The sequence below is a fragment of the Aplidium turbinatum genome, chromosome 16 (genome assembly GCF_918807975.1).
Source record: "Aplidium turbinatum chromosome 16, kaAplTurb1.1, whole genome shotgun sequence".
NCBI lineage: Eukaryota > Metazoa > Chordata > Ascidiacea > Aplousobranchia > Polyclinidae > Aplidium > Aplidium turbinatum.
The window spans coordinates 12,199,139-12,270,521 of NC_137487.1; the positions used below are offsets into that span (position 1 = coordinate 12,199,139).

The 71,383-nt window shown below is 37.4% G+C and overlaps 3 protein-coding genes across 5 annotated transcripts in view; 2 read left to right on the plus strand and 1 right to left on the minus strand.

Annotated features, from left to right (window-relative positions):
• The first annotated feature begins 1,059 nt into the window (after nt 1-1,059).
• On the plus strand, nt 1,060-14,481 carry LOC145785479 (uncharacterized). 3 transcript variants are annotated; one of them, XM_082597126.1, is made up of 8 exons: nt 1,060-1,237; nt 9,664-9,812; nt 10,611-10,729; nt 11,213-11,299; nt 12,198-12,392; nt 13,409-13,565; nt 13,958-14,067; nt 14,346-14,481. In XM_082597126.1, exons 1-8 carry the CDS (start codon nt 1,120-1,122, stop codon nt 14,479-14,481), a joined length of 1,071 nt encoding a protein of 356 aa, XP_082453252.1. In that variant the 5' UTR covers nt 1,060-1,119. The 3 variants fall into 3 exon arrangements, with proteins under 3 accessions (XP_082453252.1, XP_082453254.1, XP_082453253.1); XM_082597128.1 differs by lacking the exon at nt 1,060-1,237 and adding an exon at nt 5,415-5,577; XM_082597127.1 differs by lacking the exon at nt 1,060-1,237 and adding an exon at nt 7,224-7,426.
• A 31-nt stretch (nt 14,482-14,512) lies between these two features.
• On the minus strand, nt 14,513-36,376 carry LOC145785477 (putative ATP-dependent RNA helicase DHX37). The gene is made up of 26 exons (XM_082597125.1): nt 36,057-36,376; nt 35,090-35,311; nt 34,716-34,815; nt 34,284-34,406; nt 33,958-34,025; nt 33,246-33,394; nt 32,858-32,971; nt 31,078-31,267; nt 25,854-25,955; nt 25,427-25,528; nt 24,877-25,012; nt 20,731-20,888; nt 20,374-20,495; nt 19,825-19,927; nt 19,319-19,507; nt 18,988-19,138; nt 18,574-18,725; nt 18,185-18,232; nt 17,887-18,059; nt 16,705-16,825; nt 16,188-16,303; nt 15,979-16,100; nt 15,599-15,794; nt 15,396-15,506; nt 14,800-14,897; nt 14,513-14,654 (listed from the first exon to the last, which is right to left on the minus strand). The coding sequence occupies exons 1-26, from the start codon at nt 36,300-36,302 to the stop codon at nt 14,578-14,580; spliced, it is 3,489 nt and encodes a 1,162-aa protein (XP_082453251.1). The 5' UTR covers nt 36,303-36,376; the 3' UTR covers nt 14,513-14,577.
• Nucleotides 36,377-46,716: 10,340 nt separating this feature from the next.
• The window catches only part of LOC145785217 (dual oxidase 2-like), a 26,234-nt gene continuing 1,567 nt past the window's right edge, over nt 46,717-71,383 (plus strand). The window contains exons 1-29 of the mRNA XM_082596904.1: nt 46,717-46,800; nt 47,206-47,283; nt 50,452-50,613; nt 51,640-51,959; nt 52,195-52,336; nt 53,159-53,325; nt 54,742-54,832; nt 55,038-55,149; nt 55,363-55,486; nt 55,610-55,765; nt 56,002-56,127; nt 56,441-56,622; nt 57,393-57,520; nt 57,694-57,840; nt 58,722-58,870; nt 59,245-59,394; nt 59,656-59,835; nt 60,806-61,025; nt 61,353-61,358; nt 65,431-65,521; nt 65,813-65,988; nt 66,109-66,184; nt 66,452-66,627; nt 66,842-67,072; nt 67,689-67,872; nt 68,452-68,575; nt 68,893-69,072; nt 69,361-69,531; nt 69,762-69,917. Coding sequence (XP_082453030.1) covers nt 46,743-46,800; nt 47,206-47,283; nt 50,452-50,613; nt 51,640-51,959; nt 52,195-52,336; nt 53,159-53,325; nt 54,742-54,832; nt 55,038-55,149; nt 55,363-55,486; nt 55,610-55,765; nt 56,002-56,127; nt 56,441-56,622; nt 57,393-57,520; nt 57,694-57,840; nt 58,722-58,870; nt 59,245-59,394; nt 59,656-59,835; nt 60,806-61,025; nt 61,353-61,358; nt 65,431-65,521; nt 65,813-65,988; nt 66,109-66,184; nt 66,452-66,627; nt 66,842-67,072; nt 67,689-67,872; nt 68,452-68,575; nt 68,893-69,072; nt 69,361-69,531; nt 69,762-69,917 — 4,263 coding nt within the window. The 5' untranslated portion in view covers nt 46,717-46,742. The remainder of the gene's footprint in view (nt 46,801-47,205; nt 47,284-50,451; nt 50,614-51,639; nt 51,960-52,194; nt 52,337-53,158; nt 53,326-54,741; nt 54,833-55,037; nt 55,150-55,362; nt 55,487-55,609; nt 55,766-56,001; nt 56,128-56,440; nt 56,623-57,392; nt 57,521-57,693; nt 57,841-58,721; nt 58,871-59,244; nt 59,395-59,655; nt 59,836-60,805; nt 61,026-61,352; nt 61,359-65,430; nt 65,522-65,812; nt 65,989-66,108; nt 66,185-66,451; nt 66,628-66,841; nt 67,073-67,688; nt 67,873-68,451; nt 68,576-68,892; nt 69,073-69,360; nt 69,532-69,761; nt 69,918-71,383) is intronic.

A 71,383-nucleotide genomic window follows, 5' to 3' on the forward strand; every position in this document is an offset into this window, starting at 1 on the left:
ACCGTTCCATGAGCTGATTGCAAACGTCACAAACACGAGTTAATTTAATTTTGAAACCATGTTTCGCTGTTTGCCAACAGCAAACCACTCAGATTAGACAAGTCCAGCAACCGTTGGATTTACCTTTAGGCTTGTACCAACTTTCAAAGCTGACAAAATACAAAATTTTGTAAGGACGCACTGTTTGCTGCTGATGAAATGTAAAGAGAATTGGAAGGACACCGCGCAAGCAATTCATAAACAGGGTTCATAAACAGTGCTGTCTGAAATTCGCTTTTGCTCAACATGAAGTCTAAATTTAGGAAATTTTTCGATGAATCATGGTTTCTATTATTTATAACGAAACACTATGTCAAGATTTTTGAACGGAGATTAGAAAATGCACAGTGCAGCTCGATTTCTACAGAGGCTTGTTTCGTTGTTGTGTTTTTAGAGTTGTGTTTCGCCCCCAAGTAATCTAATTATTCTGATCGATAAAGTTAAATTAAGCCATGCCACCATGTAAACGTCGAATTAATGTAAAAAGGCACTGGCTTGATGCTTTGGAGTTTCAGTGAGAGCTTTGAACAGCTTCTGATGGGAAATGCAGCGTTTGGTTTTTATTTAACAGTACTTAACAAGACAAGACAGACAAGTAATTCTTAGAGGTCAGTGATGGATCCAGTAGGGGCGATCACCCTCTAAGACACAAAAAAGTTACTTTATTCTGGATATATTTGCAAGATTGGATTAATGTAGGCCTACACAGCATTGTGTTTTGAAATCGTCACCCTCTCTAAGACCATTTGGTGGATCCTCCTCGAGTAGAAATAATTTTTTAAACTTAACATGTTGGCGATAATCATGCTTTTGAAGTTCAATGATCAGATTGTACATACATTTTTTGTGTTTCGGTTGTTATTTGTGTGGGTGGTCTGAAGAATAACGTTTCGATTATAATAAATAGCGTAGTGGTCAATGGGTTCCATTGTAATCCACCATTCAAAACCAGTCTTGCAGATATGCGGCATACGTACACGAGATTAGCGAAAATTATATCTTTTCATCGACAGAATTGTTTGTTGTGGTGTACTAAGAAGGTGACAAATAGTTTTTAGGATACAAGTTGTCACTACTGTGATGTCGTTTTTTAAAGCGCTCAATCCGAAGAAATGGTGTCAATGGAGGTTAAAAGACCAATGGAATAACAATAGAAAAGAAAAAGATATACCCCTTCATGTTTACCATTTAACAACAGGTAAGTGACTGTATTATATAGATAGGCTATATAACTGCATACAGTGGCACACCGTTTCGGCCTTCTGGCGTCGTCAGTGCAGTACGTGCGTATGGCCACGAAGATCTATACTCCGTGCGGCGATTTTCCAATATATAGCGTTGACAAACTTCCAAGTGGAGACCAACGAATGGCTTGGTAAAAAAATGCTACAGCAACTGCTCTTCCATTGGCATAGAACACACTAGTGTTACAATAAAATGCTTGCGCCACATTTTTATCCTTCAATTTTGAAGCCCAATAAAAACGTAAGCTATTTAAAGTATCTGGTAACAGATACTTCATGGAGATAACACTCTTGTCTATCGGTTCCTTGTAAAATCTATTTCAAGCTGTTCAAAATCGGTGATCGAACATGTTATTTATTTGCAGCAATGCGTCTTTACAGTATAGTGAGGATTTCAAAACTAGTTTGTGACATTACAAGAATGACTTAAAACCAAACTAAACAGATAAATAAATATAATTGTTGTTTCCGAGATTGAGAAATACAGTGCTTTGGCAGTGGCATGTTAATAGCCTACAAGTTTTAGGTATGTGTAACTGTAAAAGACAATATGTTTCTCGGCAGCCGATTTGTAGCAAGAATTGACAGCGATAGACACGTGATTCGCCCATGAGGCTGGGCTCATCAGTATCGCACCGTTCTAACCACAAATTTATTCAACCACCGCTTTGGCAGTCAGTTTAACTCTTATCTTTGTGGAAAGAAAAGAGACAACAAAACCAGCAGGCGCCAGGGCAGAGGACATTGTGAAGAAAGGGGCGTTCTTCCCGGCTATCAGCACAAGGCTGAGCACTCACTAGTACAGCGAGCAGCTGCGATTCGCTAACCATAACGGTATAGCTTCCACGCAAGCCATTCAGATCATCCAATCAACGATATGTTTCTCGGCAGCCGATTTGTAGCAAGAATTGACAGCGATAGACACGTGTTTCGCCCATGAGGCTGGGCTCATCAGTATCGCACCGTATTCTAGCCACAAATTTATTCGACCACCGCTTTGCCAGTCAGTTTAACTCTTATCTTTGTGGAAAGAAAAGAGCCAACAAAACCAGCAGGCGCCAGGGCAGAGGACATTGTGAAGAAAGGGGCGTTCTTCCCGGCTATCAGCACAAGGCTGAGCACTCACTAGTACAGCGAGCAGTTGCGATTCGCTAACCATAACGGTATAGCTTCCACGCAAGCCATTCAGACTTTCCAATCAACAATATGTTTCTCGGCAGCCGACTCGAAGCGTTATATACGCAAAAATGTACATAAATAAGCCACTGTATCGTAGCCTATGCTTGCAGAGCTCCTTTCCTGAGCATTTTTAAACTGTAGTAACTTTTGCTTAATATATTCACATTTTTGTTTTTATGTTTTTCACGAAGCAATTTCTTCTTGAAATGTGTAACATTTGCACTTTCCACTGTTTGATGTCGAATTGCACTTGTTAGTTTTAGAAATATAGTCTTTCAATCTTTCACAATCATTTGTTTTCCATTGTCACATTTTATGATGACGGCTTTATGACAGCCGAAAACGTTTCATGTGATTGTGGAATCTTTGTGTAACTGAAAGCTTATGCTGAACTGGCCTGGTGTTGTGCTGTTTGCTTGTATAGATTGCGCATCAAAACATTTCTCACACTCTTTGCTTTAGGCATAAAACAATATATTTATTGTTAATTAAGTGAAGCAGCAAATCACTGCTCGACTGAAGATACAGCAAACATGCGTGGCTGAAGCTAAGTGGATTCAGGAAAGCATAATAAAATCATTTACAAAGTGATGTGATTTTGGTACTGATTAAACGTTAAGCGATCAAAATATTAAAATGTGAAATACTTGCAGACACCCAACTAAAGTAAAAAGATTGATATTTCAGCTTTTGTATCTCAAGATGATGAATTACCAACAGGTGTGTAATGTAAGAAGTCGTGGTAAACTGGTAAAGGTTAGTAGTATGTTTAGTGAATAACTTTGCAGTGTTCATTAATCGAAACCGACCTTAGTGTTTATTTAACACATGTTTTCTTCTCACAGTCACTTCCATAGCTAGTGAAAGCCATAGTTGTTTAAATTGATTTTTGTCGCATTGAGCTTTAAGAAAGTGCTTGCAGATAATAAAAAGGTAAAGGTGAGTCCCATACTTGATTCTAAGTGTCGGGTATGAGAAGATAAGGTTCTCATTGCACTAAGCCTTCGGCACAAAGGAGAGTAGGGTGGCCAATTTCTTTCTCTCGGCCGCCTTTCCTGCAGCAATAATGCAGATAAATATGCAGATAAACGCAAGTAGATAAAAAAAGGAAATGTTTTTCAAACAAGATCAAGATCAGCCAGTGGTGCAAACACAGGTCTCTAATTCTGTGGTAATTGTGAAGCAGTGAGCGTCATCAGGATAAAGATACTGAATTTTTTCAAGCGATTTGAACAAGCTCAGTATGTTGCTTGTTGAGTTTATTCAGTCAGTGACAGCAATCCATTCCGATCCCACAACTGGATTGCTTAAATTTTTTAATTTTTAACCGGCTTTACGTAGACCTGCACAAACAGGCCTGCTACTATGCCTAAGATGCTTCTATCCAGACATCAAAATTAATAATTTTTACCTTGACTCAACATCTGCCCACGTTGAATCAATGTAAAAATTATTGATTTTTCTGTCTGGTTTAGCCCACGTCTCAAAATAAATCACCCAAGCTTTTAATCAAAGAGTTGTAATGAAGAAAAGTGGAACGTTTAAGGGAAAAAAGTAAACCCTTTTTCCCTTTGACTTTAAATTATTGGTCATTTAAAGAAATATATGATTTAAGATCTAAAATACCGTATGTTAGTTATCGTAATTATTGCAGCGGGGAAAGACATGTTAAGATGTAAAAAAATGCTACTGGATTACTGACTTGTTTATCGTCAGAACAAAATGATCGTTGTATGTCAAATTCGAATAGAAAGACCAATATAAAACAACATATTTTGTTTCAGTTCGTAGCCCAAGTATCATATTTCAACGAACGTCATAAGAAAACAGAAGTGTTGCTACATTAACAAAACGAGGCAGCAAGGATTCAATTAGAAAATTTTGTTTTAAAAAGACATTCGTCTCTATAAGAATCTTGTTTTAATTGAGTCTTTTTTTGACGTATTAATAAAATTAATCTTAAATTTAAACATTTATTACCGAATATTGTTTTGCCGCTAAGATTTTGTAATAAAAAAGTTACAAAAGTAACGAAAAAAGATACCGCATTCAACTTGATAAGCTAGCTAGGTTAGTTGGAAAGGTTGATTTTCCAGGGAAGGCTTAACATTTCTTGTAATTAAAAGTTATATTCGGCAATCTTATACTGTACTGTATGTTGCTGAACAGATCGTTTTAGGTAATAATATAAATAATAAATGAATTGACATTCATTAAATCAATATCCGACAAAAAGTTCTTTTCGAAAATCATTTCTTGACTGAAAGTTCTTTTTCAGTATCCCTCTTCTGTTTTAGATCGTTCCAGCTAGTAAAGTTCAACGTCTGTGGACGTTGAATCAACGTAAAAAACGACTTTTCTAGCTGAGGCCAGTAGCTCTGAATAGAAAGGCTTGTTTGTTGTTAGTAGTCTCGCATCAGCTTTTTTAAATGCAATTTAGTTTGACGTCACAACGTACCAGCATCATCAGAGCATGTGTCTGGGGATTTTGTTTTCCTCGAGCAAATTATGCGGCATAATGGCACATTTCACATTTTTTTATGCAGTGGAACAGCTGTTGGATCTCTGAAGATTTAAACACAAGCAATGTGTGGTGGTAATAAAATCACGTTTAGCCGATGCTTTCTCGTCAACTGCCCTTGATCATTTTACGGTGTGATTGCTAACGTCTTTGGGTTTTTAATGGAAAATAAATGATGTGTAAGCAAAGAAGAAAGATCTAAAAGTGATGTTGAAAGTTTTTATTTCTGAGTAAATCTTTTCAGAGCTAAAACTTGACAGGAAGGATTTTTAACTTTATACACGAATGGTTTTCTGTATAACCCTCAAACATGTTAAAACTAGTTCAATGGAACTTGAGGCTGGTACGCAATCCCCTTTTAACCAATTGGTGTTTCTCAGAATTATATTTTCTTGATTATTGCAGACGAAGAAATTTCCATGGCATGATCAAAACATAACTAATTACAAGTATAGCAAATACCATTGACTGTTGTCTAAGTGAAAACAGCATCCTAGCTTGTTGGTTTTGTGAATCATCTTTAGAAGAGTAAAGCGTACCGTCAAAACACTTACTGCTCAGAAGAAGGATTTCTCCAATACTAAGAACAACAAGGTAAATCAACAAGTCAAAATAAAATCCCAATCACTTTTTTTGTATCGAAGATCGAATGATAGGTCAAGTGCAAATACAGAGTACAAACATTCACGTGGGTTTGAGAATGACCTCAGAGGTCAATTGCTATTCTATCAACATTTTGATTGATTGAATGATGTTTTGGATTGAAGTACGTTGGTGTTATTGGAAGTAGTGTAGAAAGGAAGTTGCAAGTGGGCTTTGACAGAAATTATCGGTCTATTGATTTTTTTCTAAAAAAATTTTGGGTTTGGTTTGGCAGAAAGTTTGTCTGATTTCTTTTTGGCGCTAAAAATTGATTATTTGTTGCTTCAATTGTGCCACCCAGACAGCAAATCAGTTGTTTTTTTACATTGATTCAACGTCTGTAGACGTTGAAAACCACTGATTTTATGTCTGGAAAGATCTTTGAAGGAGGTTTTTCAAGCAACTCCATCTTATCCCAAGATGTTATAATTAATGTATGAAATTATCGCTTCAAGCAATATAACAGGTTGGCACAACAATTCAAGCTATTTATTTGTTCCAAAAGCAAGGTCCCTTTCACTTGGCATGTAGGTATTTGGTTTAATAAAAAAATTGGATATGAATCGTTTTGACTTGCTTTAAAATTTGACACGGTTCTTATGGATTTTTGGAGATTTTCTTTTTCAAATTATTTCCTTATCCATGTCACTTTTTCGTGATTTTGTTTATCTTTTTTAGTCGTTTCATTATAAATATTTTTGATAATGGTAATGTAATGAAGTGATCTGTGTGCGAAGTTCAGCCATGTAACTTTCTTGGGCAACTGGGAGTTATAATTTATAAATTATGCATCATCGACAATTATGATTGAAAAGTGGAAGTTTTAACAAAAATATGTAAATTTTATTTTGTAGGTTTGACGTTGAAAATGTCCAAAAAAGACGTTAGCATGAGACTACCTTAAGTAAAAAGTTTTTTCTTTCTAAATCTGTGATGTTTCATTAGGCTTGTTCAAGGTGTTGGGAGTTAAAATCCTGCATTAACCTAACGCTCAGCTCCAATCGATAGCTCCTGGTATAGGCCTAATACAAGAGTGTGTTTGTTATGAAAAGAAGTTCTTCAACCAATGAGATAGTTCTTGAGTGCAGATTGACCGGTGCTGGAATTATCAGAATAGAAAACTTCAGATTGCTGAAGAAATTTAGTTGAAATACCATGTTTGTTTTCATCAATCAACTCACAGTAGTAATTTGTGTAAACTTACCAGATCAGTATAAGATGGCATAGAATAAGAATCGAACTGAACATTAGTTTTATCGCAAATTTACACATACACGTTAAAACACCAAGATTCCTAGCAATCTGGTGCCTTACTAAATCTGAATAAAAAAAAACTTGCAATCCAACGAAACAACCTGCAAGACTTACTGTACTACTAAACAATGCCTTTTTGCATTCTTACAATATTTTGAAATTTTAAAGCAATGGCGTTTGACCTCATGAATATGGGATAAAGATAAACTCTTTCAGATGGGAAGAATTACCGAAATGCATGACACAGACACAAAATGACAAAGTTTGTAGTGTTTAGCTTATTGCAATAGGGTAGAAATGCAAAATGTTGTTTTAGGGCAAACCCTACAATACTAAAGAAGCTATAAACTTAATTCACAAAAAACATTTGCATACAATTTGTTGGAGGCGAAACAGTGACGACATGAACGTAGTCATAAAATATGCAAGATGGTGTTAACTATGCATAGGCCATAATAGGCTGACTCTACGTGTACGATATAACATTCGAGAGTGTAAGTTTGCAAACCGAGCCAAAAGAAAATGGAAAGCGTGCTTTACCCATCAGGTGAGTTGCTTTGGTAAAGTCTTCAAGTCGTGCCAAACCATATTTGTTCTTGTTTGTAAGAATTTGGTTTTCATGTTCGACCCAAACTGCGAAAGAAGAGTTTGCAGCTATTTTAAATATTAATTAAATAGACAACTTTGATTTTGAGTCCAAAAAAAAAATGCTAAAGAATATTTAAGATTTCTTTATAATAAGTCGTATTGAATTGGTGAATCAGTATAAAGCAATTTTTTCAACATTCAAAATGACACATGATAGTGCTCAGAGGCAAGGCAAGCACAGCGAAAGTCTTCGAATCTTTTTATATTAATTTATGGCGATTGGCAAAGACATTTGATCAATTTGCAATCGGTAACCAGCCATCCGAGTAAACTTAACTTCTTCATTTAAAAGCTAACCAAAGACAAGATGAAATAAACTGTGTGAGACATTGTCAAATTATCGTTTTTTGTTGTTTTTTTTTTGACGTTTTTGACGTGTTTACTTCATTGCTTTTATGAAACCTTCATTTTTAGCAATTTTTTAATAACAACTTTTCGGAGGTTGAACGATTTGCTTTCGTGTTACGAAAAACGTGCCATAATATTTGTAGGCCTACGTCTTGTTACAAAAGAAACCTACTGTATCTCAATGGCAAGTTATGTATAGTATACTTAAATGTTTTGTTATTTTTCAAACAGAAACGTTCAATAGGTTGCGTTAGAAATTCAATGTGATAACATGAGGTTTTGTGTAAACAACCATAGCAATTGTGCCTACGCGTCCCGATTGCCATGTTTGCTTTAATCCAAAGATTCTTTCTTTCTTTATTCTTCATCTCTAGGCAAATTTTTAAAGTAAACTTTTCCTCAACAGGTATTTACAGGCTAAACTTTGGTGTTCACTAAGTTAATCACCTTAACAGATGTATCGCAACACCAACAGCCACTGATGGATTTAACTTTGTCTGAGAAACCTTACTTTTGTCGAAAAATAATATTAAAAATGTTAATTATATTACATGTTATCGATTAATATCCTTATTTGATTTATAACTGGAATTATTTTGATGTTCATTTATTTGCTCTTTCAGTAGGGCTACCATACGTATGTCCTCTTTTAGGAGGATTTGTCCTCTTTTTTCATAAAAAATAAATTGTCCTCCGAGGACACTTGAAAATGCTCAAATGTCCTCTTTTTTGCATTGCCATCATTTTCAACAAGGTTTTATTTTTATGTGACGTTTGGCGAAAGCTAAATAAGGCAAAGCAACGATACCAAAAAGGAAAAGTATCTTTTCTGTGAGCTGTGGCAGAAGTAGGCTATCCTTGTTTAAGAAAAGTGTTTATTGACTTTGAGGTTGACAATACATTGCTTGCTATGTAGCTTACATGTACATGGTGGATACATTTATTTCTGTGGCAAACGAAGGCAATGTTACTCGATGACCATGTCAGATGTATTTCTATTGTTCGACTCTTGTGTTGCCTATTTGGATGAATAGACCACTAATTTCATTTTCCGAGTTCACATCCTTTGATTGGATGCTTATTTCTTATGCTGTCTTACACCAAAGAATAGGATAACGCTTTTCAGCGGTGTGTGGAAGTACAGTATCTATCAGAGAACATGTTGGCATTGATGATGCTAAACTGTTCGATCTATACCAAAGCTAGTGCAAAGGCGTCTTAAACCTGATAGCTTGCTTGCGTTAGCTTTGTTTAAATGATAGCACATTAGAAAATGGACAGAATAGTTCAAAGATTGCATAACTATAGATTTTTTTTAATGAATTGTTAAAAATCGAGCAATTCTTCATCTGCAATAAGCTATGGCTCAAAATGCAAATGTAAAACGCATGTTTTCTGAGGAGAAAATCAAATTAACAGCAAAATGTTCATTGACTGAGTCTGACAAATAAATACCGGTATGTTATGTTTTTTATTTTTCACTTTTTGCTGCATAGGCTTATAATCATCTAAGAATGTGTAAAAATTGTTCAAACGTAAACATCCACTGGCTTTACTTGCTTACTAAACATGTCCTCTTTTTGGGGTGATGAAAATATGGTAGGCCTATCTTTCAGGAATACTAGACAGTAGACTGAAATATACGAGACTGAAATAGCCTGCAAGACTAATGTCAGCTTTAGCAAACCGTTCATTTGTTCAACGGCTTAGCAGAAAGTCTCAAGACATTTTAATTGAGATTTCATTATTAAGTTGTACAGTAGTAATCTTGTTCCTTCTTTATTTTAGATCCAAGCATTGATTATCCTGAATACACGGGAGTAATATCTTCCGGAGACTTGGCTCCATCAGACACTTGTGTTCGATTCCTCCTGAATAACTTCCTCCTGAACGGGATGTTCTCCCTCTCTCAGACGATCGGTTTCACACAATTCATGGTCAGTCATGATTAGATCTGAACAATTGTAAATAGAAATCTAATCTAATCATAATTTACAATCTAAATACCTCAGTCGCCTGGTTCACCTATGATCTTCTAAGCTTCTTTTTTTCTAAGTTATCGGTGATTTAATTTACTTGTAAATACATTCATATTTTCAGGACACGGTTGTCAGAATAAAAACTTTGTTATTGTAAATATTAATAACTTTATTTTATTTTGCCATACTAAGCAACCCTTAATGAAGGAGATTTTGTGAATCCAACATTCCAAGATTTTTCTCCCCAAGGTTTACACTTTAGATTGTTGGTATAACTTCAACACGATATAAACCACATGCCACCTTTCAATCATTTGGTATTGATTGATAAACTCATGAGGTCTGCTACAATATTTCGCAAGCGCAAAATGCAACAAATTCAAACTAAAACAATGTCATTGGTATTGAAATATGAGCATATCAGCGGTTATTGTTGCTAAATTACACACACACCGAGTGAAAAAATTTTGGAATTTTTGGTATTTAATTAATAATAACCCACTGCTACTTTAATTGATTTGTAATTAAAATTTGGTTAAAAATAACTGACTCCATTATTGATAAGAAAAACAACTACAAACTTCATCCAACAGCAAAGTCCCAGTAACATAGACAAAAATATATAAAAAAAAACTGGGCCATCTTATTTCTGGGTTGATGTCAGTCTGCCATCTTTAACCTGTCCGTTAAAAAAAGTCGGTAATATTTCACTTCTTTCTCAAACTGACTTATCAATAAAAACAATTTCATGTTCAGGTGTTTGTGATCATTCGTTTGATTGTGATCGGGTCTCTTGCTGGAAGATTGTTCATCGATGATTTGAATGGTTTGAATTGCACCTTGGCTACCGAATTCAGCTCCTCAAAAAATAGCAGGTTGGTCAAAACTATCATCGTTTATAACATTTTGGACTTAACGTTCGTTTGAAGAAAAGGTTACGTATCGCATTTTTAAAACGTTCAAGTTTTAAGCTGGGCATACATGTCTTGTTTTTGTATTTTTAATTTAGTGATTGCTTGCAATGTGAGATTTGTGTGAGAGAAGGGGGCGAACATAGCTGCAGTGAGCCCTGTTGGTCACAACTTTCATGCAAATGCCATATTTTTGGCTCAAGCATAACCATTTATTTGGTACAGATCTTGAACAGGTCAGCATAGATCGAGTCACTGCCCACCACATACTTGTAGTGGCTTTGGACCAATGACCTAGGCTCGGTCACCGAGTTTGACCGAGTAACCCTATTGCAAATTTATTTTATTGTTTTGTATATTGTGAATATGGACTTATTGCTCTGCCTCTGATGCATACGAAACATAACATTAATGCAAACCAGTAATGGTATGCTTGTCTTTGTGCAGTATTACTACTCTATCTGCACAAAACGAAACTTCAACTATTTGGCTTTACGATGTTGAATCAAGCATGGTAAAAAAAGATTGTCTCAGGTAACGTTTTGGAAATATTCTCTTGCTAGATGCACCAAGATGTTTTGTCAGGGATTCAACATTACTTCATTTAAGTTACAATAAATAAAAATATATTACATTGTAATTCAAACGTTTTCGACACGTACGTGTGTCCTCATCAGGAATTAAATTTGCAATATAGGCTACATAAAATGAAAAACTGTAAGATAAATTTGACTTTTCACTATAGCCTAACTGTAACGACACTCCGGACTGAAAAGTACAAACTGAACAAAAAATACAAGAATGATTACTAGTAAATTATACTGTGGGAAACAGATCACATGAAGTGTAAAATACAAGCATGTGACAACAATTAGAACACACACAAAAGGAACGATGGAGCCACAAGAGACTAACTGCCGGTTGAGATATGGATTGTCACGATTGATTCTTTAGGCTTCCATGATCTCAGTCTAAGAAAATTGTTCAGTTTGTGCTTTTATGTTTTTATTTTGTGCTTTTATTATGTTATATATTTTGTATTGTGTGTAATACATTATGTTAAACCCGCTAAGGTTACTTTGTTTTGCTTGTCTATGGTTTAAAAAAAGCAAACTCTTTACCAAAGCTTTATCAATAAGTAAAAAGTGGTCGAAAACTGTTGAGTTGTATTAAATTGTGATCTGTCGCTTTCGATCAGCGAAAGGTGCATTCAAGTAATGCGAAACATGGGACAAGAAAAGGAATAAGTTATGTAGAACAATCGTGTCATTAGATACAGTATCTAAATAGCCTGTAAGACAATTTTGACTACGTTTCGGTCTACGTAGCCTACTTATAGCCTACGACCTAGACCTGCTTCCAAATAAGATTGTATTTCAATATACTGTAGTTGTAGAAGGGTTTTTACATCTTGTCCACAATTCATTTGCAGTGTTGTCTATAATGGAAACACATCACCGTTTACGTTCTGGATACTCACAATTCTAAGTTCAGTCGTGCCATGGTTGGTTTTGATGCCATGGACTCCGTACGAGTCCGGTCAAAACCACATGCACTGCCTGTCGTCATCTTGTAAATGGCCATGTCTCACATTGATGATGTTGTGCTTTGTGCGCGCAAGTTTGCGGTAAGTGTATTTTCATCTCACTAGCCCACGTCAAGTTGATGATTTACAACGTCCCGAGACGTTGAATCAATGTAAAAGGTGTCAAATTGGCTAGCTAAAATGTTAGTAGACTATGTTGCTGGAATGTTATGTTAATGTTTTGAGAGCTTGTAGTTTGCCTTCGATTTCGTGTAAAGACTGGGTCGGTCGTGAACACAACATGAATAATAGATTAAGAAGATCCAGTAAATATTTCATCATGGTGTAAGCTATATCCACAGAACATGTCAAAAAGCTTTTTAATATCTGTTAAATGTTATCCAGTAGGCTATGGCTTCGCAACTTGTGTGTCACCTTCACTGCGAGAGTGCGCGTCACTGCATCACCTTGCAAATTGATAACAAATCTAGGCCTAGTTGTTGTTAGCATTAAGAGTCGTAGCACTTAGCCTGGGGTGAACAGCTTAAGCTGAAACGCGTTAGACCACGTGACAGATGTGCAGTTTATACGTGGGGGTGGTAGAAATAGTATTTCACTGTTCCTATTCATACCACAGACTTTTTAAAACTGATGTATAATGAATCTTATTGCTGCTTTAAAGAAATGGGTAAAAATGTACTCAGTTGCGCTAACAGCGTTAGTAGCTCTGTAAAGCTCTGGGAGCAACACATACGGCGTGGTATACAGTAAAAACATATTTAAAAAAAAGATCACTGTCGTAAGCTTGGTTGTAAATTTGTTTGGTTACCGGTAGTTTTGAATCTTTATCCTCTAACTGACAAAGCCTTTGATTGGTTATTCCTGGTAGTTTCGCATACTTGTGAAAGCTTTTGAAGCAGGGCCGGTTACCGAGACTGGCAGAGTGAAGTTTTCCGATTGTTTTCATACACTGACAGAAGGCAGTCCTGAAATGCGTTGCTCAAGTGCACACCCCGAGAGTCGAACCAGCGCCGTTTAACCTTGAGTCGAGCGCTTAACCACTGAGCTAAAGGGTTGGACTTTGTTATTCGTTAGAAAAAACTGTTTACTTTTTGTAGGCTTCTGTTGGATATGGCTTGTTTCATTGCGGTGATTGTAGCCTATCAGATGTACATCCCTGAGTGGGTGACGTGCCACGAGGAAAAAGTGAATTGCCATGTGAGGGAATACAGCGAGCAGACCTGCTTCCTGTGGATACTGACAATGGTCAACCTGGTGAGTGTTAACAGAGCAAGCGCGCTCCACTGCGTAAATCTTCACCATTGGACTGAGCAAGCTTCTCTGCATGCTTTAATCCTGGTCGTTCGCATACTCAAAGAGCATTTGATTTACTGGCGTGGGCGCGCTCATCTCGATTGGACGAAGGCTTCGCTTCACAACCAACCGAATGAGTTGAATAAGATCTTTTTCCTGTTTCGTTGAACTTGTAGGGTACGAAGTGTTCATCCAGTGCTGATAACATGTGATTTAGTATAGTCTTAAAGTTACACTACGCTGCCTGAAAAAAAAAACACTGAACTGATATTTTTAAGACTAGGATGCCCAAAGTTATCCCTGCCACAGGTACTTCCTTGTTCAGACAAAAAAAAAAATGTTTTTTTACACAGATTTCTATGAGTCTGAACATATTTGAACTTGTACATATTTGTGTGCACAAAGAAAACTACGAGAGTGAAGCGAAAGACACTTTTGTATTTGACAAGATCCACAGACATGGGTAAGTCGACTCTATTAACATCGTTAACCCTGCCGACATTATTTTAAATGCTAGCACATGGATGGGTCACCTTATCTTAACCAACGGAAAGTCAAGGTCATTTTTTCGCCAAACCAGTAGGAAAAACGGATTTCATGTTGTTGCAATATCAGACTATCTGAAGAATTTTGAAAATCGATTTATTGTATCCCTCATTGGTCATAAAATGAAGCGGTTGGTACCAGGGCGACAATAGCTTAATGACTGCAGGTTTCAATCTGACCAAACGTTTTGTGCAGGCGACATTCGCAAACTGCTGTGACGTTTGAACTAAACGACAAGAAGCAACAACAAATAGAAGATTCCGTTTCGACGTTTCTCCTCAGCAACAACGAAAGTGCGTCGAACGAGAAGACTTCTATTCCGCATCGGTGACAGTGCAGCTAGAGACAATGACTTTCTTAACGCCGGCTCCGCCTTCCCGCCACAACCGGTGTTTTCTTGTACCTCACTGCGGTAACGCAATCGCCCTCAAGATGGCGGCCACGATTGAAGAACTTTGTCGTGTAGAGACTGGGGAAGCCATTCTAAGTACGCACTTTGCAAGTCTGGAAATATGGAATTTGTCAAAAGGCGTAGCGAGAAAACATGACATCAATATGAGGAGTGCAAATCCGTCATCTTTACATTAATTACGTCTGTAGACGTTGAATCAATGTAAACATGACGGATTTTGCTGTATGTGCTTCTTACATGTCGGTTGTTCTTGCCAGACGTGTAGTAACTTTTCCTTATCGTCGACGTTCTTAGACAAAAGCGCTCGCAGTAACGTCTCAGTGCGGGGTTGTAGCCTGGAAAAGAGTAATGACATTGTGGCACCTGCTGCGCTTCTTGAAAACGAAAACTGGTACAAATACAAAAGTCTGCCAATATTGCACAGTATTTTTCTTAGACAATATATCAGCTGAGGTAAATAAACCGCCCCTCTCCACATTTAGACACCAATTTTATCAGCCTGCAGTAAGTGGTTTTGAAAATACGCAAAAATTGTGGTTTTCGGGACTTGGCCCGTGCCCCACATTTTTATGACTTGAAATTTTGGCTGTCGAGTTTTAACCCAAAACCCCGCCACGTCAAACCCTAAACTTTCTGAAAATGGTGAAACACCGTAAACCTAAGGCAACTTGCCAGACTCGGGATATTGCAAACAATCTTCACAGTGTAGATTCTAACGATCTGTTTTAGCCTGATGCTGCGAGTTCGTTGTGGCAATATCGAATTACACTAGCTTTCGGAACACAGTTCCCTATTCATGTGCTATGACGAATTGCAAACAATGTTTGACTCACTTTGCCCATGTCTTAATCATGGTGGCTGGTCGACCGAGCAGTGACGTCACCATATCTTTCAACGACGTCATCACTTCCCCTTCTAGAAAATACCTTCCGAACCAGCGGAACCTAGAAATAAAGATCATTGCGTTCGGCGTACGTTGTTTTGCGTATCGAATATAAGTTACAAAATATCAACTAACTGATATAACTAATCTTACCTGTCCACGCCAGGGGGGTAATCGATCTCTACGGCTCCTAGAGGCCACAGCAGACGCCCGTATGAAGCAGTGACGTGGCATTTGCATTGGCCAGTGGTCGAATCAAATCGCGGGGAAGGGTCCTCCAGGGGCTTCGAGAACTTGCAGAAGCTCGGGCAGAAGAGAGGCGGCCATTGTGGTTCGATTGACGTCACATCTGTACAACATTGCAGACATGAGACTGGGTAGTTAAATGCGCATGCGCGATGACGTTTTAGAAATCTCAAGAAAAAGTTTTAAGTCCTGCAGCGACCAGGTGAAAAACATTGGCCTCGACGTGAAGTGAAATTTCGATACGATCTCAATAGTATATATGTGGTGCCATGACAAATCAGACTCACCTCTCATATAAGGACGACTTCCCTTGCTCTCTGTTATCTCCTGGAAGATAATGAACTCCGGAAGTGGGTCCTTGGATAACACGGAGTCGGGATATATGAAGACGGGATCGTCAAACAACAAGCTGAGAGCAATCAGGAAACATTTTGTTATTGCTACTCATGCATGCTTAAGTGAGTCTGAAGAACAAGAGGAAACGATTTTGTCTCACCTTTGATAAGCTCCTCGTAATTGTTTTCGTTTGTCGCTTGGAATATCGTCCAAAGGGATCCGTTTGGCCACGTGGTCACCCAAAGCTGAGAGCACTATCTGACGAAGCAATCGTACCTAAAAGCGGAAGCAAGTGTGAATTAGGAAGAGGAGCTAACCGTCATGGAAGATTAATACAAAATCGAAATATAAAACCATAGAACAAGCTGGAAAGACAACTGGTATCATCAATATGGGCTGTTGGGGGCCGGTTCCACAACGCTCAAGAGCATGCGGCTGTGTTTTTGGCAGGACACTTAACGGCATGCTTAAAGATTGGCTTCCTTGTCTTTCCGTCCACTTTATTTAATTCTTCAACCGCCGGGCGTAAGCCTGGCTGCTAAAAAAATACTCATAATTTGACATCACGAAATCAAAATGGAAAGGTTTGCTGTGCGTCAATATGCGTGTACTTCAGGCAACCAATACACACTACACACACAGGTAGTCCCTTCATGACATCACTGCTGCAGCCTTACTTGATCGTCGTTGGGCGGAGACATCTTGTAATCAAGACACAGGCTGTCGTTGCCAACTGCGCACTTCACCACGTTGGTCAGTTGTGATCGGAGCATTCGGATTTCCTTGAAAGCCTTCAAGCTGGAAGGCGACATTTGTTAAACAGAGAAAGTGAACACATCAGTTTCATTTCAAGAAAAGTAAACCATAAACAGACATAACCAAGCAACAACACTATATTTTATAAGCATTAAAACAATAAACGAACGTTTTCAGCTAGTCATACACTCCTTTTCAAACTTATAAAAGAAATGTTTCAAAAGAAATGCTGACGAATCATACAGTATCACAGTCAAAATACGTTTTTTTTTGTCGTATCCAGGCTTACACCTGGTGGTTGAAGATTTAGATTAAGTGGACGGGAAGGCAAGGAAGCCAATCTTCGTGTCCACCTTCAAGCATGCCTTTAAGTGTCCTGCCAAAGACACAGCTGCATGCTCTTGAGCGGTGTCGAACCGGCGCCCTTTCGAACGTCGTTCCAGGGCTCTCACCACTCGGCTATGCAGCCAACTATATTAGTTATACGGTGAAACCTAAACATTTCAGAAACTTGCTCACACAAAATCATAACCGAAAAATTACGCAGCACAACGGGTCGAGTATCTAAGAGGAAAAATTAATTGTTCAGAACCTTTCTACCCAAATTGTAGAACAGCTAACATTTTCGATTCGTAGCCTGCTGTCAAATGAAATAAAACTGAAGATCTAGATGGATGCGGTAAACAAAACACGGCTCTTTCTAAAGCAAATAGCATTTGTTTGAGGAGGTTTAAATAAACGGGCAATATGAATGGCTTGATAGCCTACATAGCCGAGTGGTGAAAGTTTTGGTACGACGCAAGAAAGAGCACTTGTTCGACACCGCTCAAAAGCACCAGATTGCGTACTTGGCAAGACACCTGACATGCTTGAAGATGGACACTAGGATTGGCTTTCTTGCCTTTCGTTCACGTAATGAAATCAACTACCGGGCTTAAGCTGAATAAAAAACAACCGGAAATGACGCAACCACGTCGACTACATGTGCGTTTGCGCACTGTGCAAACTGAGCTGTGTATTCAAGACTGCACCGAACGTTCAACACTGAAGTAATTCAAGCCCAATGCCTTTGCTATCTGAAAAACTACACTAAGATCCGATACCTGATGCAACTGCTGAGGCAGAAATTTTCCGCATTTCCGTCGAATTCTCCCGCTCCGATAGCTCCAAGGAGCACCATGAGGTCACCCAGCAACTTCCGTTCCGGTCCACCGCCCACGCTGCTCCACAGCGACTTCAAGTGATGTAGTCTAGCCATTTGTTGCCGGTTTCGTCGCTAAAGAAAATTTGCACCGCACAGTTAACGTTTGATGTGAACCAAAAAGCTGTTCAAATGCGGTTGAAAATGCAATAACACAATATCAAACTTAAGGAAAAACCATAACAAACAACATCATTCACCTTTTCCTCTTCGCCATTCCCTTCATATGGTTTCGTTATGAAGAGTTCCTGTAATGACATGATGACACTTATCCGCTAAAATCTATATTTTGAACAGCAAAAAGTCAGAGAAATGTCGAACGCATGCTTCCTTCAGTCGATCATTGCCCACCTTGGGATTCCACAGCTAGGCACTAATCAGTGTTTGAATGTTGCCTGCGAAGATGTCTGTGGCTGTTGTTTGAAATCGACTACATTCGAGTCTCTCTCTTCTCCGCTACAATGATGCCAAATGTTGTAACGACCAACACAACCATGAAACCATAATATTTATTTTGTATGTTTCCAAGCAGCAAACTATGGCAAAAAAAGAATCTGAACAATTTGCATCAGAATAATGTCAAGCCTACCCGAACAGTCAGTGCTGATACGATGGTGATGACGTAAGAGACGACGTCATTGGTGTGCTGGGTTGCTATGGCAATCATCTTTCCGAACCGTGGATGAACAGGAAAGGACGCCATTAATTGACCAAATGGAGTAATCGCGCCGCTAAACTCAGCTAAAAAAAGTTGTTATGAGAATCACCCGGATGTTGGACTCAACAAAACTAGTTGGTGAAGTGTGAAAGTAACTTTTATAGTGTTTCTAGAATCTTCTGCATAAAAGCAAAAATCCTTCTAGTTAGTTTATTATGTTCATCAGCTTATATGTTAAAACTGAAATAATGGCACAGTGGTAAAACGTCCATAGAATGAGTGACATGCAGCAGCTAATCAGTCATTGAAATTTCAGCACAGTCGAAACAAGTCTTGTTAACTTACCTTCACGCATCTCCTTCAATGTTCCATTGCTGGAAGGCACTTTAATCGCCCCCAGCGAGACCAACAGTTTTTCGGCACTCTCTAGCGTCTCGCGTGGTGGAGGTGTGGGAAAAGGAAAGTTGATAACTCGATCTATTTTCATCGCTTTCATCTGAAAAATAATGTTTTTCGATTTTTGTCGCTTAGCAACAATTGTCGCGGATTAAAATAAAATTGATGGACAGATGGATACCCTGACAGAAAATCAATGTAAAAAATGACTGATCTGTTGTCTAGTTAACAAGCATTGTTTAATTTTTTTGCAATAATTCCAAAAAAAACGTAAAATGACCGTCAAGACGACGCCAGCAGCAGGCTTCATGGCAATGTCAGGGTTGTCAAATGCCATAAAATCTTGAAACACCGCGGATGAATACAAGCGATACGCATGACCGGGCGCAGTTCGACCTGCACGTCCCGCCCTCTGATCAGCTGACGCTTTTGAAATCCAATCCACTTCGAATCGAGAAGCTCCGGTCACCTGCGAGCATGGAAAACTTGTTTTTTTTAACATCTTTCAACGTCTGGCGATGTTGAAATGACGAAACACGGACATTCTTGCTAGGTGTTAGAAACCGACAAATTATTTCGCTAAAGCTTGCGAGCAAAGCAAAAAATAAAACATCAGGAAGTCCAGTATTGCAAACGACATGCGATCTGGTGAAAGTCTAACAAAAAAAATGTAAAGTCCAATACCAGGTATCAAAGCTAATAGAGCCTGGATCATACCTCAGACAGCTAAATCTGTCCGCAGACGTTAAAACAATGCAAAAATGAATTTTGCTGCCTGAGACTTACCTTGTCATACTCTCTCTTTTTGACCATTCCGGTGTCAACAACGTACTTTATGCCTGGAATGGTGAGAGACGTCTCTGCCACGTTGGTCGCAACTACGCACAACCTGAAAGAAATAATTACCAAACTGAAATAAAAATGGTGTAACTGACACGTGATTTAAGCACTAATCAACTCTGGTCGATATAACTAGTTCTAAATGGGCATATTTCTGCAATCTGCCCAGTTAGCTCAGTGGTTACGCGCCCGATTCAAGATCAAGCGGTGCTGGTTGGGCTCCCGGGGTGTGTGCTTGAATGAGGCATTTAAGGACTGCTCTCCATTATTCACCGGCACCCAATGAATGGAATAATTCCACAGCAACAACATTTCAATAATCGGAAACTTTACTCTGTCAATCTCGGTGATCAGGTCTGCGTCAGTGGTTAAAACCCTCTACAAGTATGTGGAACTACAAAGATTAAGCTCTCAAAATCACCTTTCCCAGTCCTAGTATAAAAATCACATCAATCAAATCAGATGAAATTAGACAGATAGCAACTTTGGACCAACCTGCAGCCTTCGGGTGGAGGTTCGAAGACTCGCTTCTGCTGCTCGTACGAAAGCATCGAGTAGAGCGGCAGAACGTGAAGTGGAATAGTGTCGTCGATCTCGCTCGTGTACGCGTCGTCATCCTGTGACGTAAGCTGGAGTTACACGCAGCAAAGCTGCAGGAATCAATGTAAGGCAACATGACTTGACATGAGAGAAAAAAGGTCAAGAAATCTTTTTTTGTGAAATAGGCAAAGCCGGCCGTTCTCAACGGCGATTGTATGAGGATTTCGTTGGATGGATGACGACACTTCGAAAAGCAAGTCCACTTCCTTTTTAACAACAGAAATTTTTGTACATTAAAGAAACATTACTCACCATGTCAATACCATCTTCCCATTGCAATTCATCCTCTTCCTCGTTATCCACCAACTCTGTCTCTACATGATCAGCATCTTGCTCTTCCTCATCATCCTCAACAGACGGTGCTGACTTGTAGCGATTCAGATCGACCGTTTTCGATCTTCTCGTCTTCTCTGGAATCAACAGGTCGATCGTGACGTATAGTATTTAGGCGGTCAATTTTTTTAAGATTTTAAACGATCGCCTAGCCAGACAACAAATCAACCGCTTTTTACATTGATCCAACGTCAGATGACGTTGGATCAATGTAAAAAGCGGTTGATTTGTTGTCTGGTTAGTTTGTCATATCATTATCAATTAAACAAAAATGACCGACTGTATTTTGTTTTTAGTTTGCGCCCTGTCCGTTACAGAAACGGCCATAACGAAGACAAAGTACATGATAATTCGTAGAACTTTGCAAATTTTTGTGGAGTAATTCGGTTTAAACCAGCTATAACATGACTAAAGGGTGTCCCACTTTTAGGCAACTTTTCAGGAAAATTAGGTTCGGGTCAAATTCTGAATGGATTTTCGTCACTGATTTCAAAAATGACGTTATTTTTTCATTATGACGTCATCTTGATGTGCCAGTTAGCGGATTTTTGTTATTTTGGCCTTATCACAAATATGGTAAGAGCTAGAGACTTGGAACTTGTGCCAAAATGACCGGAAGGGACGATTTCCTATTTGTTGTCAATACAATATGAAACGTTAACTGCAACAGAAAAGGAGTTATTTTGAAAAAACATGTTTTTGCTCATTTTTGGACAAAAACATGAGAAACACGGCAATTTTGCTACAGTGATGCTTTTATTTCGATTGTTAAGTTGCTCCACCTTGTAGCAATTAAGTACAGTGGTAGTAGTAGTGGTACACACTCTTGAATGTCTCTTCCATGTAAATGAGATTTATTTTACACACGCAAAAAGCTTTTTGGAAGGCAAAGTGAAAGGCCCTAATGCATACGAAGATGGTGGTTTGATGAACATAATTAAGAAAATATCAAAACTTAAGCCCCAACATCTGAAAATCCGACAATATTGTACAGTTTCATCACAGCTATAGCCGCAAATCATTTAAAATCCAAGATCTTATGGTTTTCTGAGCACAAGAAAGAAGCTAAGATTCATCTTTTCGAAGCGACCATATATGTCTTCTTGCTATGGCAGTTCATTTAGTGATGAATGTTCCAGGAAATTTGAAACCCCTACTTTTTTATCGTCAAGAAATGTTGTCCCATGCGCGTTGAATAACAACGGCGAGTGGTTACTTAAGATTGCTGATTTTTGGGTATTGTGTTGGGCCTCAGGATATCCCTAAACTTCAACGTATGGTTTCTTTTATTGTTTGTGTTTATTTGCCAGCATTTTTAGTCATCCATCTTAAACCTTCCGCTTTTTCCTCCACCTTCTTTTCGTCTTTCCGTCTTTTCGTCCACCGTCACACCTTTTCACCTTTGCAACATGGAATCTACGCGCCAATTGTCAGTCTCTCTCAACGGAAACCCACTCCCACACAACCCGTGTCCCACCTACCTAGGAGTGAAGCTCGACCGACAATTAATCTACAAACACCATGCTGAAGCCCTCCATGCTAAGCTATCAGCACGCAACAACCTGCTGAGATGTCTAGCTGGAACTTCCTGGGGTGCTAGTACATCCACACTCCGTACAAGTGCTCTTGCACTTGTTTACAGCACCTCCGAATATGCTTCCCCCACTTGGTGCCGCAGCGTACACACTTCCAAAATTGACACTGCCCTCAACACCACCATGAGAATAATCACCGGTTGCCTGCTTCCAACTCCCACTGACTTTCTGCCAGTACTATCAGGCATCGCCCCAGGTAGACTTCGCAGGAAAAACCACGTACGTAGTCTGGTCCTACAAGCTATGTCAAGGCATGACCACCTCCTCAACCAGATTGTTCTAACCTCGCACTCCCAAAAGCCCCAGAGCTTAAAATCTCGACGCCCGTTCTCCCGACATGCTGCAGCTATCTGCAAATCGAACTTCCACATTTCCGAAGTTTGGAACCGTAAATGGAGAGAAGTTGCGAGACCAACCCAATTCACGGTCCTTCCCAATACCAACACCCCACCTGGAGCAGAACTATCCCGGAAGGAATGGGTGAAGCTCAATCGCCTGCGGACTGGAGTGGGCCGTTTTAACAGCAACATGTTCCAGTGGGGCCTCGCCGATTCACCATCTTGTGCGTGTGGCTCAGATTTTCAAACTGCACACCACATTATCTATCAATGTCCTGTATACCGACCACAAGTTAGACATGTGGACCTAACAACGCTCGATGAATACACAATCCATTGGCTGCTGCGCCTGGATGTAACAACGTGATCTGTGGCGGCCTCAAACGCAAGAAGAACCTTCCGCTGCTGAAGGTCCCTCAACTGGTACTGCTTACAAGAGATTTATTACTTGCATATAAATCTGTGGATGAACCTGTATTCAACGCTGTTCTGAAACATTTCGTTAAGTTGCATCCCAATGGTTGAGCCCTAAAAACGTTACTTTAAGTTCCCACGCTGAAGCTCCGCCTTTTGCTGCTGATGCGGCAAGACAGAAAAGTTTTCCAAGAAACGTTGATATCGAGCAGACGCTTTTGAAGCGTGACAACTTAAAGGCATACTAAATGAAAATTTCAAACAGGAATTAAGCTTTAAAATGAGTAAACTGAACATTCAAGAATACATTTCAAAAAAAATTACCGAAAAAAATTTGTTTTCAATGGCGCTGGTAAGGCCCAAAGTCCAATGTTTCATTTTTTTCAAAATGACCAAAAAGTGCAAACACTGCTCGAGAATACGTCACTAAAGACAGCAATAACAAAAGCCACGTTACCACATCTGATGTTTTGAGCAAACTGTCTGATGTTTTGATGTTGAAATGTGTTGTTTTGATGTACATACAAGTCATACATACATAGCCTACAGTCAAATCCCCCGCAGTAACAATTGTTGCGCGATTAGCTGATTGCTATAGTCTTTAGTGACGTAACTGTACGGTCGCACGCTTCGCTGCTCAGGCCAAATCTCGTTTTGAAAGCTCTGGCAAAATCACGCGCGCAATGGTGGTCAGACCGCAATGGGGCAAAATTTTATTGAAAATCGTTTTATGGTAGCATGTTAAACACAAAGAACGTGGAAAATCGCCAAGCCAGGTTTTTCCTATAGTATCCCTTTAAGTGATTTTTTTCTCCGAAGAAAGTACGATGGCTCCACGCATTGCATGTTTTTCATCTCCATCAGTGTTTGATTGGCAAACTGAAACGCGTTGTGAACGGCTTGATTCGAGATGACCAAGATGATTTGGCCAAAACAGACTTACGCATTTGTGCTGCTTTGCACAGTATGGTGTGATAAATAATCCCATTGAACTGTGTTGTGTTGTTGAATGGTGGTTTTGTTTGACAGATCTTTGAACGAAATGATCAAGGGTTTAAAGTTAGCTAGTATTAGTAATTGCAATATGCATGTAAAAATCAATGCTGAGGTATATAATCAATTGTAAATACAATATGCTAGACTAACTACCACCGTACTTAATTGTTAAACAATGTGGCGCAGCACAGCAACTTAACCGAAATAAAAGCGTCACTGTAGCAAAATTGCCGTGTTTCTCATATTTTTGTCCAAAATGAGCAAAAACATGTTTTTTCAAAATAACTTCTTTTCTGTTGCAGTTAGCGTTTCATATTGTATTGACAACAAATAGAAAATCGTCCCTTCCGGTCATTTTGGCGCAAGTTCCAAGTCTCTAGCTCTTACCATATTTGTGATAAGGCCAAAATAGCAAAAATCCGCTAGCTGGCACATCAAGATGACGTCATAATGAAAAAATAACGTCATTTTTGAAATCAGTGACGAGAATCCATTCAGCATTTGACCCGAACCTAATTTTCCTGAAAAGTCGCCTAAAAGTGGGACACCCTACTAAAGATGTTTTGGACCTTTTGTTTCAACTCATTGTTTCAACTCAAAATGTCGTCAGTAACATTACTGCACCATCTACCGAACAATTAGATTGGACTTGAATAAAGGTTAGTTTAATAGTTATCGTAATCTACAGTACAAAAATGGATCAGCAGCTGACGACAGCATACCTGGCTGGTCAACAACTTTCTTGGCCGTGGAAGAAAACGTCGCGTTTAATTTCCTCATCAAAACGTGGATCTCTTGACTGCCCGTCAGAAACACCAGTATCCCGCCCGGTGGAAGGGTTCGATGGATTTTGCAAATCTGTAAAATGCAATTATAAGCTTCTTGTGAAGAAAGAGGCGTCCTTTAAGCTTCTTGTTGAAATGTTCTTCTTGCTCAAACGCGCACCAGCAAGGAGTGGTATTCTCCTCTTCCTGGAAGTGGAGCTGAGGAGCAGATCGCAGGCGAATCATAGATGAACGGATCGCATCATCCTTCGTCTACCACAGAGCAGAAGATTTGCGTGTCTTGGATGATGAAACCAAAATTACTGCTCTCTGGTAGCTTTTACGTCTAGTGCGGTAAGGATCTACGACTCTGAGTGGTATGAGGATAGTCTCTCGTCCAAGAAACACAAACGGAATAGCAGCGTTGCTTCATTTTCTTGGCCGGAAATTTCAACTTCTTTCGGAATTTTCATGGAAAAGTTGTCTAAGCTACTTTCGCATTACTTACCTTCTTATAAGCTGCGTTCAAGTATGGCCGAGTCCGTCCATCTGGCATCCCAGGGGTCTTCTTGTTAAAGTGGGCTTGGACGTAATACTGTCGCACGTCGATCTGCGTAATGCAAAAAAGTATATTTAAATACACAAGAAGCGGCTATACGAAAACTATAAACAGGCAATGATTGTATGTAAGCAAGATTAAATTTCAAAAAGTTGAAGTGCTCTTATTCGAATGAAATCAATGCAAACAACTTGGTCCAAGACACGAGTGTCTGAGCAACAGAAATCAAGTCTGGCTGTAGGCATGGATCAACAGCAAAATAACGAATATTGACAAGTGCACAGATCATCTCAATTTAAGTAGTTGATAAATAGAACGACGCGACTTTCTGAAAGCATGCAGGTGCTTTTGTTCTATCGTTTGCTCTTGTACGAACTTTAATAACAGGCGGTGGTATCTTGAAGAGCCGTTTGTTCTGTGTGAAATCCTCCACTCGCAAAGTAGCGGACATGATGATCAACTTCAATGGCTTGCCTTTCTGGAATGTAAGACAAAGTACTATTTGTTGACTGTTCCTAATGGCACGAGCACCATCTGTTAACTGGTCGGCTGCATAGCCGGGGTCTGCTACTATTCGGCGAGTCCGATTCGGCGAGTCCGATTCGGCGAGTCCGATTCGACTAGTCCGATTCGGCGAGTGCCCTATTTGGCGAGTTTTTAAAATTTTTGAAAGAAAATTATCGGGTACCGTGGCTTAATTATAATTGCCGTTTTTACATCGTTTTAACGTCGCTAAACGTTGAAATCGTGCAGAAAGGAATAAAAAGAAAATGTTTGAACTATTAAATTAAAATTCGTAATGTCAGTTCAGTTGTTTTTATTTTTGACCATCATATGAAAAACAATACACGTCAACATCGCAAAGGTAGAAGCGACAAAACGCGAACGTTAAAACGTGCTTGAATTCGTCATGTCAGTTCAGTTGTTTTTATTTCTGATCATGATATCAAAAATTATACACGTCAACATAGCAAAGGTGTAGAAAAAGGTAGAAGCGACAAAACGCGAACGTTAAAACGTGCTTGTGACCGAAGTAAGTTATTGAGTTGAAAGAAATTTGGCACGGTCGCAACACCTTCAGAAAAATTTAAGATATAAAGGGAAAATAAAACAAAGAAAATGTTACAAAAAAAAAAATAGATCATGTTTATGTCTATAAGTTAGTACTATTGAATAGTTAAAATGATTAGTTTGGACCAACAAATGTGTGGCCTACAGCTTGGATTGAAAGGAAATTATCGGGTACCGTAGCCTAGTTATCCCGACCAGCAAAAATTTGTTCCAAGAACACAGTTCATTTTCACATTGTAGTAACAGAATGAAAAGGCTAAACAAATGTGTGGCCTATCGTGTTAACGTCGCTAAACGTTGAAATCGTGTAGAAAAGGGAGCTTTTGCTGACTAGGATACTTTGAAACTGAGAAACATTCACAGAAGCCCTACGATTTGTTCCAAGAACCCATTTAGCATAACATTTCATTTGTACATTGATTCAACGTCTGAATACATTATCTTAAAAATGCAACGTATCGTAGGGCTTCTGTGAATGTTTAGCTGGTCAGCCATAAGTTGCGATATTGTAGTGAAAAGGGAGCAATGTCAAGTCGAAAACTTAATCAAACGTCTCTCTGTAACTATTTTTCAAGGGTTGTTTACGGATGTCAGCAACTTTTAAATTTATTAATGGTGACTTGCTGTTGAATTGATGTAAACATGAATGATTTTGCTTTCAACAGGCATATTTTCAAGCATATGATCAAGAAGAAGTTCTTTTATTTTGCATCATCAGCACATGCGAAAAAACAAAACAATACAAGATTACAATATGAGCTAGGTTGTTTGCTGATGACGATGGGAGTGACAGAAGGACCAAACTGGTCATCGAGTCTGCCACACCCGTGTGGTGGTGTCATGGCTTATTTAAAATGGAACGGTGTCGAAGTTGAACGCAAATAATGATTGATTGATATATTGATTGATTTGATTGATAGATATATATTATATACAACATAAAAAAACAATACACATACGAAATTTAACAGTGCAATATACAAAAAAACAAAAAAAAAAAAAAAAACAACAAAAAAAAAAACAACAAAAAACAGAACTACTAGAAATGATGCAAAAATACAAAATGGCATATACAATATACATACAACACAGCATACTGGTAAGACAAAAGCAAATATACAGTAATTAGCGAGATACGGTGAGAATAAGTAGAAGCAGTTTGATGGTACTATAGGCTATCAGTTACTTATACTCAGACATTAAGTGCAGTTTTAATTTTTTAGAAAACATACTAATTGTTTGCAGTTTTCTTAGCTGTTCCGGTAATTTGTTCCAAGTGTTTGTTCCAAGAAATTTAATTGAGCGTTGACCAAGCTTTGTACGCATTCTTGGTTTGAAAAGCATATCTTTCTTAGCACCTCTGGTATTATAGTTATGAGTTTCCTTACTAGGACGAAAGTACTCAAAAAAAATTGCTGGTAGATGTCCTTTATTGCTTTTATAAACAAACTTGCATACTTCTATTAAAAACATGTCTTCGATTTGTAGCAAGTTGCTTTTATTGAAAAGAGATTTGGTGGGAATTCTGTCCTTAATCTTGGTGAAGTTTAAACAGCGAATGATGCGATTGTGTACTAGATTTAAAGGATACAGTTCCGTTTTAGACGCACGACCCCAACAGATAATACCATACATTAGATGGGAGTGAACTAGAGCATAGTAAACTGCTCTTAATGTCTGGGAATTTACGTACTTTCTTAATCGATATAGAGCACCACAGCTTTGAGAAAGTTTTGTTGAGATTATATTGATGTGCTGTTTCCATGATAACGACTCATCAAATGTTATTCCTAAGTATTTGTAGGTGTTTGTGCGTTGCAATCTGGTATTTTGAAAAGTTATTTCTAGATTTGAATTTTCTCGGACAAACTTTGACCCAAACAACATGTATTTGGTTTTGCTTACATTAATTGTTAACTTGTTTGTATGCATCCAGTTTTGAATCATTAGGAGGTTAGAATTCACTTTTTCTTGCAATCTAGTAGGGCTTTTATCCTTAATACATAGTAGTGTATCATCAGCAAACAAACGAGTCTCAAATTCAGAAGCGTGATTAAGGTCATTAATGTAGATAATGAACAACAGTGGACCAAGAACTGAGCCTTGGGGTACACCACATTTGATTTCTTCATATTTAGAATTTGTAGTACCAAACTGCACAAACTGGTAACGGTGATTTAAGTAAGACTTTAATAAATTATAAGCATTTCCTCTGATGCCATAATAATCTAGTTTCTTTAAAAGGATTTCATGGTCAACAGTGTCAAATGCTTTAGCAAGATCAATAAAGATACTACATGTAACAAAACCATCATCACAATTTTGTAGTAGTTGTTCATAGATATCCGTAGCAGCTAATGTGGTTGAATGTCCACCTCTGAAACCAAACTGTTGTTGGGACAAAACATTGAATTTTTCAAAAAAGTTTACTAACCTTTTATGAATGATTTTTTCAAAGATTTTAGAGAAACATGTTAAGATGGAAATAGGCCTGTATTGATCAACTTTATTTTTTGGTCCTCCTTTATGAAGGGGTATCACTCTTGCAATTTTATAGCTATCAGGGAATTTACCAATTGTCATAGATTCATTTATTATAGAAGCTAAGATTGGGCTTATGACATACTTCAATCTTTTTATTGTTTTGATAGTGATGCCATCTGGACCAGTTGCTTTTTTGTTATCTAAGCTGTTGACAATGCTTAAAATTTCCATTTCATCAGTATTTTCTAAGTGCAGGGAATTGAGAAGTCTGCCTCTCATCAGGGACAATGGATTAGAAGTGGTTTTTGGAACTTTGGCTGCAAGTGAAGGTCCCACTTGAGTAAAATATGTGTTAAATGTATTACTTATTTGCACCGGGTCGGTTGTAACTTTATGACCTGAAATGAAAGAATGAAAATACTAACATGTCAAGTTAGTATTTTCATTCCATTTACAGTATACCTTTTAGTAAACCTTTTCGTCTCTTGTTTCATGCTAATAAATCTAGCTCGTTGCTAAACTTTATGTTGCGCTTAGCTTAAAGAGTCGCAGTCCATCAACCGCTAGCCAACGCAGACGCATAGCATGTGTTTTGGTCGAGCTTTGTTTATAATAATAATTAACGGTAGGTCGAACGTAGCGATAACTCCGAGTGTGGCAATAAAAGCAATCCTAGTGTGACGACATAATTACGTCATCCATCTGCGTGACATTTCGCTGAATTTACGTTGCTGCTGATGAAACACGCTTTCGCCCCTACGGCCAAAAAAATAGTTAGGCGCCTATGATTTTAACTATTCAAAAGTACTAACTTATAGACATAAACATTATTTTTTTTGTAACATTTTCTTTGTTTTATTTTTCCTTCATATCTTAAATTTTTCTGAAGGTGATGCAACCTTGCCAAATTTCTTTCAACTCAATAACTTACTTCAGTCACAAGCACGTTTTAACGTTCGCGTTTTGTCGCTTCTACCTTTTTCTACACCTTTGCTATGTTGACGTGAATTGTTTTTGATATCATGATCAGAAATAAAAACAACTGAACTGACATGACGAATTCAAGCACGTTTTAACGTTCGCGTTTCGTCGCTTCTACCTCTGCTATGTTGACGTGTATTGTTTTTGATATGATGATCAAAAATAAAAATAACTGAACTGACATGACGAATTCAAGCACGTTTTAACGTTCGCGTTTTGTCGCTTCTACCTTTGCTATGTTGACGTGTATTGTTTTTGATATGATGGTCAAAAATAAAAATAACTGAACTGACATGACGAATTTTAATTTAATAGTTCAAACATTTTCTTTTTATTCCTTTCTGCACGATTTCAACGTTTAGCGACGTTAAAACGATGTAAAAACGGCAATTGCAATTAGGCTACGGTACCCGATAATTTCCTTTTAAAAATTTCAAAAACTCGCCGAATAGGGCACTCGCCGAAAAAGGCTCTCGCCGAATAGGGAACTCGCCGAATCGGACTCGCCGAATCGGACTCGCCGAAACGGGCCATTCCGGCATAGCCGAGTGGTGAGAGCTCTAGTTCCATGCTCGAACGGACGCCTGTTCGATACCACTCAAGCGCGTCCGCTGACATTGCTTCTGAGTGAAATAGCTTCTGAGTGAAATAGCGTCGAAAACGTTGCATTTGTTAGAAACCCTATTGTCACGGAAAATGCAGTTGTTGCCATATCACACCAATTCAGTCTTGTTAAGATAATACTTGGTGCAGCTTAAGCAATAAGCATATTATCTCAGCAGTTTGAAATGTATTTCGCATGCTTCAGGTAAGGCTTTATCCAAACAACCTAGTCTTATACGCCATAAACCCAAATTCTATTTTAAACCAATTAAAATAGACGAGATCAGTTGATTAAAACCGCAAATTAAATTATGTAGCTTCACGATCACATACCAAACCTGCAGCAATAACTGTACCTTTATTCAATGCAAGATATCTACATAATGTCCAACCCTCGCAATACGAGGGAACAAAGGACGTAAAACCGTGCACTAACTAAGACAGCGTTAAATGCACCACACCTTATTTCGCAAAGGAATGATTCTGGAAAGGAGACCAATCAAAACGTCGGTGTTGGTTGTCCGCTCATGGGCTTCATCCAGCACAATAACCGAGTACTTGGAAAGCATGAAATCTTCTTTAACCTCACGCATCAAGACTCCGTCTGTCATGAACTTCATACAAGTTTTGCTGGTGAGATTGTTTTTGTACCTGAAAATATAAACATGATATTTTAAGTGATGCCTAACTTTAGTCGGCAAGTGCAATCGCCAAGCACTTGTCAAAAGGCAAATGAAAGTCAGCAAGTCAAAAGGCAAGTGAAAACCATCGAGTCAAAAGGCAAGAAAAAACCAGCAGGTCTTGACAAGTTAGACTTCAGCTGAAGGTAGAGATTCCTTATAGCAACGAACTTAGAAGGTGCGGACCTATTTGGGATTCATTCAACATCGTGCTGTTCGAGGAAAAAAGGCAATATGAATGCTCGATCAGCGTCTGGCGTCGTGATGACGTCAAAAGCAGCCGACGACGCGATGACGACGACAGTGTGAATCCGCTTTGAGAAACTAATTCCAATAGAAAAAGCAAGGGCACTGCAAATGCGTAGACCACAGCGTGTTAAAGCGCTAATCCTGGGTCCACGTCTTTTAGGCGCAGACAGTTAGGCGCCGGTCAAATAGGTGCGCACACTGTGGCGTCTGGATATTTAGGTGCGGAGCACTGTGGCGCCCGTTCATTTAGGTGCTATTCCTAGCAAAGTCTGCAGATTGTATCAGCTTGGAAGGTAGTTCAATGCTTTTCACACAAACGTTATATTGAACAGAAAAATATGTTGTTTTGTTAATGCGCGTGTGGAGATGACTTCTACTCGGGATGGATTGGTCGTGTGGCGAGTTCGTATGAGACAACGCTCTAGGACCTAGAGCGTAGAGTCTAGTACCTAGAGTCTAGGTACTACATAAATACATTTCTATAGGGCATATGAATCCTGGCTACAAGTTGCAAGCATAATGGTGCGACTTTGCTCGTTATTAAACCTAGTCGGGGTCTTAAAGGAAAACTAAGTTACTCTTCACTCAAGTCTACCACCCGCTTGAATATAGGCTATGGTATATTTTTTACTGATGTTTAGTGTAGTTATTATTTGACTCACTAAAAGTGAACTCAGTCTTGTTTGGAAACTTGAAAAATTTTATTGATAAAGCTTTCGCCGACGCAAACCTGGACTAACAACAAATAAATGCCGAACACGCGCATTAAAATACAATATATTTTTCTGTTCAATATAACATTTTGTGTGAAAAGCATTGCAGGTTTAAGCAGCTTCACACACGGGAGCCATGACATATTTTTCTGTTCAATACAACATTTTGAGTGAAAAGCATTGCCCTACCTGCCAAGCTGATACAATCTGCAGACTTTGCTAGGAATAGCACCTAAATGAACGGGCGCCACAGTGCTCCGCACCTAAATATCTAGACGCCACAGTGTGCGCACCTATTTGACCGGCGCCTAACTGTCTGCGCCTAAAAGACTTGCTCCCCTAATCCTTGGCATTACAGTTATCACCAAATTCTATTCTTACGAGTCAAGCCACGGTCGGTCAATTGGTTAACAACACCGATATAATTTTATGCAAAATGAAAGGGTTCGCTTTTTTTCAAAAATCAAAAAAAATTTGACAAACCTGCGTAGGATGAACACTTGAAATCGATTATAACAGTTGACCAGAATTGGACAATTATCTTGTGTTGTAGTTATGAAAAGCTTTACCATGATCATAGTTCCATGTTGCTAAGTTACCTGATGTGGTAGGATACTTCTCCACTGTTCTGCAGATTCATCTCCTCTGCCACTCGTTTGGACATGCTGACAGCTGCCACTCGTCGCGGTTCAGTGATTCCTATCATGCCCTCTCTGAAAGCAACAGTTCAAGAAATATTCAACAGGCAAAATCCTTTCATTTCTAAATTGATTCAACTTCTACAGACATTAAATCAATGTAAATAGAAGGATTTCGCTAGCTGGGTATTACAACATAACGCTGGGCTCAAATTTCCGTCATAAAACCCACAAATTTGAGATATATAGTCCGGGAAGATAATGAGCCGGGAATGGCTGAGTTCTAAATGTGAGTAAGTTTAATGCTCCTCAATAAAGAGGTGAATACCATAAGTAACGCGTTCTTTACCTCGCATAGCCAGCTTCATAGAGGAACTGTGGTACTTGAGTCGTCTTCCCGGAACCAGTTTCGCCACAAATTATTACAGTCAAATTTTCTGAAACCGCCTCCATTATACTTTGTTCCTCTGCTAAGATGGGTAACAGTAGTCGAACATTCTGGAATGCACGAGTTGCAGTAAAGTGTCAAGGAATATTAATTGGAGATGTGAATTTGTATATTTAATATGTAGGTGGATAGAGAAAGAATAAAACGCTGTTACTACAATCCTAGACCAGAAATAGGGAACCTGCAAGCCACGAGATCACTTCAAGATGCCCGAGGTTGTTGCTAATTTATATTTCGTTCTAATTCCATAGTTTGTCTAAGTTTCAGGAGCCCACCGAATGTATTTCATCATAATTCTTACAGCACTTAATAGCAACATAGCCCAATGGCTGCAGTGCCTAGATGGAATAACGTGACATTTTCACCTCATACGCAAGAAGATCATTCGTATGGCCTCGATAATATAGCTTCCATACCGGTGGCTTAGAATGTCGGGGCATGTTTTGTCTGGTTTTGTTTCTTTTCGTCCAAATAAAGTACAAAGAACTAGAAGTTTGTAGCCGACTCCTTCGACATTTTAATCTTTCGCAGACAGGGTAAAAAATCAGTCAGAAAATGGAATACCAGACAATAAAAAACCGCCATAAGCTGTCGGGAGTACAACACTCAATACCTGTATTTCTGGTGTCCTGTCAACGTGAACGTAAGTTGCTGGTTTAGATGAAGGCTTGGGCTTCGGTTCTGTAAAAGCAATTTCGAAATCGGTGCTTGCTCTATCTACCAACAACTACTCTCTAAGCGACTCAAGTTTGTAGATTATTAATACACTTAGAAAATACCAAACAAGGCCATTGAACAAATAAGAAATGAGTTATGACATCATTTTAAGGAAGATAGTGATGTACGCTACATGGCTATAATCAACTGGTTCAGAACACCACAACACAGATATTTGCAAACTGATTATTCAGTGATACGTTTTAAATCTCTATTGCTCACTGGAAGAACTCTGATTTTCACTTTCAGTTGATACTTGGCCACTTTTCTCTTCATTCTTCGGAGAATCGGTCACTTCTTTTATTTCTTCCAATTTATCTTCATCCATAGTCTTCGGTGGACTTTCTAATTGCCAAAAAACATAGTTTTATCAACAAGCTGATTTCTCAAGCAGTTGTGATTGTCGCAAAAACAACACCCCTCAACTAGTTGAACATAATGCTTTGTGAAAAGGTGAAACCAACTAGCAGTTGAGCCACCTTCTGAGGAGAAGCTGTAAACTATGCAATGTATGCATGAACAATTTCAAACAAGAAAAATAATCTTTACAAGCTTTTTGGGTTATTGATGGATATCAACAGAAAAATACATAACCGTGGTAAAACATTTTTCATGATTACTCTAACTTGCAATTATGCGTTAACAATTATGAACCTGGAGCAAATTGATCAGAGTCCCCATGCTCATCTTCACTGGAACTTGAAACATCCGAAGACTCTGCAGCTTCTTGCTTCGGTAAAGGAGGTTTTTCTCTCTACACACAAATTATGACTTAGTGCATTCCAAAACAACACTAGGCTTTGCGAAAACATACTTGTTCACACTGAATCTGCTACAACTGGAAAGTTATGCAAATGACCTGATTGACCAAAATGTTGCTATTAGCCCATTGCTGCTCAATACTCCAACAACATCTCTTTATTTACTTTAAATTTTAAAAGAGTAAAATTATACACAAGGTACAACTGAAACGAGATTAAGAAACATCATTCAAAAGCAGCCAATTTGTTTCTTTGATGCAGTTTTACCTTTGTCAGTTTTCTTCGCTTTTTCTTACCACTCCAACCTTTTAAGATATCATCATCCTCTGTGCGATTTTCCACTGCCTTCTGAAGATCTTTGGGGAGAGGACGCTTCGACAGGGCTGTCAATTTAGAGTTTTTTGTTCCAATGTGTGCAATGCTGTCCATCAAGGCTAGCTCTGAGGAATCAACCTGTACAGTTGACAATGCTTCCAACAATCCAGATCTCTAAAAAAATAATCAATAAATTACCATGTTATAATTGAAATGTATAGTACTACAACAGCTTTTACACTGTACAAGTGTCATCATCATCATCATAATCCATCGTCGGTTTGTTCCCCACTAGTGGGGGTGGCCGATTGTTTCCGCGCAGCAATTGTCTTAATCCCTTTTCTCCAATTCACCCTGTCCCTTGCATCTTCCTCCTTCAATCCGACTTTTTTAAACTCATCCTTCACTTGTTGTTTCCACGTTCTTCTTGGACGACCGCGTTTCCTCTTCCCATCCACCTTTAGATCTAGTGCCTTTCTAAAAGTGTACAAGTGTACAACATGTATTCACAACTTGCTGGAACATTTGTGATAAATGCCATAAAGATAACTAAGCAGTTAATGAACTGTGTCATTCACTTCAGCTAATCACAAAATGAAGATGTTTTAAACAAGGAGGCAACATGACCTGATGGATGCAAATTATAACATTTAGTTTATTCACTGTTTAAACAGATATCGCAGGCACTGTGTGGTAGAATGAACATTGTTTGGAAAAGAAAACGGACAAAGAGTTGTTGCTTTCGATATAAAAATTCACCTTTGAAGGGTTAGAAGTCAAGAATAGGATTTCACTGCTTAGGTGTGTGACACCACAAAAAATAATTGTGAATGTCAACAAATTTTCGATTGTATAGTAGTAATATAACCAAATATTTTATTTCACTTGGTTTGATGTATAATATTCAAAATCTACTGACATTTTCCTTTTTCTTCTTTTGGTCAATAACCTTCTTTAACTTTTTCCGTTGCTTTTTGGTCAGTTTTGGTACAACTTTTGGTAAAACTTGCTTTTTCCTCTTCACACGTTTGTTTGGTAAAATTAGTGGATTACTAGCATCTTCACCTTTAAGTGAATGCCCTTCAATCTTTATTTGATTTGTCACGACACATTGATCTCTCCATGTTTGTGATGATGACTGATATTTTCGTCTTTCTCTTCCCATTGTTGCAGCAGTAATTAATTACAATTATTCCCTTTCAAACATGTTAAGATTTATAAGGTTTCACCAGACTCACAATATATACAATCTAGTCTGAAAAAAAATAAGTAAAGTGTTCAAATAACTTGGGATGAGAAAATTTTTGAATTAAAACAGTTTGAAGAAATGAGGGGCTTCCACCCTGGGAATTGATGATGCAATAGCTCTGTACAATGGAAAATTATGATGCCTGCAAGATGGCTGAATGATATTTGAAACAGAACTGGCTACATTTTATTTATAGAGTCATAAATGCAGCTAGCTTCAAATCGAGATTACAGTAAAATTACTGTGATTACTACAAATTTAGATTACTAGATGAATTTTGTCAAATGCAAAGTGTGAGCCTTAGTCAAAAAGACAGAATATTGGAGCAAAAAATGCGTAATGAGTAACTAAAACAGAAGGTAAAATGCCGAAATTTTCTGGGGAGCTAGAGGCAACCTTTTAATTTTTTTGGATCTTCATATTACAGTGTTTATTTCAGTTAAAATTTTGCTGCCTCCCTATTTTTTAGGCAGTGGCTATTTGACCGGTTCCGGTCTTTGAATCTGAAACACTATTTGCCGGTCATGATGTCACTATACAATGCACTTTTTTCTTTTTCTCTTTCAAAGCAAAAGAAGAGAAGAGAAGAAAAAAAGTCCCCATATAAGTTCTAAATTCGACAATCATGTTCAACTGGGTACGTGGCGCGTACGATAGTTCTCGGGCTGGTGTTCCAGAAGGAATGAGTTCGATATTACCCGGAAGCGTTCTTTTTTTTTTTTAAACTAAATTTTGACCCGAAGTGACTCAATCGTTAAGCTGCTGCATTTTTGTGGTCAATTTTTAATTTCAGTAGCCTACAGCCCAATTTTTTATGTCTTTTCAAATATGAGTAATAAAGTTAGAGTTTTTTTAATTTGTTGGAATTTGAGAATTTCTCTGGGTAATTTTCCGTTTGTTGTAAGAGGATGTGACAATCAATCAATCATTTTATTTTTCGTCATTAACGGATCCGGGATGAAAAAGATACTAACTACAAAAATCGATATAGACCTACCAGCACGTTAACGAACGGGAAAAGGTGGCAAAACCTTGAAAGGTTTAAAACGTGCCTGAATGAAAAATATCAGTAGTTAGCACGGCCACAAAACCCCCCAAAAAAAAATAGCAAAAAATAAAACAAAACCATGTTTGTTTGCCGAACAGCAGTGTTTTTTAGCAGGCAGTTTGGTTTGAAGTACGGTAAAATGCTTCTGAGTAGTATTTAACTCATACCCTTGGAGATACCAGCCTGAGAAACATCGTACGTGCCGCTGATTCAGTTGAATAAAACTATATAAATTTCTAACTTGTTGAGAGCAAAAATGTAACGCGTTGTTCCGTTCGGCAAACACGGTCACATCTTCTTATGACGAACGAAAATTACCCAGAGAAATTCTCAAATTCCAACAAATTAAAAAAACTCTAACTTTATTACTCACATTTGAAAAGACATAAAAAATTGGGCTGTAGGCTACTGAAATTAAAAATTGACCACAAAAATGCAGCAGCTTAACGATTGAGTCACTTCGGGTTAAAGTTTAATTTAAAAAAAAAGAACGCTTCCGGGTAGTATCGAATACTTCCCTCTGGAACACCAGCCCGAGAACTATCGTACGCGCCATGAACCCAGTTGAGTATGATTGTCGAATTTAGAACTTATATAGGGACTTTTTCTTCTCTTCTCGTCTTTTGCTTTGAAAAAGAAAAAAGTGCATTGTATAGTGACGGCATGACCGGTCAAATAGCCACTGCCTATTTTTTAAGACCGGTTGCTGCTTCCAGAGACAGTAACAACTTTATTTGCCAATCAGGTTTTATAATACTATAGTACACAATAAGCTTACATCACAATAACATAGAATTCATAAACATAGAAGAATGCATAATATGCTCAGTTGCTCACGGCTCAGTGTTGAGTAATTCTATCTGATTAGCTTGAAGTAGCAAAAGACCATTCGGTCATCTAGTCAGCTGCTCCCAACTCATTATATTAATAAAAACAAAACAAAAAATAAAAAAAATGTATTGAAGAAAGCACGCGAATTGCTTAATGGCAATAAAATAATTACGACATATCAGTGGGTTCCACAGTTTAGTCCTTAATGCTCATTTTGTTTTATTTTATGGTAATTATCTAAGAACAAAAGTTGGCATTGATTAGCGTTCAAAAACATTTGATACGGTAGCCTACTTCACTTAAATCTTACTTTGAAAAGTGAATGAGGCTGTTCACCAGGCATTTAGTTAAATAACATGATGTGTTCTACTGGTGCAAATTAAGCTAAACTATCACACAATGTATAAAGTGATGTACAGTACAAAGATGTGTAAAGTGATTGACAAAACGTCAGTTATAAAAGCAGATTGTCACTTTATATATTGTGTGATAGTTTAGCTTAATTTGCCCCAGAATACATCATATTATTTAAATCTCACTTTGATGATACAAACTAAACAGGGGTGCAACTTAATTCGTACCATGAACAATTCGTACTGTCAGTTCATACCTTAAAAAGATCGAGAGAAAAAAATTAAAAAAAGCCGAAGTCGCTGATCGCAATTTCTGCAAACATTTCAAAAGGGTTAGGGTAGCCTATCGAAGTATCGGTATTCGCAAACAAACAAACTGAAAAGATGGAGAGAAAAAATAGAACATTGCTGATCGCAGTTTCTGTTTTTCTGCAAACATTTTAAATGGGTTAGGGTATCGGAGTATCGTTTAGGTACCGATATCCACAAACAAACAAACTGAAAAGATGGAGAGAAAAAAATAGAAGATCGCTGATCGCAGTTTCCGTTATTCTGCAGTTTCCGCAAACATTTTAAAATTTCCGGTAATAATCCTAAGAGTTTGCCGAAGTCGCTGATTGCAGTTTCCGCAAACATTTTAAAAGGGTTAGGGTGTTTCCGCAAACAAACAAACTGAAAAGATTGAGAGAAAAAAATAGAACAAAGCCGAAGTCACTGATCGCAGTTTCCGTTTTTTTGCAAGCATTTTAAAATTTCCGGTAATGATCCTAAGAGTTTGCTGAAGTCGCTGATCGCAGATTCTGCAAACATTTTGAAAGAGTTAGGGTTAGGATTGATCGGAGTTTCCGCAAACATTTTAAAAGGGTTCAAAGGGTTGATCGGAGTTTCCACAAACATTTTTAAAATTTCTGATAATTATCCCAAGAGTTTTTGATTCTTTGCGGAAAATTTTTAAATGTTTGTGGAAACTGCAATCAGCGACTTCGGCTTTTTTTCAATTTTTTCTCTTGATCTTTTCAAGGTACGAACTGACGGTACGAATTGTTTATGGTACGAATTAGGTTGCATCCACTAAACAGTATGGTACCATACAATCGTACATCAATAAACGTATGAATCAAGGTCAGTATTCATGATACCCCCAGCCAGAGATGTACGGAGTCAGGTTTTTTGGGCTGCTGATCCATTAACTTCGAAGTCAGCGACTTCAGATCCAAATAAATATTTTGGGAATATTGACTCCAAACTCTAATCCGACACCAAACGCAAAACATAAACTATAATCCGGATTTTTTATAGCCTTCTACGTATGACACTTATAATATCATACCTTTCTTATCTCCAATCAAAAAACAAAAGCATATTTTTAAATGAAGAAAATTGCGATACTTCTTGAAGTATAAAAATCATAGAAGTACCTAACCTACTGTACCGGTACCGTACCTTCAAAAAAATAACTGCGTTAATTAAGATGTAAACATTTGCATGTTAAGTATCTAGGCTGCCTAGAAAAAAAAATGAGACTACGGCCGAAAACCGAGATTGCTGATACTCCAAAACTCTGGCTCCTGCAGGCTACCCTACACCTCTCCCCAGTCCTCAAGCTCCATGTCATTGCCAAATGCCAATGCCAAATGCCAAATCTATTGGCTATTAAATTTTGCCCAGTGCAAATTTGCCAGATGTTTTTAAAATTTCCAACCCAGTTGCAAATGAAAAGTATCCCAAAAGTTTCTCAATCGTCACAAGCAATAAAACAAGCTCAAAATTTTATAAATTCGCAAAAAATATTGTCAAAATAAAAAAATGGTAAAAAAGAAGCAAAATTAAACTAAAATACCGCGATTGTTAAAACTTTCCATGACTCTAAAACAAAAACAAACCCAAATCTACAGAAACATAGAAAAACTGGCAACTCTGGTCCAATGTGCTATTTCTGGTATCCGCATTACAATGAGTAAAAATATTGGAAAGACAATGCAAAATTATTGAAAGGATTTTTAAATTGGGAGTTAACTTATTAGTCAGGGATATTACTGTTTATTGTTGTCAGTTCTTGATGCAATCGGCTACCGACAAACATATACTGCATCTAATCAGAGTCTCAATGACTAGCGAGAATGCTACACCGCGATGGTGAGCGACTCGCAAATAGTTTGCTATTCTAGCGAGTTCAGCCTTGTGCTGACTGCCATGTAAGCACCCCTTTCTACATTATTACTCAATGAATGTTTTGTACCTTGGTCCCAGGGGCTTAGCCAGCAGAAATTTGGAAGGAAAAATAAGTATTGTTGCACTGCTACACATATCGGTGAGCCCAGCAAAGAGTTGGCAAAAGCGAAGAACCTAAAAGAGGTTTGGGGAGCATCCCCAACAAATTTTAGAAAAAAAAACACCTTAAAATTGCGTATTTTGAGAGCAGCTTACTTTAAGCCTAAAGCTATAGTAACACTCTCTCAAAGTCTGTTTTAACAGAAGGTGAAACGTTTATTCAAAATATTTCGGGGGGATGAGGGCAATTATACTCCATTTTCCCTTCACTAACTATACACTTCTGCTTGGTTCAGTTTGTTTTGATTTAAAATACTGTTACTAAATACTTGTTTCACCATCATATGCCGTCTCCGAGCCGAAGGTTGGCTGTCATTTTATTTAGTTTACTCATTGAAAATTCTCTGCAAAAGCATTGCATGAACTGCTTTAGTTAATGTAACTATTAAATGTACCGTAGCCTAGGCCTAGCTCTAGGCCTATTGTGTTTTTTTTTACAAGTATGGAGTTTGGTGGTAAATATGGACCAATTGGTCTGATGAAAATAAGTATCAATTTTCTTTCACACTTCACTCCACTATGTTGCACATCATCTCCCCGCAGGCTGTTCTCTTTGTAGCCTAACATGTAACATATCTTTCTTCCGCTCCACGGATCCTTGATATAGGATGGATGGTCATTTTATTTTTGTTTGGATGCGAAACGCCGAAACACACATAAAACAAAAACTGACAGTGTGCATCCAATGAGAGAGTGCGAAAGACCGTAGCCCTGAAGGCGTAGGAGGTCGTCGAGTCTGCACTCTCTCATTCAAATAGTTACACAAAAGAAAGTATTGCGTTGTTAATATTGTTGCAAATTGACACAAAAAAGAAGAAGGAAGGAAGAACAGAAAAAACAAAACAAATACAGATACTACAAACAATAATAACAATTAACATAGTCAGGTAGTGGATGTCGTTTTTATAGCTCTTGATTATTGAAGAAGTGTATTTTGCACATTTTACTGAAATATTTGAAGCCTTTGTTCATGTTTTTTTTCATATTTTGAGGTAAATTGTCCCATACCTTGATTCCCATGCATTTTAAACTTTTTTGAAATAATTGGGTATTTGCCAGTTTAGTATAAAGTGAATTGGAACTTGAACGTCGGGTGTTATAAGAATGAATAGATGATACATGTGTAAAGAAAGTTTTGAAGTTTTCCGGTAGTTTATTATTATAAAATTTGTACATAAATTTGCTTATTTCTAGTTTATAAGTAGAATTAACAGTTAGTATTTTATTTTCTTGATAGAGTGGCAGTAATTTAGTTTTCATTTCAAATGCTCCTGTAACGATTTTAATTATCTTATTTTGTCTAACCTGAATTCTATTCAAGTATTTTGTGGGTGCGCATCCCCAGTTGATAATTCCATATTGTAGGTGCGAGTGTACAATGCTATAATAAATATTGATTAGAACTTTTCTAGTAGTGAATTTTCTAAGTTTGCTGAGTACGCCTGAAGAAGAGGATAGTTTTTTGGAGAGGCTATCAATGTGTTTATTCCAGTTGAGTTTGTTATCTATTGTGATTCCTAAGTAGCGCGTGTGGTCAACTTCTTTAATTATTGTATCATTTAATTTTATTTGCATATCGGAGAGTGTAGTCTTTTTATTGTTAAAGAGTATGTAGTTAGTTTTACTCAAGTTGAGTGTCAACTGATTGTTATCAAGCCAAGTGTAGAGTTTACATAATTCTTTATTCATTATCGGTTGGAGGTTGCTGGTAGTTTTTTGAGCCAAATAGAGAACTGTGTCATCAGCATAGAGTAGAGTTTTCAAATTAGTTGCATCGGGAAGATCGTTTATGTAAACTGAAAACAAAAAGGGGCCAAGTACACTGCCCTGAGGAACTCCAATAGTAATATTTGAGCGAGAAGAGTTGATTTCCCCGCCATGTACATATTGCTGCCTATTGGTTAGATAGGAATGAATAAGGTTTTTAACGTTTCCCCTTACGCCATAATGATTCAACTTGTCGATTAAGATTTCGTGATTAACTGTATCAAATGCTTTTTTGAAATCTATAAATACTGAGCACACAATGTGATTGTTGTTTAGTTCATTTATGATATCTTCATGGAAGTGAGTAATTGCTAAATTGGTTGAGTAGTTTTTGCGAAATCCAAATTGCAAAGGGGAGAAGAGTTTATATTTGTCCCAGAAATTAGCCAAGCGTTTGTGAATGATTGTCTCAAATATTTTGTTGAAAGGCGATAAAATCGATATCGGTCTGTAATTCTGAGGTTCCTGCTTGGAGCCTGATTTATAGATAGGTATGACTTTGGCTATTTTCAAAGCTTCAGGATAGTGTCCACTAATCATACAGTTATTAAAGACTCGGGTAAGATAAGGAGCTATTAAGAACTTGGAGCTCTTTATAATGGTCAAGGGAATGTCGTCGTATCCTGGGGACTTGTTATGCTTGAGGTCATCAATTATATTTATTACTTCGTTATTATCTGTTGGTTGCAGGCTGACGGAAGTAACAGGGCTAGACCGTCCATTTTTTAAAGTATTTCTGTAATTTGTGCTGATTTGTTTACCTTTGGCTAGTTTATGACCAATATTCACAAAATAGTTATTCATTTCCTCGCAGATTTCTTCTGGTTTTTCTGTAGTTGTGTGATTGTTAAGCGAGATTTTGGATGGTAATTCATTAGTTTTGTTTTGTTTACGTATTATCTTGTTGATAGTCTTCCAAGTATCTGAGGAACTTCTACCTAATTTGAATATTTCTTTGTAATAAGCCTTTTTCGCTTTGGTTTTTATGCGAGTTAGTTTGTTACGAAATTGCTTATATTCATTGTGTATTGTGGGATCCTTATTTTTGAGAAATTTTCGAAAAAGTTTATTTTGTTTTTTGATAAGCTTCAACATACGATTAGAAATCCAAGGTTTACCTGATGAGGAATGTTGTTTACGTGTTTGTTTAACTTTCGGAAAATGTAGGTTTGTTAAGAAGATCATTTTAGCAATAAGCCATTCAATACTATTACTGCTTATTGCGGTTGAAGTTTGAAGGTTAGAGTCAAGATCAGCTAGATATTTTTCAAGCCTTTGTGCGGTGATTTTTCTAATCAATGGCCTCGACTGCTCTTTATGTGATGCCGTAAAGTTTGTTTTGACCATAATGGGCAAGTGATCCGATACGTCACTTGAAATTACAAAGGGTTTCATTTTATGGGCGTGTAAACAGTTGGTGTAAATGTGATCAATAATTGTGCTAGTAGTTGTAGTTATTCTAGTTAGTTATATAGGCCTAACTACCTTCGACAAACAAATGAACAATTGATGTAGCTGGTCTGCAGATTCTTTCAAAATATGTCCAGAAAATTGCTTTTCCAAACCGTTTGCCCATCTATCTTGTACTCAAATTCTTTTGCTTCATTTGAAATGTGCTGCTCTTCTTCTTGCATTTGAGGTCGCGGCAGGTCACGTTGCTATATCCAGGCACAGCTGCCAATGGATTGTAGGCTACGTGTGTTCATCGAACGTTGTTAGGGCCTAGGTCCACAAATCCATTATGGGGTCGGTTTACAGGACATTGATGGATGACGTGGTAGCCTACGTAGTTTGAAAATTTGAGCCATTATGCACAAGATGGTGAGTCGGCGAGGCCCCATTGGAACAAGCTGCCATTGAAACGATAGGCTACAACCCCAGTTAGGAAGCGATTGAGTTACACCCATTCCTTCCGAGGTATAGTAGGCTATAACTGCTTCGGGTAGAGTATTGGTAAAGACTATGAATTGAATTGGTCTCGCGACTTCTTTTCATTCACTGTTCCAAACTTAGAAAATGAGAAAGATGGAGTTGCAAATAGCTGCAGGCTGCAGCACGCCCGATAGCTCAGTTGGTTAGCGTGTGACTTCTTGAACTTCAAGATCAAGCGGCGCTGGTTTGACTCTCTGGGTGTGCGAGTGCGATTGAGCAACGCATTCTAAGGACTGCTCTCCATTCAGCGACACCTAATGGATAGAATAATTCCCCAGTAAACAACATTTCAACAATGGGAAACTTCACTCTGTCAATCTCGGTAACCGACCCTACGTCAAAAAGCCTCTAGAAGTATGCGAAACTACCAGGAACAACCTATCATGGCGTTGTCAGTGCAAGGATAAAGATTTAAAACTAAAACCAAACAATGGCCGTCGACATTTCAAGCGCTGGGGCCTTGAAATGAAAACTGTTTACCCTCGGCTATATGACAATTTTTGTATTTTTCTGGAACATCAGAGTTGAAAGCATTTATTGTTGTGTGAATTTCTTTGCTTTAAGTCCAACTTTTGTCATTTTTTTTTTTAATGTAGGACCGCAATGCACAACATGCCTAAGAAGTCAATAAACAATAAAAGAAAGAGTAAGAACGTAGGCTACCAAGAATGTAAGATCGGAATAAAAAATAGTAGGCCGAGTAGGCTATGCTTATTCCTGCCCTGGCAGTTTTGCATAGCCTACTTGAAAACATTTTTTGAATCAATGACACGGGCGTGGTAAATGGTAAGCAAAGACACTTAATGGTAAGTTGATCACGTTATTGTCAAAGTGCAGTGAATTTACGATAATAAAGACATTAGCAATAAAAATGTGTAATTTTTTGTTTTAATTTTGCATTCTTAGAAAGGAATGACTGTTTACAAATCTACGATGAATGCGCAACAAAGAACGTGGTTACTCAGTGGGCAACGATTTTTTAATACTTTGGTGTAACCCGACCTGGAATTAATCCCAGTTCTTTTCGTCACAAAAAAGGATTCACTTAACCAATCGGTCGCTGACAGTCATTGTCAAAGAATAGCCTTCAGTCTCTTCGATTTCTGAAGGCAAGTTGTGTAAAACGCAAAGACCATCGCACTCATATCGACATTTTGGTTTATAAGTTATTACAATTTTCTTGTAGTTGTTAAAACCTTCTATGAGCCCCCTCAGTGGGGTTGTCAGAACATGCGTCTAGGCTATAAGGTGTAGACAGAAAAAGTAGCCTAATATTCGTACAGGAACAATGTTTGCATTTTGTGATCTAATTATGAAAAGACGCAATGTCTAGACAGATTGCTGGCAAATTGACCTGTCAAATCACATAAGGTAGGCTATGTTGAAATGCTATGACAAAAGCTTTTGCTATCCAACCGAAAATGATCAACACAATGAAAAAAAACAACTTCAAACTTGATGTTGTTTCGCAACAGTGCAAAGGTAGCCTATGTATTTCTTTAATAAACAAATGGTAGAGAGAAGTCGTAGGGCGAGGGAAATGTTAGTTTCACTTTTTCTTCGTGTCTACTGAGGTCATTTAGCTGTAGCGAAATTCTTGTCGACAAAGATTGACGTCATTAACAAATTTCATTTCAGACAGCGCATTAATTCCGTGTATTCACATAGGCTATGCAAATGTCTCCAGTTCCACGAAAAGATTGCACTAACGCTTGAAGTTCCAGAGACCTTTTTGAGGAAGTTGCTTCTTCGGTATCATAAAGCTCATGTAAGGTAAAACAAAACAAAAATATTTACACAACCTACGTGACATGAGCAATTACAAAATCTTCCACAATATAAAAGATAGCGAGCACAGGCAAAACTTGTTACAATAAAATGTTTAACCTTGGCGTCTGGTGACAGCTTGTTCTAGATAGGTTAAAAGTCAAATTTTTCAAGACTTTTAATGAAAAAAATTGACTTGTTTTAAATAAGCATTTTTTATGATGTGCCTAATATTTCAATTATATGATTTTTTTCAATTGTTCTTCAGATAAGCTATTATCAAATCTTGAGAAAATCTGTAGGTGCGACTTGAAAAATCTTTAAAAAATGCGCTCGATTCTATTCACTGCTTTCATCCTTTTTATATTGGTGTTAAAATCTGAAGGTGAGTAAAACCTTTTTTTTGGGTGCAAAAATATTTAAACCCTTAAAAATTCAGTAGCCTAATTATACAGTAACCCATTTTTAAAATTGTTATGACAAAACTTATTGTTTCATTTTTTGTTAATATTTTATTGTTGCTATTGTTGATTGAAAGATAAATTTTTGTAATGCTTTAGGATATCGATTGTTTTTAGAATAACACGGAAAGTCTACTTGAGAGCAGCCAGTTTTATGTGTTGTTATATTTCATGTTATTATGCTGCGTCTCCGACGAAAGGTGTTCGTGGCAACCACATATTAAAAATTCCAGTTCCGCTTTTGTCATCAATCCCATAAATATCTCAGAAATAGTTTAAGTTAAACTGATTTTAGATAGTTGATTCAATACTTCATTTGCTTCTTTCAGAATCAGATTTACTCAAAGAATATCCGCCATATGACGGTTTCTTTAATAATGGAAATAATCCGGCATGGGGCGCTATAGGTAAGTTAATTGTAACATACAAAATGCTAATTGATTGTCATATCTCACATTGGTAGATCGCAGATACTACTTTATGCAAACCAACCATTCGAAAACGAAATATGAACAAAAAGGTAATGTTTAGATTAAATTTATTTCAGACATAGACGCTTGTAAGCACTCACAGCAGCAATAGCTTCAAGTTGTAGGCCTATAGTCTTTACAAAAACTTATCTAGTCTTATCGACGTTTTATATCTTAATACTTTTGCTTGTAGTAGTACGGTAGCCTGCTACATAGCCTAGTGTGACGTTTCTTCTAAGATAACCTTTAAACCTAAAATCTAAGGTTATTGATTTTAACGATAGATTTAGTTTAAAATTTCTTAAACTTTAGTTGTGAAAAGATTTTAAAATTTTTAATTTAAGAACCAACCCTGCAACATCAAATTCTCAGTTCATTGGTTCATGTGACCTTTGATACATGAACTAAGATAGATAAATGAACATACATGAACTAAGCCTTTCCTGAAGTATTTTCATTAGATATTCTGTGAGCTGCAATTTACACAAAGTAATTTAATTCCTTTTTTGGTGCAGTGCGCTATCATCATTGTCTGATTTTATAATTTTGTTTTGTTTTACCCAACCAGTTATACAATCGCCTACGTAAAAGTAAAGCGAAAACTATAGCCTATCTACGCTTCAATTAATTGAACATTGTTAAACTACCGATATGCTAACTCTACCAGAAAAAGTGCTACCGGTACCATTCATTTCAATTACAGTAAATAAACTTTTGTTTAACTGAGCCAATATAATGTTTAAAAATACAGAATAGCCTATTATTTACTTCTGTTATGAGTGGACTTCATTTTCACAGAAAAATATTAAGCAAAAATCAGAATATGACCCATACAATCTGATAACACTAAGAGCGAGAATACAGCACTCTCAACATTGAATGACATCTGTAGCTATATACAGTACAAGACAAAGAGAAAGCGCCGGTCGACGGTCGTAGGCTTAAACCTTTTGCGACATGTTTCAATCTCACCCTTCCGTACAAACAAGTTCTCCACTAAAATTTATACGCCTAAATTTTTTGTTCGGATTTAATGTTTTTTTACGCAATAAAAGCACAGTTTAGGATACATTTTGTACTTTATTATGGCAAAAATAGGCTAGGATATGCTTAAAATATCTTTGTAACACAAACCAGTTCTGTTGACGCAAATACACATTGGATTATGCAAACATACGCTGCCTTGCCATCTTCACATATAAAATTAATTTGTTTGGCTTTTTTCTGCAAAAGTGTAAGTCAACCTTGGTTTTTGAGTAGTTTAATGTCGTTAATTGTTTTAAAGTTTGACATACATTTCAACCAGATTCGAGATCTAAATTTTGAATATCTTAGACCTTTATAAAGACCAGTTAACCTTTACAATTTTCTTTTTCAGGCATTCAACTAGCTTAAAATCAATTAATTTAAGCAGTCTATTTCGGGCTAAATAAACTTTCTTTTAGGCACTACAATTTGCTTTGTCGTATAAACGAGTATACAAAGTAAACTAACTTTTCGTTTTATTTAACCTCAAAAACGTAATTCCAAGAAAAACTTTGAACTCGTAAATTGCGAAACAGGCTTCACTTTGCTACATTGCCAAATAATGAGAGCGTCGTTGGCTTGATAAGTAACTAGTTCCTTTTTGCTCCAAAATTAGAAGCACGCTTATGCGAAGCGCTCAAAAAAAGGTGCAAAGCTTTGCTATTTGTCTTATCAAAGTTACTTCAGTTCAACATACACGCGTGCAAACACAAGAAACTTAAACCCTAGCGCAGAACCATCATTAGAATAGAAACTTGTTCGAAATAATGTCTTAAAAATTTATCAGAAAGAAGCATTCAAACTTTTCATTTCATAGATGCATAATAATCAGCTTTATTAATATGAGCATAATATCTTGTTGTTTGTTCGTGGTTAGGCTACTTGTTGTGTGCTGTACTTCGGGCAAACCTGATATTTTCTATGGTCCAAACAGCATGGTTTTCATTATTTCAATGCTTGCAGACGTGGCGTCAAAGTAACAAAAGCTGATTTGCTTGCTTAGCTTTGTTTCCCGGTACCTAATAATATAAAATTAAACAAACTTTGAGTTTACAATTCCGCAAAAGTCCCAAATTCGTGGAAATGTATTCATGTTTGCGTTGACGCTGAATATGACATTCGCAGAAACAAGTGTTTCAAAAGAAACAAAACCTTCTAATTAAATTTACAAGTTATCAACGGTTTTGTCTGCAATGATGTTTGAGGCAAGGGCGCGGGCAGTCTCAATGGCAATGCTCCCACAATAAAATTCTTTGCGACTTTACTACGTACGTGCAAGTTTGTCAGTTCGGATTACTCGTGATTTGCAAATAAGGTTCCAGTGAGCCTGCTCAAACAAAATATTGCAATGAAGCTGCAATCTTGCCAAACCTACTCTGTAAACTGTTACAACTTTCGTTTCCACTAATTAGCAAACATTTAAAGATAAAGAACATGAAGGTTTATGAATTGTTTTTGAATTAAAGACCTGATATTTGAAAAACACAACAACCTTTGGCTACCTGTAATAAATTTAATTTTGAATGCAACAAAGGTCTGTAAACTGCTGGGCGGGCATTTATCCAGGATGTTTTGGCTAAACGTTTGCTGCCATACTTACAAAACTTTAATAAAACATACCTTTCCAGTTAGATAGTCATCAATTTGGTTTGAAAGTGGCAGAACAATTCCAATACGTGTGAGAGCTTCCGGATACAAGGTGTATAGTCAGAAGTCCCGCTCAAGAAATTAGGCTATGAATCTGGATTTCGCACCAGCTAAAATTTACTCTGATACAAAATCTTAAACCATCGCACTTCACAAATCACGAGTATGTTCATTACTGGGTGTTTTTTGTACAGTAAAACAAACAAATAGAATAAATATTGATTTGGGCTTTGTGAGCCGAGCATCACAGACAATGTACTTTATAGGTCCATATGACTGCAGACAAAGCACCACCATTTCAACATTACACATGTCTTTTCCACGTATTAAACATCCGTTTTTTTGTTTCTACCGCTTTGTGGGTTTATTTGCGAAGTTACATCATGCTATAAAAATAAATAAAACCCGGTTAAACTTTTGTTTGCATTTCAGACACTCCGCTGACAAGGCGCGTTTCGTCCGCTTACCACGATGGTGTGTCGGCTCCTTCAGGGTTCAACAGACCCAATTCCAGAGATATCAGCAATAATATTATGCAGGGCGAAAGTGGAATCCCATCCATCAACAACAAAACAGTTTTGTTTGTCTTGTTCGGTAAACAATAGTAATGATTGTTGTTTGTTGTGAAAAGAAGGCATAACCTTTCCCGGTTTCCCCGGTATTCACTCCACATACTTTAAGTCATGACGTAAGACTTTTGCATGACGTTTAAGAGCAAACTAAACATTAGTTTATTCAAGTCAAGTCGGCAAAAACAGGTTTCCATCGTTGTTAAGAAACCATCACTTTTCGTGGGGTGGTACCATATACGCGAGTTTGTTTTTCGACTAAAATTTTTATCTGGTTTTCTTATCTTCCATTCTTTCAAAACATGAAACGCTTTGATAGAATGCAACTGAACTACCGGCTATACGTATCAACCGGTAGGCTATCAATGATTGCAATCGTGCAGTCAATAACGACGGCCCACCAACACCGCCATATTAGTTCGATAACCGGTGTATTTTGCTTTGTGTGTAATTCATCCATTTGCCTTTGTTTCATGAGATATATTTATGACGTGGCTTAGGTTAAAATGGCTAATAAAAATTTTCGAGATTGGGCATTTCTAGAATTTTTACCCTGCAATCTCGGAGTTCAAAAAAACCTATAACCACAAACTAAAATTTTGTTTAGTCTTACTGCAAAATACCTGATATTTGTTTTGCATTGAAGTAATTTCTTTAGAGCAGTTTTTTTTTTGTTTGAATGCGAAAATCCAACAATTTCGTCATCAAACTTTAGGGCCGAAAACTCCAAGAGAGTGTGTGGTGTAGCCTATGTGTTATGGTTTTTGAAGATTTATCACATTGCCCAGGCATAAACTTACGACAAAATGACTTAAATTAAAAAAAAATGCCCAAGGTCTTGGGACTTTTAGATCAGGCTTTTCTGTAATCTCTACCCTGATTGCAATTCGTTTCGAATTTTGAACTCCGATCATTAAAGTGATTAAACAGAACAGAACTATGCAAAAACTTCAAAAAAGATTCATAGGTCTGCTATGAGGTTAAATCAACTATTTGTATTAAAAGTATCAAGCTTTTGCTCTGGCACTCATCATCATTTAATCTTGTGCAGGAAAACACATCTTTAACGAAATTGTGGATGTGACAAGGGCTGGATGTTCACCTGAATACTTTAACATTCCTGTGCCCCCAAATGATCTATTTGACCCACATGGAAAAGGAAACGTGGAGATTCCATACGAAAGATCTCGATACGATGCTGGCAACTCTGGATATTCCCCAAATAGTCCGCGGCAGCAGTTGAACGAAGCAACGTCCTTCTTAGACGGAAGCAGCATATACGGAAATCAAAAATCATGGAGTAATGCATTAAGGCTTTTGAAGAAAGAATGCCCTGGTAGAACAAAAACTTCCCATTTATTTTCAAGCCAAGTAAGTGTGAGCTTGTACGGTAAAACCATATAGGTTATTCACTTTAATAGATCAATATTATATTCAGGATGCTAAAAAATTGTTTACTAGCCTATACCTTTGAACCTGATTTTGCAAATCTTGAGGTAACACTTAACAATAAAGAACAAAGCACGAAGGAAAATCTTAAACACTGACAGATAGAATTTAGGCCAAAGTGCCGTGTCACTTAAACGTTGCTTGATACTCTTTCTAGAACAATCCAAGTGATTGCAGAGGAGAACTAGCGTCTGAGAATGATGAAGGTAATTTTCCGTTAAGGAATACCATTGGACTTCCTATGCAAAACAGATGTGATCCTCGAGATCACGTGACAAAGTCGTCGAAACAATATTTCAGTAAGTATGTGGAACAGGTTAAGAAATATCTATTTTCGTGATGTACCTGTAGATTTAGGAATGCTGAAGAAACTAAAGCATGAAACTAGGAAATAAAGTGAAGGGTGGGCTGTAATTTTTGTAACCCAGCAAATTGTAGTCACACGTAGGTTTGTGCGGTTAACACATAGAAATCAGAAGTTCCGCAAACCAGAAAAAATAACTACTACAACAATCGGAAACTTCACTCTGTCAATCTCGGTGACCGGGCCTGCGTCAGTGATTCAAAGTCTCTACAAGTATGCGAAACTGCCAGGAATAAGCTTTGCAAGAAGCTTTCCCAGTCGGAGGATAAAGATTCAATCAATCAATCAATGAACTCTGAGGAAAAGAATGACTCTGTTCAATCTTTTACTTGAAAATATCAAGCCTGTTACTGATGCATTTGCAGTAAATATTGCAGTATTTTGTACTAACAAAACTTAGCGATGTAATACTTAATCTACAAGATACGTGCTTGAATTTACAAAATAAGATGTTATGAAAAGTAGCTTATATAAAGCACATTGTAACTGACAACTCTTATTAGCCGCTTTTTTGCCTACTTTGCGAATGCAGTGATAAACATGTTTTGTTATTTGTATGAGCGACCCTAAAGAAGGACACTTTAAAGATCACATTTTAATGGTTTTCTATAATGCTTTGTTGTCAAATCTTCGACTTGTTGTCTTGCACTACCTCTTACGACTTATTTTTAAAGATTTGCTGTTGTTTTTCATCTTTTGTGCCAACACGAGTTCATGCAGGTTTTTTCAGGAGCTTTTTTAAAAACTTGTTTTGCAGGGTTGGGAAATCGGCTTGGAAACGAAAATCCTTTTCTCTTAACCTTCGGAATAATCTGGTTTCGGCATCATAACTGGCTTGCACGACGTATAAGAGACCAACACTTGGAATGGTCGGACGAAAAAGTGTTCAATGAAGCAAGAATACGCAATGTTGCTACCTATCAGGTAACCCAGTGGTTCTCAAACTTTTTTTTGTTGCGACGCCTCTGGAAAAGTTTTCTGGACTTGCGGCGCACCAGCAAATAAAAGTAAATGAAGAAACTTATGATTAAAGTTTTGTTTATTGATACAACAACAAAAAGCAATGCATATTATTTAATGTAACGTGTGGGCTTGTTTGTTTTCACAAAGTTCATTGAATCTTGAGAGAATTTTTGAAATTGCCACCAGCATTTCTCTTTCACTGTTTATTCGTGATCGATATTTGGTTTTATCAGCGCCAAGGCAGAAAATTTTGCTTCACATAAATACGACGTAGCGAATGGGATAATAATTCGCAGTGCTTTCTTTCACCAAACCTGGATAGTGGATAATCGTCATTCATTGAATCCAAAAATTTACCGGATTTCCTACTATGAAAGGATCACGAATCCATTCGTAGTTTGAAAAATTTTCCGGGAAGTATTTTGCAAATTTCGACTCGAGCTTGGACAAATGTAAATAAATATGCTTCGCAAATTTGAAGAGAAAAAAACGCACTTGCAACCTCAACTCTTCACTATTTTCAAACTGAAATAACACCAAGGAAAATGATTCAGAGTTTCCAATTTTTTTTTTGAAGGATAGACATCCAATACTACGTTAGGGTATCAGCAGTGGCAATTTTTTTAGTTAATTGCGGTGTAGGCTAATCGGCTAAGTGCATTGGACACATGTGTCCCAGCGGTCCTCAAAGGGTTAACCTCATTTTTATAATCATAAACTGAGTTCAGCCAAGAAACGGAACTATTTTGCGACGCCCTTGGAAAAGTGAAACGACGCACCAGGGCGTCGCGACGCACAGTTTGAGAACTACTGAGGTAACCAATAGCAAATGTCGTCTACAATAGCCTACGACAATCTAGCGTTTAACAACTGTACATTCAAAGCCATTCGAAATTTGCAGACGTTCAACCCTCGCAATACAGCGAACAAAAGACGGAAAATCTTTTACTAAGCCTAACTACATAATTATTACAAAACGACCGTGTCTATTGGCGCTTCTATCTTTTCCAGACCACTGCTATGTTTGGCATACATTATTTTTCGTTGTGATGGTCAGACATAAAAACAAACTGAACTGTAGGCTATCTTGAAATTACCTTGAAAAACTTTCTTCCATAAAAATTTACATTTCAGAAATAAATATTTGATAAAGTCGTAGCGGTTTTGCGTGACATTATCGCACGCTATCATCAGACGTCTCAATGTATTGTAACGTCAAAATTGTTTCGATTTTCATCAAAGTATTCACTATACTCATGGTTCAACAATTCTTCTTGTATCTCAAAAACAATTAAGCTGAATTTTTTTTTCAAGGAGGTATAAAACAGCAGTTTTTCCAAAATATATGTATAATCAAAGGATTTTCACTACTTTTAGAATATTGTTTTGTATGAATGGCTGCCGATTCTGCTTGGAAAATGTTCATCTTCGCCAACAAAAGTTTGTACAGACCTTCACAAATACTCAGGTGCGCCATTTCTGTTCACATGTTTACCTGTGTAAGTTATTTGATTTCGTGTTGGCTCCTGGCCTTGCTCAAGTTTCAAATGATGACGCAGCTTAGTTCATTGGGCTACATTTCATGTTACACTTTGGACAACTATACAACAAACAACCTGTATTAGTTGCATAACCTTTTGTGGTAAATTTATCAAGCAACCTTTACTTTTCAGGCTATCGGCCAAGTCAGCCTGTGAGTGTGTCAAACGTCTTTCAAAGTGCAGCTATGCAATACATAGACACTCTAGTGCCGCCAGGTGTCTTCATTAGAAGTTCTTTTCACACGTGAGTGTAAAGCACGGGTTGTGAGATCAAGCATCTTATATTTCTTGAACGAATGCAATTGCATTTAATCAGAGTATCAAAAATTATTAAGCTGCTAAAAATACAGTCGCTTTGTTTTGATAAAGTATTTTTTCGAGTTAGAAAGTTTAATTAACTGTTTTCAGTAAGTTAACAAATGAGACATCAAAATCTAAAAGCTTCATAATTTTTTAGTGGTAGTGGATCCTGTACGTTTTACAACATGACAAAGGCGACTGCTGGTAGTAACGAGGATCTTCAATCAAAACATCAAGGAAAGCCAGCCCTTCGCCTCGCAAACACATATTGGAACCCCAATGTGAGTAAACTCAGGCTAGGGTAGCCTGCATTTTTTGTGATTTTTTAGCGTGGTGCTAATAACCGCGATCATGTATTGATTACGTAGAATCAACGACTTCTTATAGTTATCTTTAATGAGCAGGAAGCGGTTGAAGAACATGGCACTCACAAATTGTTGATGGGTATGGCCAGTCAGATTGCTGAAAAAGAAGATAACATAATTACTTCGGACATCAAAGATTACTACTTTGGATCGAAGACGTTCTCTAGAACTGATGGAGTGGCAATTGCAATTCAGGTTCGTCGTTGTTCTTGCAACATGCTTTCACGTTTTAACACGTTAGTTCTGAGCTGGCAAGTAATAATATTTATCAATTGAAATGGAATTAACAATAGCTGATTATTACGATGTTGGTTAAGTGTAACCGGTTTACGTAGGGAACATATGTTGCGTTGAAAGAAGCACCAGAAACTGATGAAATAAAGCTTAAAAATGACTGTTGATCTTTTATCTTCTGCTTTTTTGACGTGCAGAAAGGTAGAGATCATGGACTTCCAGATTACAACACAGCTCGCAAAGAGATGGGGCTAACACCGATAAGAAGCTTTGAAGAAATAAACCCCATTCTTTTCGATAAGAATACAACGAGTGGTATCAAGGTAAATTTATAGTTAACAAATTGGTGGCGTTCTTATGTTCACACTAATGGGTAAAGCATAGTGATTGGGTCCAACTAATTCCAGCAGGATAACGAACGTATAGCTTTGGAGTGAATGTCATATCAGTGACTGATGCTGTGTTTATGGTTCAAACCCCTCGCAATTAGTTAAGCATGTTCAACTGAAAAATTGAGTGAGGCTTTTTCTGTTCCACACCAAATATTCGTTCAATCTATTAATTAATATACCGTAGCCAAAAATTATAATTTTTTAAAAAGTTACTTTACTGTGTTTACAAGTTTCGTATTTGTAGCTTCTTCGAAACATGAAGTTAATCCACAATAATGGTTCGTTGGAGGATATTGATATTTACACTGGAGGGATGTTGGAAACAGCAAATGGAAATTTAGGAGAGTTGTTTCGTGCAGTCATTGTAGAGCAATTTAGCAACATCAGAGACGGAGATAGATTTTGGTTTGAAAATGTAAAAAACGGGTAAGTTCTTGAACTTCTATAAGATAAACAAATTGGGTTTAAGAACTACTTGAATTATAAAAAAGTTTTTGAGAAACAACAGCCTCAGATTTTGCAAAGTAGGTCTATAGCAAACCATTTGTTAAAGGATATCGTATAGGCCAGCAGTGTGACGAAATCAATCAGGTTACAAAATACAACTTTTGTACGAGATGGTGCATTGACCGTTAAACCACAAAAGTTTAGCAATCACCCAAATTTGTATCTGAAATGCTCTTACAATCCGTTCTTTAATTGTACTTGAACAGTTTTTAACGATTTCATAAAAATCTAATAGGCTACTCTTTCAAATAAATAAATCAACCAACTTTTAACGCCTCAACGTGTTGAGATAATTTTTGTAAAACCATAACTATGGTTTTACAAAAATTTAGTCGGCAGCCGTGGCCGAGTGGTTAGCGCGTTGGGCTCGCAGTCGAGAGCCTGCATGTTCGACTCCAGCCACGCGCACTTGCTGTTGTTTCTCTGGGCAAGAAACTTAACGATAATTGCCTCTACCCAGTGATCGATTTCGAGTAATGGGTAGTACCAAATTTAAGTCATAAGTAAAGTAGACAACCGGAAAACAGACATTGCCGTCGGCTGCAGCGTGGGTCAGGTGTATGTCGGAAGGCGTACACCGATGCATAGCGCTCAAGTCCGCTTTCCCGCAATGCAGGATAAAGATAAACAAACAAACAAACTATGTCTATGTCATACCATAATTTTTAAAATTGATCGTCTTGTTTTAGGCTATTTACTGAAAACGAACGATCAGAAATTTACAATGGTACCATCAGAGATGTTATCTTAAGAACAAATCCCAGCATGAACCCGAATCAAGATATACAAGACAATCCTTTCCAATGGAATAACCAAAGTAAGAAAAGCAATTAGTCTACAATGAAAACACTTTTTCTTCCATTCTTTTAAGTTTTCGTTAGTCTCTGTAAAATGTAGAGCGAAACTGGTATCTTTAGCAGATGAAATGACTTATCAGCAAAGTTAAAATATTCGAAAGCTACGTTTTTAGATATTTTTTTATTTGAACAGTTGACGACAAGCTTTTTTGTGCGCAACCTTTCCAACTAAAAGAATCAGACATGGAGTCATGCATTCCTCTGAACACATACGATTCATTTGAGAATGATGATGTGTCTTTCGTCGTAGTGTTTGCATCCCTTGGCTGCTTTATATTCGGTAAGAAAAGAAGTTGGTTGACTTATACAGTAGTTAAACTTAATATTTTATTTAACCTTACTTTCAGTGACAAAAGCATGATTGTTCTTTGCAAGAATTTATCTGATGTTCAGAAAATATTACAAAAACGAAACTTTTTTCATCTTCAGTGCTATGTCGGGTTAAATAGTTAAGTAGGCTGTGGGTTATCTAGTCTAGATCAGTTGTCATTAGATCGGGGGCCCCTCGTGCAAACAAAATTTTCGCGTTTATGGCCCGAAAATCCACCTCTACGTCTACAGTAGCATTAATCCAGCACTGCACTGCACAGCATTTTGCAGAAACTTCAAAGACTAAAAGAGAAAAAAATAATAACACAAAATCACATTTTGTCCACGTAGGGGGGCCCTTCAAAACTCGGGGGGGCCGGGGCACCTGCACCCTCTGCCCCCCCTAAATCCGTGCCTGCATACACTACACTGTTTAAACTTGTACGCCGCACTTCCTTAGTCTGTAAAAAGTAAATGTAAATGGGCAGTTAAATAAAGCGTATATTTCAAAACCAGTTAGTAATTCAGTGAAGGATGATAAATAAAATGATTAAACTGAACAGCACAAGTAGCCTACATTGCAAACAAAAATTAAAACTACCACACTACCCTTTGTAAAGGCCAGCATCAGTGGCACAAACCCATGTAAGTACAAAACTTAAAGACTTTCTTTTTCCGTAAAAAAATGTAGCCTACCATCTATGGTTCAATCCATTCTACCCAAAATAAAGTATTTCTTAATTCATCGATATCATTTACTCTCTAAGATCAATTTTTATGGTGATTTTTGATTGAAATTCATCAAAGAAATGTTAAACATTCTGTTGTGTTCAATTGCTCGTGTTTTGACAGCTACGATTGGAGTGATGTATTCGATTGGCCGTTTAAGTTTGTACTTGCGGGTAAAGAATGATCAGTCCAAAAATCCAAGCAACAATGCTGACACCTCTGCTACAAGAGCAACTGAAATTACAGGAGATGAACATTTTCAACAAGTCGAAGTGAGATATTTATTAATATTTGGGGTAATAAAGTACTCAGTTGCGCCTCTATGCGGCTGCATCAACACTGTCTAATTTGTAAAGCGCTGAAGAGCAACGTATTCTGCGATGGGTAGCCGACAGAGCTATATAAAACACGCATTATTCAATTGCTATATTTAACACGAAATACTGATAGGAGTAAATACAAAATTGAGTCTGTTCAATCAATTGCACTTGAAATTAACAAACTGCAAAACATTAGAGATCAAAACTCATATCAATGTTTTGGGTTTGATTTCAAAATCGTGTTTGGATCCTATTAACTTTCTGAAAGAGAGGTATTAAGGTAAACTTTTGTTAAAAAAATTCGATAACCGAGCATATTTTTACAGATTGAAGTCCGTCCTGAAGGGATTCTTGTTGTAAAATGTAAAAACGGACAAAGAAGATTTGAAATGAAAGAAAATGCCAAGATTTTCTTGAGCAACAACCGTTCGAAAAACAAAATGTTTATTCGGCCGCAGAAATCAACATATGATTTGGTTGGTACTCCATATTTAAATCAAATAAAAACTAGTGAAAGATAACAAAGTGCAATTGGCGTAATTTGTATTTCCACATTAATGCCAGGCCATGGGAAACGTGTTTTTAAACGAAATATTATTCCTGAAAACTTCAAGGGTGTATTGGATGTTTTGAGTAGGTCTATATGGTTGCAAAGTAAGTTATAAAAGAAACGATAAAAACATGATATTGATTTAAATAAATGACTTAAACTTTATTTACTTTCTTTTCATTTACAGTACTTCTCATTTCCCTGCTTCAAACGTAGAGACAAATTTATTGCCAAATTGAGGGGTTGTTGGAAAACTACTGCTTTTCAACTTACTTGGATAACAGAACATGAACTGATACAAATTGTCCGTAAAAAAGACGAAAGAGACGAAACGCTGAAAACGTTTTTCAAGACCGCATTAGAAAGAGTAAGATTTGTTGAAAGCAAACAGTTTTGGTCTGTGATTAGGCTGATTTCTACACTTGTAAATTTTTTTTAACAATACATAATTATTTACTGTGCTAGATAAGCAAATTTTCAGACTTTTTTTGTAATTTTTGGCAAACTTATTATTCTTATGAACCAGTCGGGGACTCTAGCTTGCAGGTGAGCAGTTTTCCTTTCCAGGACTAATTCAAGCAATCATCCAACCAACTTTCCTCTGCTGTGATAAACGTCATTGAACAATGCAATTGAAATAAATAATCATCACTGACATGCCTGGTGGCAAATGTACTTAAGGTTACAACAATTTGCCTATTTTATCTGAACACCCTTGTCTCGTACTCTTACTAGCAAAATTTGTCCCTACACCACAACTACACGGGGGGAGTTAGGTAATCGCCCTTCCCCACAATTTTTTATCTTTTTAAAAAAAAAATCTTTTAACAGGGCCTACTATTACAACGTTTTAATGACATTGCATTACATGCTGAATGGCGGTTCATACATGTTTGGTTGCATTTAGTAGCTGCTTTATTTTTAAACAAACTTTTATTTCAAACATTAAAGTATTTGTGAAGAAGGGAGCGTTCTTCCTGGCTATCAGCACAAGGCTGAGTACTCACTAGTAAGTTACAGCAAGCAATTGCGATTCGCCAACCATGACGGTGTAGTTCTACGCTAACCATCCAATCAACTGTATGTTTCTCGGCAGCCGATTGTAGCAAGAATTGACACTGTGTGTCGGTGTCTATCGCTGTCAATTCTTGCTACAATCGGCTGCCGAGAAACATTACAGTATTTGAGTATTAGCTCCCCCTCTCCCCACAGTTGCTTTTGCACCCTTGAATTTTCTGTCTAGCTACGTCATTGCCCTAAAATAAAAATGGTAGAACTTTAACTAAGTTGGTTAACAGTGAGCTACTACGAAATATAATGAATTTAATCTATTTTAGGTCATGCAAAGTGAACAAAATCTGCAGTCATCCGCTGACTATTTCCAAGAACAGGAGATTTTTGCAGATGTCAGATTATCTCGGCAGGAACTGGCAGACTACCTTAAGCTGAGAGTAAACAGCACATTCCTACAACAATTGTTCAAAGTTGCAAAGACGGACAACGAAGACCATATAACTTTTCGTGAATTTCTAAACATTGCTGTCATGCTCAAGAAAGGTACGGCCCCGAATTTTTTTAATAAAACGCCGCTACAGCAGCGCTTTTCAACCTTTAAAACAACGGGTCCCACTTAATTATTTGGCAAAACTTTATCCGTATACACCACGTAAATTACAGTACTTAGTTTATAGCTATTTATTTTCCCTATTTGTAGAATAACAGCAATAATAATGTGTTAAATCCTCACACGCCAAATCGTCCAAAGCCAAACCTGACTTGAAGACAAAATCAATGCTCGGATACGAGCTGGAGCCGAGGACGATAATAATGTTATGATTTTATTGATTGTCGCTCTGCAACTGCTAAGAGTTTTTTAGCGACAAGGCTCATGTTTTAATTTTGTATCAGATTTAAGATATCATCGCATTATTACCCGACTTATTCTCACTACCGTACGTTGTACAAGAAAGAACAAAATCGGTTCCGTTTTTAATGTCTTTGGTATGACCTGACCCAGTAGCGTAGCCAGAAATTTTGAAAGGGGGGGTTTTGACCACCCAGCGGCGGGGGGTCTGGGGGGCCTCCCCCAAAAAATTTTGAAAAATTACTTTGAATTTGGTGCATTCTGAGAGCATTTTCAACAAAAATGTGGTTACGAATATTCCTGTAAAATGGTGCAGTCAGGTAGCATAGCAAAAGGATAAGATCATGTTTTCTTCGGCATTTTTCGGAAATAAAGCTAAGTCTCTGTGTTTTCTTGTTGCCAATTCCTGGCTGAGATGTTTGAATGTTTGGTATTGGCAAAACTCGCTCTTTTAATGCAATTTTGTTTAAAACTAGGCAATTTTTTTTTAAACTGAAAGCATCATTCTCAGTATCGTGACGTCACACGCGTGCCAAAGGGGGGGTTGTAACCCCCAAAACCCCCCCTTGGCTACGCCACTGACCCGACCTGCAATCGATCTCAGATCTGCCAGCGTTAAAGCCAAAGGTGAAACCGCTCGGCCACTGAGCTAGTAGGGATTAGGGAATAACAATGAAAGAGAAAAGACAAAAAGTCGTGCAGCTAAGCGATATTTATATCGATTGCTTTATCTGCTCAGAAAGCAAAATCCGTCATTTTTACATTGACTCAACTTCTGTAGACGTTGAATCAATGTAAACATGACGGATTTTGCTGTTTGGGTGATTTAAACTTTGACTTAGTTCACTCACTAGTGCTCTAGGTTAGCAGGCCTGGGGCGCTTTAATAAAAGTAAAAGAATTTTTGCTTCATGAGCAACAACTAGAAGGATTATCCAGAGAGTAAAATTCGTCATTTTTACATTGATTCAACTTTTGTAGACGTTGATTCAATGTAAAAATGAGGGATTTTGCTGTTTGGGTGAATTAAACTTTGACTTAGTTCACTCACTAGTGCTCTAGGTTAGCAGGCCTGGGGCACTTTAATAAAATTAAAAAATTTTTACTTCATGAGCAACAACAACTAGAAGGATTATCCAGAGAGTAAAATCCGTCATTTTTACATTGACTCAACTTCTGCAGACGTTGAATCAATGTAAAAATGAGGGATTTTGCTTTTTGGGTGATTTAAACTTTGACTTAGTTCACTCACTAGTGCTCTAGGTTAGCAGGCCTGGGGCACTTTAATAAACGTAAAAGAATTTTTGCTTTATTAGCAACAACGAGAATGGTAACTCAGAAAGAAAAATCCGTCATTTTCACATTGATTCAACTTTTGTAGACGTTGAATCAATGTAAACATGACGGATTTTGCTGTTTGGGTGATTTAAACTTTGACTTAGTTCACTCACTAGTGCTCTAGGTTAGCAGGCCTGGGGCGCTTTAATAAAAGTAAAAGAATTTTTGCTTCATGAGCAACAACAACTAGAAGGATTATCCAGAGAGTAAAATCCGTCATTTTTACATTGATTCAACTTTTGTAGACGTTGAATCAATGTAAAAATGAGGGATTTTGCGGTTTGGGTGATTTAAACTTTGACTTAGTTCACTCACTAGTGCTCTAGGTCAGCATGCCTAGGGCACTTTAAGAAAAGTGAAATAATTTTTGCTTCAGCAACAACAACGAGAGTGGACCAGCTCAGTGGCCGAGTGGTTTCGCCTTCTGCTCTGGTGTTGGTAGATCTAAGATCGATTCCAGGTCGGGTCAAACCGAAGACTTTAAAAACGGTACCGATTGTGTTCTATCCTGCATAGCGCAGTGAGAATGAGTCGGGTAATAATGTGATAACATCGTAAACCTGATATAAATTAAAAATGAGCCATGTCGCTAAAAGACCTTAGCTGTTGTAGAGCGACAATAAATAAAACCATAACATCATTATTATTAACAACGAGAATGATTACTCAGAAAAAAAAATCCGTTATTTTCACATTGATTCAACTTCTGCAGACGTTGAATCAATGTAAAAACGACGGATTTTCCGGTTTGGGTGAATTAAACTTTGACTTACTTCACTCACTACTGCTCTAGGTCAGCAGGAGAGTCTTAAAAAGCAATGATAAAATAAATTTAACGAAATATATGGCAAGTAACTTTAACTCTACAACAACATTACTTTTAACAACCAGGTGTTTTTAACAACGAATTTGGATCTCTTATGCCCATGTTTTGGATCTCTTATTATCATGTTTTAGATCTCCTAGGCACATACAATCTATCTCCATCAAATACAGTTATTACTCTTTAAAACCTCTACAGCCTGTTTAACCTCAATAAGGGGATCATCAGACAATCTTTATTCAAATAGAATAATTGATTTTATTTGAATAAGGACCTTCTGATGTAATGCCAATGTATGAACATACTTTGGATCTCCTACGAGGCGCTCAAGTTTGGATATCTGGAGCCCATGGTTTGAATTTCTCAAGTCCATGTTTGCATTTCCTATGAACTTGTTTTCGATTGTTATAGCACAAGTTTTGTCCAAGTGATGAGATGGCGCAGCAAATCAGGCGCTCGCTTTCAAATCATGCAATGCTGTTCCGGCACTTGACTTGACCTGGTTGTTGAAAAACACTGCTCACCTCTACCTAGGGTGGTAGTCTTATAACAGGTCAATTCCCGGTAAGATTCTAATGAATGCAATGACACAGTCAACCAATCAGAACACGTTTTAAGTGACTACCGTCCAGTGGTGATCCTTTTAGCACTCAGCCGGACAGTTAATTTTTTTTTTTTTTGAACTTTCTTTGGTAATTACAGAAGAGAAAAGAGTAATGACAGGAGTGGGAATCGAACTCACGTCATCGAAATGACTGCTACTGCCCTTTCTTTCACGTATACTTAAGTGCCCCAGGCCTGCTGACCTAGAGCAGTAGTGAGTGAACTAAGTCAAAGTTTAATTCACCCAAACAGAAAAAATCCGTCATCTTTACATTCATTCAACGTCTACAGAAGTTGAATCAATGTAAATATGACGGATTTTACTGTTTGAGTCAATTAAACTTTGACTTAGTTCACTCACTAGTGCTCTAGGTCAGCATGCCTGGGGCGCTTTAATAAACGTAAAAGAATTTTTGCTTCATCAGCAACAACAACGAGAAGGATTGCCGGTACCTAGAAAGCAAAATCCGTCATTTTTAATGTAAAAATTTGTAATGTCAACATCTTTAATGTAAAAATGACGGATTTTGCTGTCTGGGATTGGCTACATTAAGAGAATTCGCGTTTCTTCTTCAAACATCCAAGTACACTGAAGACTCGTTTGCTGATGAATGTTTCTGAAAATTTCAGACGGGTTAAGCACAATTGCTTGCTCCAACGCTTTTCGCATTAGATCACCAAATGCCTAATCAATAATACAACTCATTTTTCTCATTTTGATATCAACTAGTTCACTAAAGCCTTTTTCAGCCAAGTAGGTATAGTGAGATTTTGCACAGAACTTTGAGTGTTTGGATCGTCAGGTCTTTTAAAATCCATCAAGAGCTCCGACCCAAAGTTCAGCGTGTTTTTCACCAGTGAAAACGCCATTCCCCTCGTAAACTTGTTACAAAACAGCCACATACTTTTTTATGATGAAAACTTGAACGAGTAGCACACTTGTACATTATAAACCACTAAACCATAAAGCTGCATTCGAAAAGCAAAACTCGCCCAAACATCCTTCCGATTCAATACTAGTCATATTCTGCAGGAAAACCACAGAATTGGCAACTTTGTAATGAAGTCAACCACATCAACTGAATTAGCATAAATAAAAGGGATTCAAAGACACAATGCTATTGCTTACAATATCTCATTAGACTTATTTGAATTGTGGCACATTACAAAATGTAAAAATCATGGTAAATGTTCATCCGCACAACGTTTGTCATCCGCATTACATTTTTTTTTCATCCACTTAAGTGCGTACCATTCCACGGATTGCAAAGCATTGTACTTCAGTATAGCTTGTCATTTTTCAACCCAACATTCTTCTTGTTTATGTTTTAGAAGACCCAAAGAGAAAAATTCAATTAATGTTTGACATGTATGACGTAAACAAAACTGGTAGATTGAGTCCGGGTGACTTCAAAGCAATGGTCAAGTAAGTTCTTCACAAGAATTTCCTTTTCGTCATATGTTTTTATAAATTAAACGGTCTGCACTGTTTCACCGTCATTCATTTTTCATGCAAAGTAGCTTATTAGAAGAATCTGTAAAACTTCTACTAAACTAGCCTGCACATCACAGTATAGCATTCATATTCAATGCACCTTATGCAGAAAAAAAATGGAGTAACATCTTATGACAAGTGTTTTGGCTAAATGGTCTGCAACTAATTTTTCTTCTTTTATTAACTAACTATTGTTAATAGAAGAATAATGTTCCTTCATAGATCAATGGTTGAGTCTTTAAATCCTAAGCTGGACTTAGAAAACTTGAGCGGCGATATAGAAGACATGATGAAGTCCATGGGTTGTTTTAGCAAACTCGGCCTGACATTGCAAGATTTTAACGCCGTTTTACAAGAATATGAATCTCATCTTAGCAAAGCAACCATGGGATCTTCAGGTCTGTTAAGAATTAAATGTCAAATAAGTATTATTGTTTATTATTTAGCAGTTTCATGAAACTGTTCAAGCTTAAGGGAAAGACATAGGCTAACATATAAACGCCTATCTCCAATTTTAGGAAGCATAAAAAAGAAAAAGAAGACCACAAAAGTTGAACGATTTCAACAAAATGGGCAACATTTAAAAACATCACGGTAAGATAATCTTTCTGTAGCATGTATCCACACGATTCGAAAGAGACAGTGTGAAAACGGCTAGGCATATTAGCCTCTTCGGACAAATTAACATCGCTTGATTCTTGTCATCTAATCCTTTTAATGCTTGACGTTATTTACTTTGGGATTAAGCTGGCTATACATCTTTCAACTTGGTAAATGATTATAATTCGCTTGCGAACTCACGCCACCTTACACAGAATCTGATTTCAATTTCTCTGTGATAAATTTTGGAAACTTTTACAGTGTACAGATTGACTCTCAAAGAGCGGTACCAGAAACAATTAACTTTCACTTGGCATCCAGCAAATTTCAAAAATTTGTTCTGGCATGGGAAAGATACGTCGAATACAACTCTCTTGGAATCTTTTGGGTGTCTTTATACATGTGGATTACAATTGGAGTCTTCTTGTACGCTTTCTGTAAGTTTAACTGCATTTTTTAGTTTTTTTTTATTATTTGTAGCTTGTCAAGACTACTGAATCTTTACCTTATACCTTATAATAAAGACGAACGGAAATATTATTTCAAAAGATAATTTTCAGCTGTGCATCCGAGATGAATAGCAATAAAAACATTGTTAGAATTATTGAGCATCACCCAAAATTACTTTTTATAGTCCAAAACCTTCTTTAGTTGCTGCAGCATCCAACAAAGCATCAGGATTAAGCAGCATAACAGGTTATGCGGTGCCTGTTGCAAGAGGATCTGCGGGTGCTCTCATGTTCAACTTCTCAACCATTCTCCTGACCATGTGCCGCAATATCATTACTCTCCTCCGGGACACCAGACTTCACAGATATATCCCGTTTGACAAAGCAGTTACAATGCACAAAATAGTCGCTTGGATGGGCATATTCTTTTCCGGTAAGTCAATTAACGTCAATCACGATGAGTAGTGTCCTAAACATTTTAAACCAAGATTGTCAAACTCCGATATCAGTCTATATAGGAGCTACTGCACCCAACCACATTGGAATCAAAAGAAGCTGAATAAGGCCCTAACCGTTAAGCTATTACAGAGTAATTTACACACAATAGCTCACAGCTGTTTCTGATGAAAGTAGTCCATCTCATTTTGCTTGAAGTTAAGAAAACAATGGCATTTACGGTATTTTTTATAGCAGAGACTGTTCAAATAACATGTTTGTCAACGTGTTGAGAGAGCTATAGTACCGTATATTGTGTTATACAAGTTGGCGTGATCCTTTATATACATTTGGCATCATGTAGGAAGGGTGGAAACATATAGATCATATATGATACTTGAACCACCTGGTACATGACAGTAACTCCAGTATCAAACCAACTTAACCTTTTATCCTTTGATGATGCAGTTTAGCTTAAACTAACATATTTGTGTGATGTATGTAGAGGATACATAACAAAGATTTACATTTAGGTTACATTCTTCAACGTTGTATATTAAAAAAAACGTTTGAAACAGTTTCCATTTTTAATTTTCAGAAAAAATATTTTTCAGTTATCCACATTACTGCTCATGGAGTTAACTTCTATTCAGTTTCTACACAATCAGCATCCGACCTTTTGTGTATCTTCCGAGACTATTGGTTTCCGAGCGACTTCACTCCATCTTTTTTGTTTTGGTGCACGCAAACTATTACAGGAATCACTGGAGTTATATTGTCTATAATACTCATTATCATGTAAGTTGCAAAATCTTTGTTTGATCGGCTTCTCAAAAATAAAAATAAAAACATAACGTCAGTAAAGCAATAAACCATCTTGTTTGTTGTTAATTTCACTTTCAATTTCATCAGATGAACGTAGCAACTAGTGCTAGAAACGATAAGACACTTCACTTCTTAATAGCTGCTCCACTTTCGTTCTTCGGTTTCAATTTTGTGTTCCAGCTGATGCTACAAACTTACAATCATTGCTTTTACAAATAAACAGGATGAGACGCTCTACAGTCTGCATGCTTTCATTCTCTTTTCAATGATAAGAGGCTGTTCAAATGTCATATGATGCCCTTTGAAAGATGTCAAATCCGACATTTTGCGTAACATCACAAAAATGAAATTGAAGAACAAGAAAATGGTTTTAAATAATATTCGATCAGCCCTTATTAGGTTATTGGAGTAGCCTACCGGTAGTTAACTCACCGTCATTACAGACAGTTGTTTTTAATTAATTTAACACAGCAAAGTAGTTGCTTGTCAATGATTTATGGCACAATAATTTTCAGACACGATTGACATCTTTTACACGACTTTTGTTCACAGGTTTGTATTTGCAAGCAACTACGCTCGTCGTGTCATTCATAATTGGTTTCATTGGACTCATTTCTTCGGATACATTTTTGTTTACTTGTTTTGTTTCCTCCACGGGAGCGGAATGTTGATCCAAGTAAGTGAAAGACAAGTGAAGCTGCTGCAACACCTTAACCATTCGTAATAAATCGAAGTATATCGCAGTGGCCCATAGTTTAACTCCACTTCGTTTTGATACAAAGCATAAGCACTAGCATAGCAGGCCTACGCCATTTCTGCAATGCGGGGGGATTATAGCGTAAATTCGTTCTTAATTCTGAACATCTTTTATAGGATGTATTAAAAATACAGATAGTTTATCATAAATTGTTTTACATTAATTGAGTTGCTTTATGTGTTACGGTTAAACAAAATTTGATGCACCTTGTGTTTACACTGAAATCATTTTTGCAGAGCCCTTCTTTTTATCTGTACTTTGTCGGCCCAGCTACCCTGTACACTTTTGATAAGTTGTATAGCCTCAGCAGAATGACTAGAAAATTAACAGTTCGAAACGCCGAACTATTGCCTTCCAACGTAACGCACCTAGAGTTTCAAAGACCGCATGACTTTTCTTACAAAGCTGGCCAATGGGTAAGTGGCTTCACTAAAAGCTATTGTGGTTAATGCGCAAAGGAAGCTGAGTTACTGCCATCATTTTGGTACGTTCTCAGATGGCTACATAATGCGAAATAACCAGTGAGATATTTTTACATGGTTCATAATGCAACTTTTTTTCTTTGACAAAAACAGCTTGCCTATTTGGAATATTGTTCTTGATGTGACAAATGTTATAGGCCTATCAACCTTGCTTTGTACAGTACTATAATTAACCCAAGTTTTCTTTTACACATTCTCATCTGAAAGCTGTTGCTTTTGTAGGTACGCATTGCTTGTTTAGCTCAATCTCCCACTGAATATCATCCTTTTACCCTGACATCTGCTCCACATGAAAACACACTAACATTACACATCAGAGCTGTGGGGCCGTGGACTCAAAACCTCAGACGAATTTACGATAATGACAATTTATTAGGTTCACCTTACCCAAAGGTAAGCAATTGTACAGTTTCACTGGCTGGGTTTAAAAAAGAAATGATAGGCTAGTGATATTTCATGCCTCAACGAACTTTCTGCTAATTTTCTTGAGTTTTGTGACGGTAGTCTAAAAGAGAAGTCAATACATGTGAATTTAAATCTCCCTACAGCAGACCTAAGTGGAGTAGGAGATAATTTTTTGTATTTTTCTATTTTTTTTTTTCATTAAACGCCTTGCCTTGCAGATACTTCTGGACGGTCCATTCGGAGAAGGTCACCAGGACTGGTACAAGTATGACGTGTCTGTGCTAATCGGGGGTGGTATTGGAGTTACTCCTTTTGCTTCCATTCTTAAAGATCTAGTTAATACTCAGTTCAAAGTCGGAATGAATTGTAAAAAGGTAAAACGTTTTCATCAGTTTATAATGCACCAGATTGCGTTCTTGGCTGAGTTATTTTCTTTTTTAATCGTCAAAAGCCTTCGTATCCCCTTCTTTAGATATCCATGAGCCAGTGCTTTTTAACCAGTTGGATGGTACGCACATAAGCGGATGAAAAAAATTGTAATTCAGATGACAAACGTGTGCGGATGAAAATTTCCTTCCATTATTATTTTGTAGGCCTAATAGAGTATAGTAGGCTTAATAGGCAATACCGTTGTGTCTGATTCCCTCATGCCATTTCAATCTTTTCATCTGCGGATGACGTCGTCACAAGGTTGCCAGTTCCGTGGTTTTTCCTCCAAATTGGGTTAATTTTGATTAGGTATGACGAGAAAAATTGAGCAGTTGCGTGTTTTTTGGCTAGTTTTGCTTTGTGGTTACGGTTGTATGGTTTACAATTTAGAAGTGTGCTACAAGTATACACTAGAAATGAGGGTGTGACTGTTTGACAACACGTTAAGCGAGTTTGGTCAAAGCGGTTAATAATCTGTTTGATTTTGGTGGGAGCTCTTCATACATTTTAAAAAGACTTTGCAATTCAAGCACTTAAAGTTTTTATGCAAAATCCCACTACCCACTTAGCTGAAAAGAAGTTTATTGCAGTAGTTGATATCAAAAAAAAAAAAAAGTATCTTCTAATTAAGCACTTGATAACCTTATGCGGGAAGCTTTGAAGCAAGAAGTTGCGCCTAATTGTTAAAAATAATCAGCAGAAAATGAGCCAATAAACTTAAATGGTTAAACAAACAATGCCAATTCTGATGTAGCTTATAATAATTAATTTGCGTTGTTGCGGTCAATGAAACAAAATTTCTTTCACGTGTCTTCAAGTGCCAAAGAGCACTAGCGAGTGAAGTAAATCAGAGTTGAATTTAAATCAATCCATTGCAACTTAAGCTGTCGATTTAATAATCGATTAATTAAAAGTTTTAAATCAAAAAGTTTCGCCACTTGCGTTCTACCAGTCGTGCTCTACAGTCTAGAATGCGTAAATTGGACATCATCAACAATAAAAAAAACTCACTAATTTCCACAATCATGTCAATCACGAGAAGCATGTCCAACAAAAGACTACTTGTCCACACCAAAATAGAAAATCTAGTGACAATGACAAAGCTACATTCAAATGCAGCAACAATAAAATCAAAAGTTTTAACACTGTTCGTCCACACTAAAAGATTAAAATTCGGAATCAACAAAGTTTGCACAGAAGGTAAAGTCCAAGGAAAAAGAAAACGTGGCAGACAACCAAAACGATGGCAAGAAATGGACCGGTCTCAATTTGGTGATACTGGGCGAGTTAGCTCAAAATCGACAGGATTCAAAACAAGTAACCCATGTTGATGCGCAATATAGCCTACTGCAAGCGGAAATGGAGATTGATAATGACCAAAAATGTTAGGCTATTGAACAAACCCTTCTAT

What these genes read in the sequence shown, in the direction of transcription:
- LOC145785477 (XM_082597125.1), bottom strand. Translation starts at nt 36,302, where the DNA reads ATGGGAAGAGAAAGACGAAAATATCAGTCATCATCACAAACATGGAGA. An exon ending in CCTCCACCCGAAGGCTGCAG is followed by an intron (nt 19,928 to 20,373) that starts GTTGGTCCAAAG and finishes TATTTCTTTCAG; the next exon opens with GTTGTGCGTAGTTGCGACCA. An exon ending in ATGATTAAGACATGGGCAAA is followed by an intron (nt 14,898 to 15,395) that starts GTGAGTCAAACA and finishes ACTCTTTTCCAG; the next exon opens with GCTACAACCCCGCACTGAGA.
- LOC145785479 (XM_082597126.1), top strand. Translation starts at nt 1,120, where the DNA reads ATGTCGTTTTTTAAAGCGCTCAATCCGAAGAAATGGTGTCAATGGAGG. An exon ending in TGTTTACCATTTAACAACAG is followed by an intron (nt 1,238 to 9,663) that starts GTAAGTGACTGT and finishes TCTTTATTTTAG; the next exon opens with ATCCAAGCATTGATTATCCT. An exon ending in TACTGACAATGGTCAACCTG is followed by an intron (nt 13,566 to 13,957) that starts GTGAGTGTTAAC and finishes TTTTTTACACAG; the next exon opens with ATTTCTATGAGTCTGAACAT.